Source organism: Bufo gargarizans, chromosome 1, assembly GCF_014858855.1.
Source record: "Bufo gargarizans isolate SCDJY-AF-19 chromosome 1, ASM1485885v1, whole genome shotgun sequence".
NCBI lineage: Eukaryota > Metazoa > Chordata > Amphibia > Anura > Bufonidae > Bufo > Bufo gargarizans.
In genome coordinates, this window is record NC_058080.1 from 365,022,753 (window position 1) to 365,094,841 (window position 72,089).

A 72,089-nucleotide genomic window follows, 5' to 3' on the forward strand; every position below is an offset into this window, starting at 1 on the left:
GATCTGTTCCAGAGAACACGAAGAAGTCTCTATCTTCATCTGTTCTCAAATTGCACCGCCATTCCATTTAGGGGTGGGGTTCTCGCCTTCCCCCATAGACACGGTTACGGCCCATTCACCTCGTTCAGCCGGCCTCAACTGCATCGGGGTCGCTTTCCTCACTTCCTCCGGAGTCACATAGAGGTTAGCCAGCAGCCTTCCTGGGGCTAGGTCTACACTCTGATCCTGAGTGTTCACACATCGGAGGGGTACTCTCCCATTGCGGACTACTGCCAAGGAACGGGCTACTAGCGGATCAACACTTCTTCCGGCTGTCGGCAGTGGTTCTATCAACACAGCTATGCCCTCTAGTTTCCTACAGGTGCCTACAGGCATGGACACTATCATCTCCCGTCTGGGTGGCAACGTAACTTTTGTATGCAGAGGGACTGAAATTCGAGCAAGAGGACACTGTGCATCTGAACTTTTCTGTAAGCCACATGTTCGGACCAGCCGCTGGAAGGCCGTTTGAGTAGGCCGATGGCTAGTGGTTTCTCTCCAATAACCGTGACCTTTCTTTTCAAAGAGAATCTGATCCAATTCTTTTAACACATTCATCCCCAAGATGACAGGGACCTTTACTTCATGTGACTCCTGTACTACCACAATGCCTTTCTTGCCTAGATCTTGGCCACATAATCTGACATTCATCCAGGCCACTCCCACCACCGGTACTGGTAACTGATTAGCTGCGACCACTCGTATGAATGTATGGGGATCATATTTCACATGTCGCTGAAAATACCGTTCGTAACAGTCTCTACTCAGGGTCGTTACTTGGGAACCCGTGTCAATCATCCCGGTAACCGGAATACCTTCCAATTCCATCTGTATGATGGGACTTGCAGCGATCAGATCCTCTTCAGGGCATGCTCCTCTCATAGTCTCCTTCTCAGTTTCCCCTACTGCCCGCCCTACTGCAGCAGAGGATTTCAGTTTAACGGCGGTCTCTCATAAGCTTGTCGCTGCTCTGGACATCTAGCAGCAATGTGGCCCACGCGTCCACACTTCCAGCAGCGTACTTCCCGTCGCTCTGGCCATCGGTTTGGGCCCCTTCGGTAAGCCCCATCGTTCTCTCCTGAGAGTTGTACTACATTATTGGGACCCCTTCGGTAGGTCCTATCCTCATCCCTCCAGTAGGGTTGTGGGTGATGCTGACCTTCTTGGTGTGAGCGGCCCACCCCTTCATCTCTAGTTTTCTGGAGGCCTGCAATTCTCATAGAATTCTCATTACAATTGGTTTGTAGGTGTTCCATTTGCTCTTGCAATTTCTGCATTACTGTAAGTATCTCTTTAACTGTCCCTTTTTCCACTGTTTCTGGGCCAGAGCTAGCCCCCTGCGACAATGTAACTCCAACTGCGGTCTGAGGCTTCTGAACCATACTATTGGCACGTGAGATGGCCTCCACCTGTACGTCATGAAATTTAGCATCAGTCTCCCGTCGTATAAAGTCCTGCATAGCAACAGTCAAACTGCCATCACGGATCCCCAGGACAAACTGGTCACGGAGTGTCCGATCAGGGTTACAGAAGGCTGGTGAGCCCCCTCTTTCCTTCCCTTGAATATCTCGGAGCAGTTCTTGTAGGGCATTTGCATACTGAGGGAGACTTTCATTCTCCTTTTGTACCCTCTGGAAGAACCGTGCCTGCAGGGACCCCAGCAATGCGGTTTCTCCATAAATAGTTTCTAGAATCTGGACAACTTGCTCAAATGTCTGTCTTTGTTCAAATGGCCGCAATATCACTGTAGTCTTAGCATCTCCTTGTAACGTCAATATGGCTAGCTCTACTAGTACTTCTGGTGCGGTCTGGTACATGCGCTGTACCATTCGTATCTGCTCTGCCTTCACACTCACAGACATATTATTGCCATCAAACTTTGCTAACTGACTCATTGTAGCCCCTGCTGGCATTCTTCCTCCAGCACCATCCCTCCTAACGGGTGCGTCGCCGTCCATTCTGGTAGGCGGATCCTGCCGACTACGCCAATTTGTGAACCGAGAGCAAGGCAGGTGGTTTGATTCCGCAACCAGAAAAGAGTGCGTACGCAGAAGTCAAGATTAAGAAAATTGCATTTACTATCAATTAATAAAAGCAGGTTAACAATAAAACAGTATGAACAATTCAAATCAAATACTACAACAATCTCCACCTTTGCTGTGTCCGTGTTCGCGGTGCGGACACTAAGGAATAGCAGTCCCAGGAACTATCCCTAACTGACCCTAACTTTCAAGCGGGTGCGCACCCCCCCTTATCCCAGTGGTCCAAGTGGACCTCTTACAGTTTGTGGAAGTGCACGGTGGGGCCCGATGTCGTCCTTTTCCTTTATAACCAGCGCAGGATCCGCAACAAAGAAGTCCTCCTCAGCAGGCCGGAAAACCAGATGGATATAATCCAGAATTTTACAGGGACTGTCCGGTACCTCGACAGCACTGTGAGTCTCTTTACTGTTTGGGGCAATCCACTCAGCCCAATGTCGGCTCCACAGGTTAGCTGCTGCACACAGTCCTTTTTGCTTGGCTTCACTAAATGCACGGTCTCTTTATACTCCGTCCGTCTCTAGACTGAAGTTCACACAGCTTGGCTGCACAGGAACGTCCTTTAGTATCTCCACACACGTCTTACACAGCACAGAACTTGCTTTCTATCTAGCCAAGATGGCAGCCGTTATAGTTCCAGTCTCTCTTCCTCATTCCTCCTGCTCACACTGAGGCAGGCTGACATCATAAGGGGCGTGTCACTTCAACACTTATGCTGTTTTAAAGAGCCACTATCACATTAATACACTTTCTCTATGGTAAACTTCAATGCAAATTGGTCCTATGCTGCCATCTACTGACCAAACGAATACTGCAGGCATTTACATTTATCTGTATTACTGGAGTAGCATTAAACATTAAATTTTAACACAGTTTACCAGGATAATGAAACTTAGAGACATTACATGACTGTTTCTTACACACACGCCGGCGGGATCTCGGCCAGTACACTGGATGACGTAAGAGGCTTACAGGGTGGGCCAAACAACAGGCTGGGAAGGCGTTATGTGCCAGGAGCTTTCATTATATTTTCCAGGATAATCCCTTTAACATTTACCACCCAGTCATAATCTACAGTGGGATGCGAAAGTTTGGGCAAACTTGTTAATCGTCATGATTTTCCTGTATAAATCGCTGGTTGTTACGATAAAAAATGTCAGTTAAATATATCATATAGGGGACACACACAGTGATATTTGAGAAGTGAAATGAAGTTTATTGGATTTACAGAAAGTGTGCTATAATTGTTTAAACAAAATTAGGCAGGTGCATAAATGCGGGCACTGTTGTCATTTTATTGATTCCAAAACCTTTAGATCTAATTATGGGAACTCAAATTGGCTTGGTAAGCTCAGTGACCCCTGACCTACATACACAGGTGAATCCAATTATGAGAAAGAGTATTTAAGGGGGTCAATTTTAAATTCCCCTCCTCTTTTAATTTTCTCTGAAGAGTAGCAACATGGGGGTCTCAAAACAACTCTCAAATGACCTGAAGACAAAGATTGTTCACCATCATGGCTTAGGGGAAGGATACAGAAAGCTGTCTCAGAGATTTCAGCTGTCTGCTTCCACAGTTAGGAACATATTGAGGAAATGGAAGACCACAGGCTCAGTTCAAGTTAAGGCTCGAAGTGGCAGACCAAGAAAAATCCCGGATAGACAGAAGCGATGAATGGTGAGAACAGTCAGAGTCAACCCACAGACCAGCACCAAAGACCTACAACATCATCTTGCTGCAGATGGAGTGACTGTGCATCGTTCAACCATTCGGCGCACTTTACACCTTACAAGGAGATGCTGTATGCGAGAGTGATGCAGAGGAAACCTTTTCTCAGCCGACAGCACAAAAAGTGCCGCTTGAGGTGGGCTAAAGAACATTTGGACAAGCCAGCTTCATTTTGGAATAAGGTGTTATTTGGCCATAACAAGGGGCGTTATGCATGGAGGAAAAGAACACAGCATTCCAAGAAAAACACCTGCTACCTACAGTAAAATATGGTGGTGGTTCCATCATGCTGTGGGGCTGTGTGGCCAGTGCAGGCACTGGGAATCTTGTCAAAGTTGAGGGACTCATGGATTCCACTCAGTATCAGAAGATTCTGGAGACCAATGTCCAGGAATCAGTGACAAAGCTGAAGCTGCGCCGGGGCTGGATCTTTCAACAAGACAACGACCCTAAACACTGTTCAAAATCCACTAAGGCATTTATGCAGAGGAACAAGTACAACGTTTTGAAATGGCCATCTCAGTCCCCCGACCTGAATATAATTGAAAATCTGTGGTGTGACTTAAAGAGAGCTGTCCATGCTCGGAAGCCATCAAACCTGAATGAACTAAAGATGTTTTGTAAAGAGGAATGGTCCAAAATACCTTCAACCAGAATCCAGACTCTCATTGGAACCTACAGGAAGAGTTTAGAGGCTGTAATTTCTGCAAAAGTAGGATCTACTCAATATTGATTTCATTTCTTTTTTGTGGTGCCCAAATTTATGCACCTGCCTAATTTTGTTTAAACAATTATAGCGCACTTTCTGTAAATCCAATAAACTTCATTTGACTTCTCAAATATCACTGTGTGTGTCTCCTATATGCTATATTTAACTGACATTTTTTATCGTAACAACCAACGATTTATACAGGAAAATCATGACGATTAACAAGGTTGCCCATACTTTCGCATAACACTGTATTTGGCATGAATATTAAGTGACACAATGGCCTCCAATTTCTACTGCATATGGATTTATTCAACTTAACAAAATTCAGGGCCCATTTGGAGCTAATCACTTGCCACTAGGGTCATTATTTGATTTACAAGTAACCTATAAAATATTAGTGATGTTGTGTCCTGCGTATCCCCAAAAATTAAAAAGGTCACTTGCAGATGTTCTTTATAGATAGAGGTTTCAGAATATTTTTGTCTGATGAGCCCAAGACACCAAGTCTGATACTAACTTTTAGGCTGCCTGTAAGGGGGTCAGACCTTACATAAGGATCTATTTGGCACATGAATGGTTTGCATGGCTCCCCACTTAAAGGGGTTCTACACCTTTTGATTTCTGATGATCTTTCCTTTGGATAGATCATCAGCATCTGATTGGCAAGGGGTCGTCATCAGCCACCCAACATCAGTAATCAAAAGGTGTAGAACCCCTTTAAGTATGGTCGAAGGAAACAGTCAGGCACAGTTGTAACATTAACCTCATGCAACAAGCTTGATGGTAACAGAGTTCTTATAAGAGGCAACTAGCTTAGTGGTTACTTTTGCTGATGACACAAAGATTTGTAACAGGGTTGATGTTCCTGGAGGGATACACCAAATAGAAAAGGATTTAGGAAAACTAGAGGAATGATCAAAAATTTGGCAACTACAATTTAATATTGAGAAGTGCAAGATAATGCACCTGGGACGTAAAAACCCAAGAGCAGAATATAAAATCGGTGATACAGTCCTAACCTCAGTATCTGAGGAAAGGGATTTAGGGGTCATTATTTCAGAAGACTTAAAGGTAGGCAGACCATGTCATAGAGCAGCAGGAAATGCTAGCAGAATGCTTGGGTGTATAGGGAGAGACATTACCAGTAGAAAGAGGGAGGTGCTCATGCCGCTCTACAGAACACTAGTGAGACCTCATTTGGAGTATTGTGCTCAGTACTGGAGACCATATCTCCAGAAGGATATTGATACTTTGGAGAGAGTTCAGAAAAGAGCTACTAAACTGGTACATGGATTGCAGGATAAAACTTACCAGGAAAGATTAAAGGACCTTAACAGGTATAGCTTGGAAGAAAGACGAGACAGAGGGGATATTATAGAAACTTTAAAATACATAATGGGAATCAACAAGGTAAAAGAGGAGAGAATATTTAAAAGAAGAAAAGCTGCTACAAGAGGACATAGTTTTAAATTAGAGGGGCAAAGGTTTAAAAGTAATATCAGGAAGTATTACTTTACTGAGAGAGTAGTGGATGCATGGAATAGCCTTCCTGCAGAAGTGGTAGCTGCAAATACAGTGAAGGAGTTTAAGCATGCATGGTATAGGCATAAGGCCATCCTTCATATAAGATAGGGCCAGGGGCTATCCATAGTATTCAGTATATTGGGCAGACTAGATGGGCCAAATGGTTCTTATCTGCCAACACATTCTATGTTTCTATGTTTCTATGTTACAGTCTCATGTGAGGAAATATGCTTATGGTTACAAGAGTTTTACCTGTGAAATGTACAGGTTTAATCAGTAGCAATAAGTTGGGCAAATACACATTGAAAAACTGTCTTTGTTAGGGCCCATTCAGACGGTCGTATAAACTGGTCCACACCCGTCCCACACACAATTTTGCAGAACAGGCGCGGACCCATTAATTTCGATGGGGCCGCAAAAGATTGGGAAAGATTGGGAAAGCACACTGTGTGCTGTCCACATCCGTGGTTCCGTTCCGCGGCTCAGTGGAAAGGATAGACTATGTCATAGGCATTTTCTATTATGGTTGAGGCAGCATGCACATGGATTTCTGCAAGCCTCATTCAGATGAATGGAACTGCTTTTCGCTGGATTTTTGGCCACAAAATTTGCCACGTGTGAAGGCACCCATAGCAATCATCATCAGCCATTTTATGGACAGGACCGCTGTGTGGACAGCAGAAAAGACTTGGACAACAAGGGAGAATACCTTATGAACATATTGATATAAACACATTTTTCTTTGTAAAAGGGTCAAGGTTGCATTCAACCATCTTATAAGCTGCTGTGCCTGCTACGGCTGTAGTTATACCTATACCTGTAATGAATGTGTATCAGACTATAGATACTTTTCATTACGATATCAAAAAGTCTTTTTTTATGATTACTGTAAAGATACATTATAAGTAATGTAAAGACTGTGATTCAATGCTATTCCATTACAAGACATGAAAAAGCTGCATTTCCAATTAATTTCAGACAAGAGAATAGATTTCTAATATCACCATGAATGCAAGTATGCTACTTGAGCTTGAACAGTCCTGAAATCAATGTGCAGATATTTGCACTAAAATGCAATAAAGAAGATTACAGAAGCATTTCTGGTGTTTGATTTACATGCCAGCACTCCCTTTACTAACCATTTTTAGGTCTCCCGGGGAAGCAGGTGCTCTCTGGGCTGTCTTCGTGTTTCTATCATGCTGCTGAACAGGTACCAAGCAACTCAAACAGTGCAGAACAAATACAGTTAGGAGGTGTAGCATAACACCTTCTATAAGGTTTTGTAAAGCTTGGTTTACATGTCCTTGACTTTTTTCCATTTCTTTGATGACCAGGATTGTGTAGTTTGCTGTTGTAGTTTAACCAATACAAACTATTATAGAGGCAGAGGTGGAGCCAGGTTTTCCTTCACTCAGGAGGGTACAGCCAGATTTGGTGGGTGACAGCTGGCTGAGAGGACAAATACACTGTTGTGCATTTAACCACAAACTGCGCAATTTTGGAAAAATTTTGAAATGTGTCCAGGCCTTCAAAAAAACGAAAACCAGCAAGAAGACTCTGCATGCCAAATCTGCAGATTAGCCAAATTGAGTGACCTACCTTGTGTAGATCTTGAACGCATCATTGGCACGTGGCAAAAATCTCTGTGCCAGCCTTGAATTTCTGCCATGGATCCTCTTGTAAAATACATGTTTGATTTTAAAGGGTTTTCTGTGACTTATATACTGATGACCTATCCTCTGAATAGGTCATCAGTATGTGATCAGTGGGGGTCCAAAACTAAGGAAGGTGCTTCAAATACCCAGGGACAACCAGCCATAGGCTTGGGAGGAATTTGTACATGTGAGCACTGACCCTTTAAGAGGCAGAAAGTCTCTGATCTGGAGACTGGGGTATTGCACTCATTACATAATTACACACATCTTTAAACTTTTTAGCATTGGAGCACTGCTTGTGTGCATCCATATTCTATCCATTTTTAATGTTCGTTTTGCATCCATTAAAAACTGATGATTTTCATTGGCTTTATTTAAACACCCAACCCCTACAGTGCCCTCAGTATATATATATATATATATATATATATGATCCCCCCTACTGCCCCTATTATCTATTATAATAGGCACTTGCGGGAACGCTCGCTCTGCAATAGAGGTACCAGGACCTGATGCTTCTAGCATGATGAGTTGACCTGCTCCTCTTGCGTTATGTGACCATTTGTCCTGACTAGGGTAATAACTTCGTAAATTAATTTCTACTGTAAAAAACCTTGGTACAAAAAAACGATTTCGGTACAAAGGTTTTTTACAGTAGAAATTCGCAAAGTAATAACTTCGGCTCAACGGAGCCAATACATTCTAATACTGTAGGGAGCGCTTTCTCCGTACAGTATTAAAACTATGTTTTATGCTAATTGACTTTGTCGATTCACTCATCCATAGTCATGACGCAGGAGACGGCTGTGGCGGCTTCAAACAGGAAGTTTACTTCTGGTGAGCCCAGTAGAGTAGCTGGGGCCGTGGAGTGAAGAAACAGGGAGCCAGCGCTGGGAAGCAGGTAAGTATGCTTCCATTCACAGGTCTGCTCAAGAGGGGGTCGGCCAACCCCCCCCCCCACCAAAGGTGCACAACCCGTTTAAGCTAGTTGCCTCTTCTGCGTTTTTGTAACCATCAGGCCTGATGCCTCCTTTAAGCTCTTTGCAACCATCAAGTTTCTCTTCTGAAGTGATCAGTAAAGCTGTTGCTCACATACTGTATGTCTCTGCCTGATTTATTCTGCAATTTTTGAGTTGGGAGCATATACACCAATCATGAAAGATCCTTTGGTGAGGCCTAGCCCTACACCTTACACCTTGGGTTAGCAACCTCCAGCACTCCAGCTGTTCTAAAAGTAGAGTTCCCAGCAAACTCCATTTACTTCTATGGGAGGTCTGAGAACAGCTAAGCTATCATGAATGCTGGGAGTTGAAGTTTCATAGCAGCTGGAGTGCTAGAGGTTGCTGATCCCTGCCTTGCACTATCTTGAACAAGGACCCCTTCACAGCATCTATATGGTTTAAACAGGGGTGTAGCTACCTGGAAGCAGGGGAAGTGGCTGCTACGGGTCCCAAACTCAGGAAGGGGTCCAGGAGGAGGACAAATGGATTTATTTTCAGGGCCCAGGGAGCAGCGATAATGGTGCTCCCAGTCCTAACACTGGTATTACCCACCACTCCCTGTTCTTCTTCTCCGGGATCTCCATCTCCTGGCAGCACACAGCTTCAGAACGGGACATAGTGTGCATAGGAACACACTATGATCTGACTGTGCTGCATGAAGAGCGGAAGCGACCATAGGAGGAGGGTTGAATTGTTGTTTTTTGGTTCGGTTTGAGGTGCATTATGGGGGAACCAAGAGGGGCCCCTTTAAAAAATGTGCTGTGGGGCCCAGTCAGCCTAGTTACCTCATTGGGTCTAATGCAGGGGTCTCAATCTTGGCCGGATATATGGGCTGCATACAGAAAATATTTCCAATTGACAAGCCGCATTCATATAAAATACAATACGAAAATATTAATAGAATATAGCACTACATACCTCTTACATGCAGTGATGTCTCCTCTGATGAAGACGTTCTCTTTCGTAAGCTTCTCCATTCAGAGTAGACCGCCTTAATGACTAGGATAACTGGCTGAACTGGATGGACATATGGCTTTTACAGCCTTATAAACTATGTTAATATGTTACTATGACTTCTTTAGGCTATGTCTAGTCTATGCAGAGTTTGACACAAAACATCTTAGGGTACTTTCACACTTGCGTTGTGAGGATCCGGCAGGCAGTTCCGTCTGACAAAAGCATTGAAATTACGCATCTGTCTCTCCGGTGTCATGCGCAGACCGGGAAACCGGATCTGGTTTTCGGGGACACTTGGTACCGGATCCAGCATTAATACATTTCAATGGAAATTAATGCCAGCAAGTGTTCTGGAATTTTGGCTGGAGAAAATACCGCAGCATGCTTCGGTATTTTCTCCGGCCAAATACCGTAAGAGGGAGTGAACTGAAGATATCCTGATGCATACTGAACGGAATGCATAGGATAAAACTGAAGCGTTTTTTTTCCGGTATTGAGCCCCGGTGACGGAACTCAATACCAGAAAAGAATAATGCTAGTGTGAAAGTACACTTAGATTCCTCACTTTTCAATCCTCCTCCTCCTCCTGGTGCCCCAACATTGTCATCCGGCTGCTTCCCCAGTACTGTGCCCATTGTGCTCCCTAATGCCCACATACATGAGAATGCAAAAATAATAGTGCCATACAGATAGTACCCCCTATAGTAAGAGTGCTCCCAGACTGCTCTCAATAGTAATAATGCTTCCTACAGTACCCCCAATAGTGATACTAGTCCCCAAGAGTGTCCCTATTAGTAGCAGCGCCCTCCATATTGTGCCGAATAATTCCCCCACAGTACCCCCAGTAGTAATAATGCTACCATAGAAGTAGAAATAAGACTCCCCACATAGTGCCCCCAGCAGTAACAAGGCTCCTCTATAAGACACCTTTTTACAGCCCTCAGTAGTAATAAGGCTGATCTATAAGGCACCCTATAGAGCCCACAGTAGTAATAAAAACCCCTATAGTGTCTCCAGTAGATATATTGCCCTTAAAGTTATAATACTCCCCTGCAGTTCTAAAGCCCTCCTGCAGTTATAACCCCCTATTTTATAATGCCCACTGTAAAGCCAACATGTACGATGCCACCCTGTAATGCCCAGTGTATTATAATGTCCCCTGTAGTGCTCTGGTCTGTATCAATGCCCCCTGTAGTGCCCCCTGTATTATAATTCCCTTTGTAGTACTCTGGCCTGTATTAATGTGCCCTGTAGGGCCCCCAGTATTATAATGACTCCTGTAGTTCTCCAGCCTGTATTTTTACTACTGTGAAGAGGGCACATATCTTGGCATTATTACTGTGAGGGGGCACATATCTGGGCATAACTACTGTGAGGGGGCATGTGTGAGCGTTACGTCTGTGAAGAGGGCACATATCTTGGCACTATTACTGTGAGGGGGCACATATCTGGGCATAACTACTGTGAGGGGGGCATGTGTGAGCATTACTGCTGTGAAGAGGGCACATATCTTGGCATTATTACTGTGAGGGGGCATGTGATGTATGAAGTGCAGTAGGTGATGATCACACACTGCACTACATACATTACACACATGTATACATCACATACTGCGCTGTCACCTTCTTCTGCAGGTCTACCTTGATGTCTGGTCTTTAGGCTTCAGTCAGATCCTCCACCGCCATGCTTGCACCGTGTGCCTGACACCACCAGGAGCTGGCCCCTCCTCCTTTCATCTCCCGCCGGCTTCTCCTACAGCAGGGCGCTCTATCACTCCAGTGCCCGCCCAATCTTACCAATCAGGGGCGTAGCTAGAAATGACTGGGCCCCATAGCAAAAAAAATTATGGTCCCCCCCTCCCGGATCTCCCACCCCCACATACCTATCGGACCTCCCACCCCTTCCAGAGCTCCCACCCCAACATCCCCACACCCCTCTCTAGATCCCCCTCAGTGTCATCCACAGATCCCCCCCTCAGTGTCATCCACAGATCCCCCCTCAGTGTCATCCACAGATTCCCCCCCCTCAGTGTCATCCACAGATATCCCCCCCTCAGTGTCATCCACAGATATCCCCCCCCCTCAGTGTCATCCACAGATATCCCCCTCAGTGTCGTCCACAGATATCCCCCTCAGTGTCATCCACAGATATCCCCCTCAGTGTGGTCCACAGATATCCCCCTCAGTGTGGTCCACAGATATCCCCCTCAGTGTGGTCCACAGATATCCCCCTCATTGTGGTCCACAGATATCCCCCTCAGTGTGGTCCACAGATATCCCCCTCAGTGTGGTCCACAGATATCCCCCTCAGTGTCGTCCACAGATATCCCCCTCAGTGTCGTCCACAGATATCCCCCTCAGTGTCGTCCACAGATATCCCCCCCCACCCAGAGCCGCTTCTCAGCTAATTTATTAACTGCATTTGCCTCTGTGAAATTGAAGAGAAGCGCCGTAATCTCGCACAGGCGCACTGGCAGAGGCCAAGAAGACGGTGCATAAGCACTTCGATGCCTCTACGCCCCCTGTGCCCACCTCACTTCGGTTTTTGGGGTGATAAATGGCTTAAATAACGCCGGCAAGAGGGCGGGCATAGAGTTAAGTCTGTCGTTCGGCCTGCCGTATAAAGCGCCAAACTTATGTAAAGGCCTCTGACAGCGCAGTGACTCAATATTTGGCATACAATAACTGAAATGGTAAACTGCACAACTGTATGACAGAAGTGAAGGCTACTATGTGCGTACAACATGGAGCACTGCTGGGAAGGGAGAAAATATATGACAGAAGTGAAGGCTACTATGTGTGTACAACATGGAGCACTGCTGGGAAGAGAGAAAATATATGACAGAAGTGAAGGCTACTATGTGTGTACAACATGGAGCACTGCTGTGAGAGAAAATATATGACAGAAGTGAAGGCTACTATGTGTGTACAACATGGAGCACTGCTGGGAAGAGAGAAAATATATGACAGAAGTGAAGGCTACTATGTGTGTACAACATGGAGCACTGCTGTGAGAGAAAATATATGACAGAAGTGAAGGCTACTATGTGTGTACAACATGGAGCACTGCTGGGAAGAGAGAAAATATATGACAGAAGTGAAGGCTACTATGTGTGTACATGGAGCACTGCTGTGAGAGAAAATATATGACAGAAGTGAAGGCTACTATGTGTGTACAACATGGAGCACTGCTGGGAAGGGAGAAAATATACCAAAATATGGAACGCTTCACGAATTTGCGTGTCATCCTTGCGCAGGGGCCATGCTAATCTTCTCTGTATCGTTCCAATTTTAGTATATGTGCTGCCGAAGCGAGCACAAACCTGGAGGTGGCGCTGTACCTATATATAGTCCCTCACAGTGTATAATTTTATATTAGGGCGAGTCAAAACTTTTTGTCCCTCCCTTTTACATTTTGGGTGCGCTCCCACAAAGTATACCAGGATGACTGTCTGTAGTTAAACGCCTCGTCTATCTTTACCACGAGTGTAACGAACCGCTTCGTCCCACAATGCGTGGCGGCTAACTCTATATATTAGCATAGCACCGCCCACTATCCCATACTGCTTAGCACATTCACTTTCACGGTCACCGTGCAATGGCTGAGTCCACAGGAAGCGGAAGAGAGACCGGAAGTTGGCGCTAATCAGAGACTGTGCGACCCTGTAAGCTCCAAGGGGTCCCCCCCAGTACAAACATAGGGGCAGCAACGGGGACCCCTCCCCGAACAAGACACAGGTAGGCGCGGGGATGCGCGGCCACCGGCCTGGTACAAAGACAGAGGCCGGCAGGGGCTAATGTGCTGTGAGCGCTGCACTGCGCATGACATGTAACCTAAGCACAATATAGGCTTACCTGTGTCCAGTACCTGCAATGTGTGTCCTTCTGCTGAAATGTGTGTTTTCTCTTCATCTTCTAAGGAGCCTTCAAGATGTCTGAGAATCAAGGGAATATTCCTGTTAATAACACCAATGGAAACCGGGTTCGGACCCCTAATCTTAACCAGAACCCCCTGATCAATGTGCGGGATCGCCTCTTCCACGCGCTCTTCTTTAAGATGGCAGTCACCTATGCCCGTCTCTTCCCACCCTCGTTCCGCAGAATTTTTGAGTTCTTTGTCCTTCTTAAGGTATGTATACTATGGCTGCTTGATGACGGTTGTGATATCCGAATGTTTTTGGACGTTTTCTGAAATCTACGTAAATGGCGAGATGTGATCAGTAGTGGACCTCATTGCTGGTCCTCTGGGAACCTGCAGCTGCGTGTACCTATAGCGTCCTTGTGCCACGTGTTGTCTGTACGGTGCTGTACGCAAGCATTGCTGTGGTCGATGTAAAGTCCTCGGCATTCGCCATGGGTGTCCCCAGGATCTGCTGTGCAGGCTGCATATGAAATGCGCAGGTGATGTCAGCTCTTCATTTCCATTGGTAAAAGCACTCGGGCGGTTTTCCATTCTTGCTTTACTGTTTTTTTTTTTTTTTTTTTACTCCCTGCTATAAATTTTTTATGTGTCCGTTCTCATAGCCATGTACGGGCCTTTTTTTTTCCTGACAAATTGTCCGTCCTAATGGCACCCATTTATATGGCAAACAATGTAACGGGAAGCTGGAAAAAAATCCAAATGGAGTGGAATTGGGAAAAAATATATAATTCCATTGCAGTTTTATAGGTTTGGATTTACAGCGTTCCCTATGTGGCAAAACCGACTTGTTCTCTTCATTCTCCGGGTCAGTACGATTATGGCAATACCACATTTATATTTATTTATTTATATATATATATATATATATATATATATATATATATATATATATATATATATTTATTAATTTTATTTTATTTTTTTTATACATTTTTATTTTATCAACTTTTCATTGCCACGTCCTGACCCCCATAACCTTATTATATTTATGTCCACAGAACTGTGTGTGGCAGGGCAGTCTGTTCTTATACCTTTTGGGGTGTGTATGACTTCTTGATAAGGCTACTTTCACACTAGCGTTTTTCTTGAATCCGGCAGGATTACCCAAGATGGATCCGTCATGAACTCCATTGAAAGTCAATGGGGGTTGGATCCATTTTCTATTGTGGCAGAGAATCCCAGGACAGAAAGCAAACCGCATCCTGCTGCGGTTTGCTCTCCGATATGAGAACGGAATGCATTTTGGAGCATACCGTTCTGTTCAGTTATGTTTTGTCCCCAATGACAATGAATGGGTACAAATCGGAAGAGTTTTTTTTTTTTTTATATGCTATTGAGACCCTATGACGGATCTCAATACCAGAAAATATTAACGCTAGTGTGAAAGTAGCCTAATTATGTTACCATGATACCGTGGTAACATAATAGCCATTTTTTCCTCCCTTTATAAACTGTTAACCGGCCACTTACCTTAGATTTTTATTTTATCCTGTTATGGTGTTCACCGTACCAGAAAAATGTGTTTATATATTAATAGTAAGGTGTTTTGGGACATGCAATTCCCTTTTTTTTTTATATTATGCTGAAAGGGGGATATATATATATATATATATATATATATATATATATATATATATATATATATATATTTAAACTTTTTTTTTTTTTTTTTTTTTTTTTTAATTCCCCTATGTGCTATGACTAAAAGACGCCGCCTATCCACAGGATGGGGGATAACTGTCTGCTCCTCTGTCCTAATGGAGCTGTAGGTGGACATGTGTCCTGTCACTCCATGGACTGCCAGAAATAGCAGAGTCCTCTCCAGCAGTCACACAGAAAATGAATGGAGTGGCAGCACACCTGCATGACCTGCCGATCCATCGTGGCTAAAGGATGGGACCCCTGTTTTCAGGCCTGACAGCTGGGACCCCCTCTGATCATTTAGGTGTCCCCTATCCTGTGGACAGGGGATGAGGTTTAATCATGATAACCCCTTTAAGGTATGGAATAATATAAATCAACTTTATTGGCTGAAACCAGAAGACCCCTGCCTTCTTTGGAGCTATTGGGGCACATGGATGTCATAAACAATGGTCCACTAACCAGTGCCCCCTTATTAGTGGAAAGATCCTAGACAAGATGTCCTCCAAGACACCAGATCCCCCTCTGTTCCTAGTGCAGACAATGGGAGTAGTGTCTGCTTCCTCGGACACTGGAGAGGAGCTCCATGGAGATCTGCATGCGTCACCTGCCAGTTGTTGCCTGCATTGCTAAGTAATCGCTGAATCCATCTTCATTAGGGAGACGCAAGGATTCCCCGGTGGATGATTACTGGGTGAAATTCTGGCTTTCGCTGTAGTATCTCTTTATGGTATCCCGGACAACCCCTTCACTGTGCAGTTGGATTAGGATCTACCCTTTAAATCTTTGATGTTTATTCTGCTGCTGTTATTGAGTAAAGTTTTATTTCTTACCTTGCTCAATATTTTCATGAATATATTGCTAAATGTGCGATGTTTAAAGTTTATCAGATAAACACATTTATGTGTAAGGATATGTCTACACATATATTCAGTGCTGACAGGTTTGCAGCTCGGACTATTAGTCAGTAGTGTAGTGGTCATCTGCTTGAATGCACTCTTAAAGGGTCCACCAGCACCACCAGAAATCGTGCCACTACCTATAGACAGGCAGGAAATATCCATGCCGTAACTCTTTTCCCATTGACATGCATTAATGCCGGATCTGGCCCTGAGTGTTCGGGCAAAACTGATCCTGCATTGCGGTTTGCGCATGCTCAGACCGAAAAAAATAAATTCCTGATCCGTTTTTCCGGATGACACCAGAGAGACGGATTCGGCATTTCAGTGCATTTGTCATACATACGGATCCTGATCCGTCTGACAAATGCCATCAGTTTGCGTCCGTATTGCCAGCACGATATTCAAATTTTTCCAGTTTCTCCTGTAAATCCCATTGAACACTTGTGGAGAAATCTTATAAGTTGCTGTTGTGAGAAGGCACCCCTCAAACATGAGACCTGGAGCAGTTTGTATAAGAGTGGTCCAAAATTCCAGTTGAGAGGTGTAAGAAGCTTTGTTGGTTATAGGAAGCAAATGGTTTCAGTTATTTCTTCCAAAGGGTGTGCAAGCAAATATTACGTTGAGGATGCAAGTAAATTTTTCTGGCTCATTTTTGGAATTTTGCATGAAATATTATTTTAATTTTTCTTCTTTTTTTTGTGTTCCAATACACATAGGAAATAGACGCATGTATAACAAAACAAGTGCAATTGCAATAATTATCTGGGAGAAATACTTCATTTTCTGGAGAAATTTCTGTGGTGCCAACACTTTCGGCCATGACACTATAATAATAAAATGACATGGAGAAATATAAAAGTAATCCTAAAAAGGAGGATAAATAATTAATTATTCATGCCAATAGAACTGATAGCACCCAGTTTTATAATGGTGTGATGATTTAACCCAGGTATGCCGAACCTGACACTCACTCTTCAGCTGTTGCAAAACTACAACTCCCAGCATGCCCGGACAGCCTACAGCTATTAGGGCATGATGGGAGTTGAGCATCCCTGATCTAAGCCATTAATTTGTGCAAAGATACGCTGTAAAGCAGCTAACTTCACAGCAGATAAATCTGATTTAGGCCTCGTTCACATTTCCTTTTGTGGATCTGACAGGCTTCACTGCTGGATCCCCACAGGGGGGTTGATCTTCTCTATATAGAACATATTACACATACACCACGGAATCAGAACGGCAAGTAATAGATTCTCTCGCCACCCTTCACATTACCTAGCCTCGATATCTTACAAAAAGAACAGTGCGCACATCTATGGTTATCTTTTGGGGCTGAATTATGTAACAAATTTGGACGATCCTGCTAAAAGCTAGTCCTCGCTAGGTTCCTACTTCTCCTTAATATGATCTGTGGCTGAACTGTCTTTTCTTTTACCCTAAGTTCACACCTGAGCGTTTTACAGCGCGTTCAAACGCGCTGTAAAACGCTCAACACATGAAAACCAATGCTTCACTATGGGAATGGTTCTCACCTGGGCGTTTTACAGCGCGTACGATCGCGCTGTAAAACGCCCGACGCATAATCAAGTACTTGAGCTTCTTTGGGGCGTTTTGATGCGCGTTTGTGGCCATAGGACACTGCAGTCAATGACTTAGAGCTATATCTGTCTCTAATTCTTCTCTATAGAATTCCTGGTTAGATTAATTATGGGACAAAAACAAAGGGAGAATTGACCTGCTTCTTTCGATTACCTGTCTCTCCTGTTCAGCCGCTCTAGAAAACGCCCTATTAATCAGGGATTCATCATGACCTCTTTTGCATCAACAATCTATTAATTCTACACAAACATAAGAACTGACTGTATGGTATAGCATATTTACATTGGGATGGGGGGGGGGGGGATGAAAACTCTCACTATGCAGTAATGCATTAGCTAAAGGTTTTCTGTAGCCTCTGGTCATAGCCACATCTGGACCCCACTTCTATATGGACATCCAAAAAATCCATGTTCGTTTCATCATAATTGGCTGTAAACTGCACGTTCAGATGATTATCACTCATGTATTCTACAAAATCCTTAAACTGAACTACTGATCCCGAGCAACAGCAGATCATCTGGATCTTCCGCAATGTTTCATAAACCGAATGTAAGGATTAAAGGGTTGTCCAAGATGGGAGGGAATAGGAGCCACCGCACAATGGTCCACTGTGACAAATGACGGATTGTGGGGTTCACAGGGTCCACCATGATCCTGAGAACAAAGGTGTCCCGAGACTCCACTCTAAACAGTGGTTTTGTGTATTGGTCCACCCCACTTAAAGGGGGTTTCCAGTATTTTAATATTGCTGACCTATCCTCAGGATAGGTCAGTAGTATCAGATCGGCGGTTGTCCGACACCTGTCACCCCCGCCAATCAGCTTGTTAAATAGAAGGCGCGCGCCGAGCCAGTGTAGCCTTCCCTTCATTGTTTACCTGCTCGCCGTTGACATTGCAGCGGTGTCACTGTATGCGCCTTCTCTTCAACCAGCTGATTGGCGGGGGTCTGACAACTGGCACCCCGACTAATCAGATATTAACACCCTAGCTTGAGGATAGGTCAGCGATATTAAAATCCCAGAACACGTCTAAGGGGTTCTCGCAGCCTTTTAGGAGATGAGTGCTATGGAATTACACAGCTCTATCCATTGTATAGTGAACTGCAGCCCATCTCTAACTGAATAAATGGGAGCAGTGGTGCAGTTACCAACTTCGACTGCCATGTAATGGACGGAATTGTGTAGGGGCTCATGCACACAACTGTATGGCCATGGTGCTTGTATTGCGGACCACAAACGGCGGGTCCACAATACACGGGCACCGCGATCTGCAAGAGACGACTGAGGATAGGACCATCTATCTTTTGCAGAATGGGGGCACTATGAAGCGCTTCAGTGGGATTTCTGATCTGTTCCTTCTCACTGCAGAAAATGCAGACATGTCCTTTCTTTTGATGTATTTTACGGATCGCGGGCCCATTCAAGTTGGTGGGTCCGCATTCACACCCGGAGTGCTCACGGCTTTGTGGGCACGAGCCCTAATTCTGCTGCTGGAACTACCGTCCAACAGCTGATCAGTGAGGGATCGGGGTGTCAAAACCTGTCAATCCTGAGGATGGGCCATCGGTATTAAAATTCTGGAACGGCTCTTTAACACATTTGTCATAGCTGCAGCTTGTAGGAGGGTCAGTTCTATCTGTGGCCCTTGACCCTATTTTTTTGGATGGCGCAGCAATGGGACAGGCATATTGGCTCAATTTGCAGCTTGACTTTACTCCTGCACGAGGCACAGTGCTTAGTGATTACAGACAGATACAAAGCTTTATGGTCACAGATGTTGTTATACGCTTGGCAGTTACCATAGGCAAGAGAACAATCTCTGTGGGGAAACGGCTTAGGACCCTCACTGAGGCCAGCATCGTATCGTTTCTGACCCGCTGATTTCAGCTACCCGTCACTTCTGGACTGGCATTCAGTACTTTTAGAGTTCTGACATGCCGAACCACAACATCTACAATCTCCGCAAATGTGATAAGACTATCTGCTCCCACCTCCAGACTATAACTGTCAGGAACAAACAATCCTCTCTACTGATGATCTGTCTGCGCTAGGGGTGCACCGAAATTCCGGCGGCCGAAAATGGGCCTAATCCATTTCGGCCGATATTGGTACATATCGGCAGAAAATATGGTTGGTTATATACAGGGCTTTTTTTCTGGCGGAACGCACCGGAACGGCGTTCCGCCACCTTTTGACATCGCAGCCTGCCATGCTCCAGCATCGCAGGCTGCGATGTATCAGCGGGGAGGGACTGGGAGGAGGAGCTGGGGGCCGGTGCGTTCACTGTGCTCTGGCCCCCAGCTCCAGTAGTTATAAAATGTGTACAATTAATAAGGATTCTATTTATGAGGCCCCCTCTGCAGTAGAACATTCAATATAGCCACATCCTACTCGCAGGGCTGTTATCTTAATGCTGGCCGGCCGGGCAGAGGAGCGGCAGCGTCACGACTGACGTCATGTGCCCGGCCTACTTTCTGAATGAAGGAGGCGGCGCAGGCATGTGACGTCAGTCGTGACGCTGCCGCTCGTCTGCCCGGCCGGCCAGCATTAAGATAACAGCCCTGTGAGTAGGATGTGGCTATATTGAATGTTCTACTGCAGAGGGGGCCTCATGAATAGAATCCTTATTAATTGTACACATTTTATAACTAGTCTGTACTGGAGCGGCAATGGGGGGAGGGGGGGGGGGTCTGTGGATGGCACTGTTATGGGGGGGGGGTCTGTGGATGGCACTGTTATGGGGGGGGGGTCTGTGGATGGCACTGTTATGGGGGGGGGGGGGTCTGTGGATGGCACTGTTATGGGGTGGGTGGGGGGGTCTGTGGATGGCACTGTTATAAATATCATTAAAAAAAAAAGTATTTTTAAAAGTATTTGGGCAAAAAGGCAGTTTCGGTTTTCGGTCAAGGGCATCCTGAAGTTTCGGTTTCGGACCAGAATTTTCATTTCGGTGCACCCCTAGTCTGCGCTGTCCGGAGCCTGTGTATGTGTGTTCCCTAACGTCACCACTGCTTCCAACACCCCCTAACAACCTGGATGGTGGGCAGCTCATCAAAATGAGTTCAATACAGCGCCCCCTCTCAGTCTGTCAACTGGACAAAATGTCTGAGTGCATAATGGAGGCATGTGTAGCAGTCGGTGATCTCTGAGCAAGAGGTACACCACCCAAAAGTAACCTCTGAGACTACCTTCACACGACAGTGAAAAACTGTGGTAGTCTATGGGGTTATTAACACAACTTACATATTTTTTTATTTTATTTTTTTATGGCAAGTGAATAACTGACCTAAAAACAGAACACTTTCTATTCTGTATGTTTTCATGGACCGACAGCAATTAAGAGACTGTTTAATGTCCCTTTTTCACAAAGGCATCAGTGAAAAAGTCAGTTAAAAACGGACTGTTTTTCCCTTTTTAAGGCATCTTGCTCACGACCGTGCCTTTTTTTTATTTTTTTGTGGTTCACTGATACCGGCAGTGTGCATCCTGAATTTTTCCTTCCACTGGTCCTGCCCTATGTTACAAATGAACGGGCAGGCATAGGACATGTTGTTGTGTGTTTGTTTGTGTGCAGGACTGCAGAACGGACATGCGTTGTGCTCAGAGGTCGCACTACATTTTTTCCAGAAGAGTAAAAATACTCCTCTGACCATTTTTGAGGAGTATTTTTAGCCGAGGGGGAGTACGAAAATTGTAGTTATTCATATATACAATACATAGGCGTATATAACATTAAGATGTTGTTATTCATGCAGGGAAACCATTACCAGTCTTCTCTATAATGTCTTCCATGCAGAATTAGCAAATTTTGACCATTTAAAATTTCTCCCTACTGAATCCTTAACTTTCTTTAAGCACCAAATCTGTCACGTAAGGATCGGAGCAGTAGACTGTGCAAAACTCAATGCAATAAGAATTGAACAGGGACGTCTGGTGGTTGTGGCAGGGAGCACTGGTGGCAGGGAGCAGTGGTGGTCTGGTGGCACTGGGTGGGGTCTGGGACTAATGTACAGGAGGCAGTTATAGGACAGTCTAAGGGTACTTTCACACTTGCGGCAGGACGGATCCGACAGGCTGCAAGTGTGAAAGTAGCCTTATACACAATATATCGGACTGTTGCACAGTATAATGTACCCTATAGTCTTTTCTGTGATCTCTGGAAAGTGTGCTCTATATGGGAAAATAGACCTCTGGTCCAGAGAACTTACATAGAGAAACTAATAGCCAAGAGGCTAAAGAAAACTCTGCTTCTGACCCTTCTGTTAAATCATAGCTTTCATTTGATTGCGCTGATACCTAAACACCAAAAGGAAAAAAATAATTTAAAAAAACCTGTTGTTTCTCTAGATGGACTTTTTTTTGATAGTATGGTTAATAGTCTCAAGGGTCTATAAAAGCAGGTACCGTACTTCTATAAACCTTTTGAGACTCTATTAACACTGTTATCAGCATAAGGTCATCTAGAGAAACAGCAGGTTTCCTTTTTGGTGTTTGCTCTGATACCTAATCAAATGAAAGTTCTGATTTAACATAAGAAGCAGGGTTTTGGCTATTGGTTTTCCATTAATAAACCTGCGCATGGAGCTCCCAGCAGCAGATAGAAGCCTGCAGGCACTGCTGGCGTGACATCACCTGGGCACAAGCCTGACACTTCTCATTGTCTTTGCTCTGCAGAGGCTCCATTCCCGCCATGCTTTCAGCAGCCGGCAATGGCGTGGAATGGCTGCTGCTGTGTGTTCAGCGTGCGGGAGAAGGGGGGTGTGAGAAGATCAGCCAATGGCACAGCAGCCTGTTGATACTGACAAATCAGCAGCCTCCTCTAATAACAAAGCTCTGTACTGTGAGGAGCTTTGTGATTGGATGGCTGTGCTGCATGTGCCGTTCACAACGCTTAGTGCGCTCATGAATGGCAGTGAAATCATTGTGCGCATTCATACGCATTAGACGTTTTTTAGAGTAAAACTGCCTGTACAGGCGTCTGACATCTTCTTCACATCTTTTGAAGCCCAATTGAAATAAATTCGGACCAAACATACGGCTGTGCGCACGAGGCCTAATAAACTTTTTTCCACTATCGTATGAATGTAGCCTTATGTCCTCTTATAGCAGGACCCAGTGTCTAGTCGGACCACACCTGTAGTCCTTTACATATCTGCCTGAGACACTGAATCAATACCACATTTCTATCTGGGTGCGTTATGTTCATGTTGAGTCAGCAATATACGATTGAACTCCAGATTACACTTTGAGTGAAAGATAACGGAGAGAAACATAATCAGTAGAGTCTAGACCTACGAAGGACAAATTCATGTTGTGTCAAAAAGCAATACATATCTAAAAGACGACAAAGCAAAAAAAAACAGGGTGGGGAAGGAATCAACATCTTAGGCCTAGTTCACACAACTAGAAGTGGGTCAAAAACACGGAACATGAGCTGATCTTTCCCTTATTCCTTATGTCTGTGGAGGCTCCAATCCTGGTTTTTGTTCACAATAACCGATGGAAATAACTGACCAAATAACTGAAGTGTGAACTAGGGTCAAGATATGCAGACGGTTCTTCAAGATACCCTGTGGTACAGTCACAGCTTTGCTTCCATTTGCAGTGGATTTGTGTAGGAAGTGCTTCACTCTTTTCCTTGCATAAGGAGGGCTCTATCCAGTCCATTCTGAAGACAAAAGGTAGTTTCTCTAAAATAAGACCTAATCCAACAGAAGAAGAGATCCAGGTACAGGGCTCCAGATGGCGACCAAAATGGTCACCAATGCGACTTAGAATTGCAAAAAGAATTGTAGTCTTGTCACCATTTGCGCCTAGACCCTCCGCTGCTCTGCCTCTTTCACATAGGAGTTAAAGGGGTTCTGCACTTTCAATTAACTGATGATCTATCCTCTGGATAGATCATCAGCTTCTGATCGGCGGGGGTCCGACACCCGGGACCCCCGCCGATCAGCTGTTTGAGAAGGCAGCGGTGCTCCAGCAGCGCCGCGACCTTCTCACTGTTTACCGCCGGGCCTCCCGCCCACTGACGTCACGACTTGTATCAACTAGAGTGGGCGCGGCTAAGCTCTGTTCACTTGAATGGAGCTTAGCCGCGCCCACTCTAGTTGATACAAGTCGTGACGTCAGTGGGCGGGAGGCCCGGCGGTAAACAGTGAGAAGGCCGCGGCGCTGCTGGAGCACCGCTGCCTTCTCAAACAGCTGATCGGCGGGGGTCCCGGGTGTCGGACCCCCGCCGATCAGAAGCTGATTATCTATCCAGAGGATAGATCATCGGTTAATTGAAAGTGCAGAACCCCTTTAAACTGACATGGCACGCACTGCTGTCAGCGGGTGCCATGTTCTCTTCAGCAGCATAGGGGAGAAGAAGGCAGTCCCAACCCCCTGTACAGCCGCTGCCACCATTGGACTGATGGAGGGGAGTGGCTGTCACCACAAACGCAGGTTACGGGTGCCGGCATTATCCCATACCCAGCCTCTGACTGCGCACTGCGATCCGCTGCTATTTACCAGTCAGGTGCGGCACCTGAGGGGTTAAGTGCGGCGCATCGCAGCGCGCAGTCATAGAGGCAGAGTATGGGATATGGCCGCCACCAGCAGCCTGCGTTTTTATTCAGCAATCCAAGGAATAGCTGGCACCTGGACCCAAGGCGCACCCGCACGGGGAGGACACGAGACCACAACATTAGTGAAAGAAAGCCCAGCGGGTGCTTGTAAGCGAACTTCAAGGTTTTATTATTTCATATTATATCCAATAAATACATGGATGCCTAAATACAAGCCTGGGGCTCCGATCGGTTACCATGGCAGCCAGGACGCCACTGAAGCCCTGGCTGCCATAGTCAGCCCCCTACTGCTGTGTGCACTATGCACAGGGCAGCAGGGAGAGTGTGAAGTCCTATTCACCCTGATAGCGATCTATCAGGGTGAATAGGACAAGGGATGAATAAATCCCAGGTTCGGGGCGATTTAAACTAAGGGGGGAAATAGTTATAATTTTTTTTAATTTATTTTTTTAAAACAAGCACCAAAATAAAGTTTAAATCGCCCCATTTCCCAATTTTCCATATAAAATATAAATAAATATTACATATCGCCACACCCAAAAGTGAGAACTATTAAAATATTTAAAAATATCTCCTATGCGGTGAACGCCGTAACAGAAAGGAAAAAAAAAAAACGTGCAATTTGTCACCTTGTCCCAACAAAGAATAGGATCGGACTGTTCTATTATGGTCCAGACGTTCCATAAAATATGGAATGCACGCAGCTTTTTTGGTGTTTGATTTTTTTTCATGTGGTATTGAATATCGCAATACTTTTTTTTTTTTAGGAGTAGGTGGGAGAGAGGGAGTTTGTATGAGTGTACAGGACCATAAGCGGTGACAGAGGCCAGCATGAGGAGAGTGACATTTTGGGAAACATCTCAAAGGCTTGTTCAACTAGCTCCAGCCTTATATCCCTTTTGAAAGAAATAAAAAAAGTAGGATCAATTTTGCATCATCTTGTTAAATGTGCAGTTACCAGGAACCCCTGTAGCTAGCTCTAACCCTGGGTTCAGACCTGAGCGTTCCGAAAGGAGCGCTCTGTATGCACGATTGTACCGGCGTTTACGATTGCGCATACAGAGAAAGGCGAACACACATTGTCGCGCGTTCCCGAATATCTATGTACGGGAACGCGTGACAAAACGCCCCAAAAAAGCTCAAGAACTTGTTTGAGCGTCGGGCGTTTTACAGCGCGATTGTACACGCTGTAAAACGCCCAGGTGAGAACGATTCCCATAGGGAAGCATTTGTTTCTCCTTGTTGAGCGTTTTACAGCGCGTAGGAACGCGCTGTAAAACGCTCAGGTGTGAACTTGGGGTAAAGCTGCAATGCAATGATAAAGCACGATGGCTCAGTGGTTAGCACTGGTGACTTGCAGTGCTATGGTCGTGGGTTTAAATCTGACCAAGGACAACATCTGCATGGAGTTTGTATGTTCTCCCCGTGTTTGCGTGGGCTTCCTCCGGGTATTCCGGTTTCCTCCCACACTCCAAAGACAGACTGATAGGGACCTTACATTGTAAGCCCCATTGGGTACAGTGTGACGCTAATGTCTGTAAAGCGCTGCGGAATAGGTCAGCGCTATGTAAGTGCATAAAATAAATAAATCTGCCCCTCTGGATTTAAAAATGGGAGAGTCTGAGATGGTGTGGGCAGCTACTGATATGGTTCTGGGCACAAACGGCAGTCTAAAAAGTGGCTGTCACAACCAGTGACAGTCCATGATGAAAACGTATCTACATTCATTATACTATACTAATATGTGTTCTTTTGTGTGCATGTCTTAAGGCGGTCATATACACAAGATTTGTTTGTGCAGGTCATGGACAGATCCAGCTTGTTTTGGTAGCATCAGGTATCCACATGACCAACACAGACATCAGATATCTACTTTTCCTTCCTGCTGCATACAGTTCTGGCTTTGGCCTAAAAACTGCATCAGAATGTGTTGGTATGTGAAACAAGGCTTAACCCCTCAACACAAAATCACATACATGTACGTCACGGGCATGCTTGGCGAGGGCTCACAGATTGTGCCCGCTTCATACATGGCAGGTGCCAGCTGTATACACAGACAACCGCTGGCAGTAATAAAGTGTGTCCTGGTCATCCATCCTATTATCGAAGCCCCCATGGCAAAATGGTCTCTGATTTCTATGACTGCCTCTGATCTTATGAGGGCTCTTGGGCCTGCCATAACAGACAGATTTATTATCTCAGACATTGGTAGCATATCACACCACCTTTAGGACTTCCAGAACAGGCTCCGGCTATTTTTGAAAATCCCGTAGAAAAGAATGGAGGTCGCACCATGCAATTGCAGCCACCATTCCATTCACCTCAATGGAGCAGTCAGTAGTAGCTGAACCAGAGCTTGCCTATTTTTTTGGAACTCCCATAGAACGGAATGGAGGGTGGCCAGGCTACTTTCACATTAGCGTTTTCAATAGCGGAAGAAAACGTTTCAGTTTTGTCTCCATTGTCAATGTGGACAGAACGGAATGAAAACGGAATGCATTAAAATTAATTCCGTTCCGTTTGTTTGCACTCCCATCGCGGATAGAATAATGCTGCAAGCAGCGTTTTTTCTGTCCGTGATGTGCGGAGCAAGACAGATCAGTCCTGGCACACATTGTACTGTATTTTTAGCCCTATAAGACGCAAAGTGAGGGGATAACGATAGTGCGCCTTATAGGGTGAATACAGGGGGAAGGAGAAAAAAAAATGGCAATCGGTTTGCATGTGGCCGGTACATTGCAGGCTGTACTGCATAAGGACAGCAGCCTGCGATGACCGGACATCTATCCTGGCGTGTACGGTACCTGCTGAGGAAGAGCCCGGCGCTTCTATGTGGTATGGATAAGGGGACAGCCTGGCCTGCAGAGCTCCTACCCATCTGCAGCATTGACTTCGGCCACACAGTAAAGGAGGAGTGAGGGAGGCCCTCTCTATGATGCAGTTGGCACTGTCCCACTGAAAACAACGGGCTCTGAAGCTCGCGCCACTGCCATCAATGAATGAGCCTATAATAGGAGGAGGAGGAGGGACTGTATTATGCATGCGGCTGTATTATTGTAACGGAAGCGTTTTTGCAGATCCATGATGGAAAATATAATAAATAAAAGAAAGTGATCAAAAAGTCATATGTTCCCCAGAATGGCGCCAATAAAAACTACAGTCCATCCTGCAAAAAATGAGCCCTCGCACAGCTGAATGCCTGACTAACAAGAGATACACATTAGTGGGCGGAATCGTGACGCGTACAGGGAGGTTTTAAAAGCCTGGTCCCGCCCCCCTCACAGTTCACTGCCCAAACCCCTGAAGATGCCAAGTGATATGTTACATTTTAGCCAGCCTGTGAGCGCTAGGAAGGCATTCACAATCCGTGGGTAGCGTACTGTGCCACAGTGTGCACCAAACAGAGCAGGGTAGATTCTGCGTGGAAACAGAGGAGTGAGCCAGGCAGCCTAACGTGAAGGTCTGTCCTCCAGTAGCCTCACAGCTATACTCATACTAGTACTAGCCATAGTGCAGACATGGCTGATGGTTTACGGTATGTCAGTTCTAGTTAGTAATTTTAATGATAAATAAATGCAAATTTTTAGATACCTTTAACACGTGTCAACCCAGAGACAATTACTGGTCCTAGTGACTAATTGTAAATAATTACTCGCACAGCTCTGTAGACACAAAAATAAAAGTTATGGGTGTCAAAACGTGGTAATGCACAGAAAAAAAACTAGTAAGTAGAAACTATAAACTTATTGTTATAACTGTACTGACCCATAGAATAAGGACAGTGGGGAGATTTGTCAAACTGTTTACCAAAAATGACATAATGGGGAGATTTATTAAACTGGTGTAAAGTAGAACTGGTCTAGTTGCCCGTAGCAACCAGATTCCTCCTTCCATTTTCCAAAGGAGCTTTCCAAAATGAAAGGTGGAATCTGATTGGTTGCTGTAGGCAACTAAGTCAGTTCTACTTTACACCAGTTTAATAAATCTCCCCATTATGTCATTTTTGGTAAACCGGGAATGCCGTAAAAACAAAACCACCTGGAAAGCCTTGGTGGAAATGCTTTTTCTTTTCCTAACTTCACCTCAATTTTTGTTGCCAGTGCAAGCTATGGTAAATCACATGGTGCCATTAGAGATACGTCCTGCCCTGCCAAAAATAAGCCTGCATATGGCTATGTGAATAGAACATGTAAAAGGTTATGGCTCTTGGAATGCAAAAAAGTATAGTTGAAAATTGTCACCACGCTAAAGGGGTTTTCCAGTTTGCATTGACAGCCTATAAAATAATCATTTATGAAGGCAGCTGTAATTTTGTAATGTATTTCTTGGTGGTAACATCTTATTTCCTGTGATGTCATGGCCATGTATAAGCAGCAAGAGGGGCAGTGATAGGGGAGTATCTATGTAACTAGCTGGTGGGAGGGGCTATAAACTAGCTGGTGGGAGGGGCTATAATCTAGCTGGGTGTGTCTTTGTAACTAGCTGGGTGGGAGGAGCTATAAACTAGCTGGTTGATAGGGGAGTGTCTATGTAACTAGCTGGGTGATAGGGGAGTGTATATGTAACTAGCTGGTGGGAGGGGCTATAATCTAGCTGGGTGTGTCTCTGTAGCTGGGTGAGAGGAGCTATAAACTAGCTGGGTGTTAGGGGCAGTGATAGGAGAGTGTCTATATGTAACTAGCTGGGTGGGAGGTGCTATAAACTAGCTGGGCGTTGTTAGGGGCAGTGATAGGGGAGTGTCTATATGTAACTAGTTGGGAGGTGCTATAAACTAGCTGGGCATTAGGGGCAGTGATAGGAGAGTGTCTATATGTAACTGGGTGGGAGGAGCTATAAACTAGCTGGGTGTTAGGGGCGGTGCTGGAGATGTGGCAGAGAAAGGAGAAGTGCATTATGGATTTGGTTGGATACAGCAACAGGACGTAATAAACAAGGGTGATTTATTATGTGCTGGAAATGGGTCAGGAGGGTCCAGAGTCCAGACTGAAAAAAATAATTGAGGAAGATGTACATGAGATAAGCAACTAAGTGAGCTCCCTGCACACGGGTGTGGGCTGTCTTGCAGAAATCCTGCCGAATTTCTGTGTGTTTCTGCACTAAAAACTGCATGTGTGTTTTTGTTTCTTGGTGCAGATTTGATGCAATTTTGCTGCAGATCTGATCCTTGCATTTAAAACTGCCCAACCAATTGACATGCTGTGGATTTCAATTTCCACATGGACCGAAAAAGCAAAGGGTACGTGAGACTTGTCTAATCTCATACACTTTGCTGGTACTGTGGTATGCTGCATTTATTACATGCGAATACGTGCAGAAAAACTGCGCGCAATCCTCACCACATGCAGGTAGCGTTCCGGTGGCTGCTGTAGTGAACCTTTTCTGATGACACTGTATAGCAATATGCTCCTCTCCGCCTGCTGTATAATACGCTGCATGTTCAGGTTCTTCTAGGCAGAGACATCCAGTATTATCTGTAACCTATTTACATGACCCCTGTGAAGTGGGCTTAGTAGGGAAAAGGTTGGGCTGTCGTATCGGGTAATATTTGTGTGTACCCACATGCAGTGCTTCTTGAAATGCTACTTTTTTACCCATTTATTTTCCTCTTCTCGTTTAGGCTCTTTTGGTGCTATTTATTCTTGCATACATCCACATTGCATTTTCCCGTTCTCCTATCAACTGCTTGGAGCATGTCCGTGATAAATGGCCCAGAGATGGCATCTTGCGGGTGGAGATCCAGCTGAACTCAAGCCGAGCTCCTATCTTTCTGCAGTTCTATGACAGCGACACTTTTCCTGGACTAGTGAAAGAACCCCTGGGGGAGGAAGATGGAGAAGATGAGGAGGAGGAGATGAGTGTGGATATGTACCACAATAGCTCCATCAAGGTATTAAATTGCAAACCTTTTTCGTATATACAGTAGATGGCGAACAATTTCTTCAGCAGGCAAAATGCCTTTACACTTGGCAGTTTTTTTTTATTTTTGTCAAAAATTCTGTAGCTCATAATTTGTTCCTTTCATTTGAATGGGGATGTTTTAGCGGGAAACACACGGATTTCTGCAAGCCACATTCCGATAACTAGAACTCACTTTCTGAAATCATATCTGCCGCGTGTGAAGGCACCCTGTGTGGGTATGTTCACCTGGCGGGTTTTGACACTGTCAAAATCCGCCACATACACAGTGGTACAAACCACCGCGTTTGTTCGCTTTGGATGTTGCGGATCCACTCGTGGTGTATCTCCACTGAATGGAGCTAAACCATGAGTGGACACCAGCCGCATACCACGCAGCAGTGTCGACTTTGAATCGCCAGTGTGAACCTCTGAAAACAGTGAAAGGTAGGCACTATGCAGTCGTAACAGGAATTCTGACACTGGTGATTCATGTAATCGCTTGGAAACTATAGCTGTGCATGCACAATTACTAGCGCTAGTGTGGATGTGATTGGCAGCTGTACTTGCGTAGTAACAGCCAGGATTGGCAAACACTTTGACTGTTTTAACCCTTTAAAGAAGGCAATTTTGTTCTGCTATGCTAGTCAACCATGATGATGCAATTCGGACAACTATTGGCCTAATTGAGCATATAACCTATGGTTCGTCAGTAAAAGTCCCTTAATGTGAATTAAAAAAAATACAAAAATGAAAATTATTTAAAAAAAATTGTTCGAGTGTTTTGTGGCAGATTCTATAAAAAATATTGGACAAAAAAGTTGTGCGTGCAGGACTATTTTGTCCAGTAAAAGGAAAGACTGCCTAAGGGCTCGTTCACATGAACGTTTTTGCGTTCCATATACGGAATCATTCATTTCAATGGTTCCGCAAAACTGAATGTACTCCGTATGCAATCAGTTTCCGTATTTTCGTTTTTCTGTTCCGTTGAAAGATAGAACATGTCCTATTATTGCCCGCAAATCACGTTCCGTGGCTCTATTCAAGTCAATGGGTCTGCAAAAAATAAAATAAAATACGGAACACGTACATTCCGTACTCCGCACGTCTTCTGTATCCGATCCGTTTTTGCAGAGCCATCTATTCCAAAACAGAATGGAAAAACTGAACGGAACCTAAAATACCCCAAAAAAATAAAAAATGATCCGGAAAAAACGGCCCGCAAAACACTGAAAAAGACATACGGTCATGTGAACGAGCCCTAATGGAAATCTGACAGATACCATTATAGGCAATGGCGTCTGCTGTTGTTAAACGGGTTATCAAATAATTGATATTAAATAGTAATATCCTCAGAATAGGTCATCAATATCAGATCAGCGGGAGTCCGACAACCAGGACCCCTGCCGATCAGCTGCTCCGAGAGGCTGGCGCTCTGTGAGAAAGAAGCCTTTGGTATCACTGTACCCATAATGACCTTTACAGTACATTTGTGCCATATGTAAAAGCTGAAAATCATGCCTAAAAAATTTACTACTTGCCCACAAAAAGCTCTGAAGCATTAAAGCAGTCCTCTGGTTCAAGAAAGAAAATTCACATTCAGCTGCAGATCCTCCTATTCCTCTTCCCAAGGTAATGTGAACTTGTTTCCTTGAATTAGAGGGATGCTTTAGAAGTAAAAGACAAAAGCAAAATACTCAGGGTCCTTTTGATCTCCTCACAGGACTGAAACTGGCTGCATACCCTTACAGCCAGCTCTACAGTTTTGTGAGGACCTGATGGGTTAATTGCGGCGGATCACGGCACGCTAAAATAGAGGCCAGGTATGGGATATGGCCGGCACATGCAGGCTATGTTTCTATTCAGGCATATTAACTATATTCATTGGTGGCGCAGTTGCCACAGTCCCTCCCCTCCTCCTCCTACTCTGTTCTCATTGGTGGCGCAGTGGCCACAGTCCCTCCCCTCCTCCTACTCTGTACTCATTGGTGGCGCAGTTGCCACAGTCCCTCCTTCTCCTACTCTGTTCTCATTGGTGGTCAGCGGCAGCCGCACACAGTGGGGAGGGAGGGACTCCCCCCTTCTCCACTGTGCTGACTCAGGAGAACATGGTGCGTGCAGAGAGCATGCCATGTCCTACTGCGATTTGGCGATATAAACTAAATCGCTATCGTTGGCCAAATTTATATAGTTTATATCGCATATCGTCTAGATCGCCCACCCTTAGTGTCCACAGAGGTCCTGTCCATAAGATGGCCACTGATTTGAGGGTCATGTGACCAGTGAAGTGCCTCCTACATGCAGTTACTATTAAAGACCCTATGGGCCCGGGAAGGAAAAATTAGACATTATTAGGTTCAATAGCCAAAGGCTAGGTTATTCCCGTTTATGGTCTTTATTTAAAACACAACTTTTATTACCTATATTAAAAGTGTAACAAGTAACTCTAAAGAAAAGACACTTTAAAAATAAAACCTGGCCAGTTACTGTGGCAGGGAATGCTTTGTTAGTCCCAGTAGTGGCGAAACATGACGGGGGAGCTGCGTGTTAGATTTGAATTTAATCTGGCTTAATACTGGTGCATGTAATAGTGGTGTGCACTGCAGGCACATGCACAAGGCAGGACAAGCAATGACAATATAATTATCCAGCTCAGTGGTGATAGGGCAAGTCAGGTACAGGCTATTATAGGCATTTGGGAATAACAGACTACCTGGGAAGGATAGTGTAGATCCTCTGGGCTGCCGCGGTGCTGGATGTATTTATACCACTTCAGCATCAGACAATCTGCATACTGACCTTGTGGCAAAACTAATCGCAATCATACGGGGATAACTGACTGCCATTTTATGGTAACCAAGAGGATATGCTAACAATCTCCATACTAGCTATACAATGACTCAGAACTAACAATAATTACAGATTGATAGAAGCATTCCCTGCCCCAGTAACTGGCCAGGTTTTATTTTTAAAGAGTCTTTTCTTTGGAGTTAAATAAACGTTATGTTTTAAATAAAGACCCTAAATGGGAATAACTTAGCCTTTGGCTAATGAGCCTAATAATCCTACATGCAGTGCGTCCTCCATTCTAAGACACTACACCTGCAGTAAACGTCCAACAACGAAGCCTCAGTGGCAGGTGCAGTGTAGTTGAATGGAGGAGACATCACATGGAGGCGATTTATCTGGTCACATGGCCCTCCATCAGCGGCCATCTTATGGACAGGACCTCTGTAGGGACAGCACAAAATACTTTGTAAACAAGGGGACATACCTTATAAAATACAGAAAATGGTGCAGAATTTCAGCAAAGGCTATAATAGTCAGTGCCATATACTCATCACAAACACATTGGTCCCGTGAAGGGATGAGTGAACTTCTGTTTTCAAGTTCGGCGTACAAGGTTCGGGTTATTTAAGAATTCAGTTATGGATTCCACTTCCACGGAGCGTAACTTATGTCTGTGGTAGCGGAATCTATAACGGAATTCTTAGATAACCCGAACCTTGTACGCCGAACTTGAAAACAGAAGTTCACTCACCCTAGTCCCATGTAGCTAGAAAATGGCCAATCCATTTAAGATCAACATTTGCTTGGTTCTTAGGGGGGTTAAAAGCAGTGTCCTTACATGTACTTCCTATCCCATTCACCCCTTTTACAGGCGGGAACTGGTCAGTTGTGAGAGAATCTGGACACTGAAATACTCAATAGTGTCGCTGTATAATGGTTTCTCTTCCCTTGTAGTTCGAGCTGGACATTGAGCCCAAGGTGTTTTTGAAGCCATCACTAGAGAGGGTGACGCAGGCCTCAGATAATCAGAGTCAGGGGCTGTCTTTCAGCGATGCTGCTAGTAAAGGTGAGTGATGGCCTGCTAGAATACAAAGTAGTTCTTAATGATTACTTCAGGTGTATAAGAAAAATTTAAAGGGGTTTTTTTTTTATTTTTTTTTACTTTGATGGCCTATCCTTAAAGGGGTTCTGCAATTTGTTTTAACTGATGATCTATCCAGAGGATAGATCATCAGTTTAAACAGAACCCCTTTAAGACAGGCCTTCAGTATTAGTTTGGTCCAGGCCTGACTTATACCATCACAGATTGTTTGTTTGAAGATGTGTCGATATGACTTATGAAATGCTTTTTTGAAAGATCAGTGACACTTTAAACCCTCAGTGCGACTTTCCTCTAGTTGTGACATTTGGGTTTTCTCATGGGTGGTTTTCAGCTGTTCTAGTTGCTCATAATCTGATGCCATGTGACAAATCTTAGGGAAAGGACAGCTGCAATTTTAAGGGAAGGTCGTTTGATTTCACAGTGACAGTCTGGCCTCCGACCACCATTGCTTTCCGAGTGAAGGTGCTCGTTAGAGTACATTACATTCATTGGTACTGATCAGAGAATTGTAAGGCCCCATTCACACAGTATTTTGCTGGTGGAGACTGGTGCGGATTCTGTGGCAGTCACTGGCAGCTGTGCCGGGCGCCGACTGGAAACCACAGTGAGTGCCATTTGTTGTGTTGCTCCATTCAGGTGGAAAGGGTTTCTGCTGTGTTTTAGGTGGAAGATTTTGCCTTCACCATGTTAAGCAGTGTGCCTTTTGGTTTGGATGATCAAATATCCATTAGCAAAAGTATGATAACTACCAAAATGGCTTCATCGCTTCTTGAAATCAGCTATGCCGTTTTTACTGGATTTCCCCTTTTAAAGGGGTTTTCAGAGATTTTTATACTGATGACTTATCTTCTGGACAGGTCATTAGTATCTGATCGGTGGGGGTCTAGCACTTGGGACCCCCACCGATCAGCTGTTTTGAGAAGGGACCTGTGCTCCTGTGAGTGCCATGGCCTCCATTCTCACCGAGCACAGCGCCATATAGCGCGTGTGCTTGGTATTGCGCTCAGCCCCATTCGCTTCAATGGCGCTGAGCTGCGCCTAGTCTGTGACCAATAAACGCGTAGTCACTGGCCTAGGAAAAGCTGGGAAAAGGCAGCGACTCTACATGCATTCTCAAACAGCTGATTGATTGGCGGGGTTCTGGGTGTTGGACCCCCATCGTTCAGATACTAGTCATCAGTATAAAAATCTCGGAAAACCCCTTTAATGCAGGCCTGCTGGCCATACCCATTAGATAACTTGTCAGTCAGACACTCGTTTTCCATTAGCTATCTCTGTCTACTGCCCCATACACTTGCATATGTTCTGAATAGAGGAAAAAGGCTGCTGGCAGGCTTATGGTGGCAGCTGGTCTCCCAGAGAACAAAAGGGTCATGTAGTTGAAATCCAATAGTTCCAATACCCACTATGTCTTGTGAGGGGATAGTCGGGAGGCCCCCCATATAGCCAGCTAAAGGCTGGTTTCACATTTTTATTTATTAATTAATCTTTATTTTTTTGCAAAATTGCACATATTGGTCAATAGTAAGTTTATGAAATGCACTATAAACGGGGGGAGGTTTATCAAAACTGGTGTAAAGTAGAACCGACTTAGTTTCCCCTAGCAACCAGATTCCACTTTATTTCAAGGAGCTGTAAGAAATGAAAGGTGGAATCTGATTGGTTGCTATGAGCAACTAAGCCAGTTTTCCTTGTGTGTGTGTTTTTTTTTTCCGTAGTTTTATTTTTTATTTTATTTTGTCGTAAATGTGTAACCAAAAATGCTGCCACAAAAATTTAGTTTTACAAGCCCAAGACTATTAACGGATTCTGGGCAGAAGAAGCCATTAATATTGGTCAGTGTGGGTCTGACTCCCAGCAAACCCCGGTGACCAGCTCTTTGATATGTACCTATGATATATCAGAAGTCTTTTTGAAAACTCTGACCTTTTTTTAAAATGCTTAGGCCTTAACTTTTTGTGATGTTTATTTTTTTTTTCTCTCCAGTGTGGCCACAAGAAGAGTACATAGTCGAATATTCACTTGAATATGGATTTCTCAGGCTATCTCAGAGCACACGGCAGAGACTCAACATACCTGTGATGGTGGTGACACTTGGTAAGTGATTATGCTGTACTGGACAGCGTGAAAGGGTATTCACAGCTAAGACCTTTATGGCATAGCCAAATTCTGCCTCACCGGGTGTTAAGAGGAGATCTGTGTGGAGAAAGGGGAGTGCAGACATGGGTAGCACCGCACAGAGGAGGTGATGCCCAACCGACAAGACACCTCAAGGTGTCGAGAGATTCACCTTTTTAGAGATGGGTGTGGAACCTGCAGCTATCGTATGGAGTATTCTGCGTATATGCTAATATGCTACATATGCCTAAGATGTGAATGCCCCTTTAAGGCAGTCTTATATATATTCACCAGCAGCAGAATTTGCATAATTAGCGTCTACCGATGCGGCAGGTTGTTCCTTTTGGGAACAGCCTGATATCGATCACTGCCGGAATGCCTTCCAGCCCCAGTAACCATAATGGGGTCCGGTGGTGATCCAGCAAATATGCCGAGAAACAGCTGGACAAATACTGCTGCACGCTGTGGTTTTTGTCTGGCCGATTTCTGGCATTCTATGCCTTCTGAAAGGCTGTGCCAGCGGTGTGAAACAGGCCTTAGGCTTCAATTTCATTTTGGTAGACATTAGTACCCTAGCATTTGCTCAGGTATGTCTTTTTGAAAGCTGGTTCCTAGATCTACCTTGCATTGCATTTTATTGACCATAACTCCATCAGAATTTAAAAAAAATTATATAAATTTATACATACTTACCACAATTTACATAGACATTAAAAACAGTTAGTGACCCTGGGTAAAATTAGTTACCATGAAAATAAGTATTTGATGCTAGATCCTAATAGTTGAGTAAATACATTATTAATGAACTGCTTCTATTATCTCCCATAGGGCGCATTCATACATCCGCTCCGTTTTTTGCGTTCCGCAAAACGCGGATACCTGCTTTGTGTGCGCTGCAATTTGCGAAACAGAACGGACGGCCCATTATAGAAATGTCCATTTTTGTCCGGACAAGAATAGGACCTGCTCTATATTTTTTTGCAGGACGGCGGAATGGAACAACAGATTCACGCGGTGTGCTGTTCGCATCTTTTGCGACCCCGTTTGAAATAAATGGGTCCTCGTCTGTTCCGCAGTTTTGCAGACTTATTCATACGGTCATCTGAATGAGCCCCAAGACCACCTTCTGCTTTTTGATGGTGGGCAGTACACGCTACATCATAGTCATAAGAGCAGAATTATTACGTGGAAAATAGAAGTAGTTACTAAAACTGACCTGTCAGGAGAGGGGACAGGTCCTAATTAAGAATGAGCATTAACTGTTTCTGACTAGGAGGTTTAAAGGAATTCCCGATCCCTGCTTTTATTCCCTTGATCTTCATGGTGACCGCAGCATGATCAGAGAGGACTCCCCTGTACAGTTGGGTCTCCGGATTTCCTGGTCAATGTCATGGCTCGTAAAATGTAGACGAAAATGGGGAAAAAAAACCTTTAGGTATATTAAGCCATTATTTGGTTGTATCTGCATTTTTTTTCTCCCCAAAAATGTACCTGGTCATACAGCAAGCTGGAGGAAAATCTGTTTGAGGGCTATAATGCCATCCAGCTTTCCCAGAAGCAGATGGCACTAAAATAGTTTTATATATTATAATTTTTTTTTTTACTATTAGATTAAAAGAATGGACTTGCTCTTTAGAGTTAAGACATGGAACATCTATGGTGTTTTATAGGTCTGCTGTGTGCATAGGTCATTGTGGAGGGAGGGGAAGTAGATAAGCTGAGACCTATTTTGAATGGCGTGATCCTTTATCTATAGATTGGTGTTACTTTCCATTATTATACTGCTTGTGATAACACTGAGATAAGGCACTGCTGAAAGTGATCTTGACAGGTCAGGATATGTCTGTCTATTATTATTATTAGGCTTAGGCTTCGTTCACATCACCGTTCAGCCTTTCCGTGAGCAGGAGAACGGAAAGGACGGATTTGGCACATAACTGAGCCAAACGGAACCTAAGGACCCCATAGACTATAATGGGGTCCGTGAGGTTTCCGCTCATAGGAAGATTTTTGAAGTGAAGACAAAAGTCCTGCATGCACTACTTATGTCTCTGCTCCAAAAAGGAGAACAGAAAGGCCTAACAGTGATGTGAACGAAGCCTTAGCAGCCAGTGCAAAATATCAGGATTAAAAAAAAATATATAATATAGATGGTAAAATGATTTTTTTTTTTTTTTTTTTGAAAATGATGTTTAGCATAACATTTTTATTTCAACAATAGGTAATTTTCTGGTGACACATCCCCTTTGACTAATAGTCTCTCTCCAATTCTGTCTCAGACCCAACCCGTGACTTGTGCTTTGGAGACAGATTTAGTCGTTTTCTACTGGATGAATTTCTGGGATATGATGATATTCTCATGTCAAGTGTCAAGGCTCTGGCAGAAAACGAGGAGAACAAAGGTCTGTAAGGAAGTCGGCATGGGACAGTTTTACCGGCTCACACTTAAGTCCTTCGCAAAGTTTAACTTATTTTCTTTGTGCCTTGTTTTTAGGGTTCCTAAGAAATGTTGTTTCGGGGGAGCATTATAGATTTGTCAGTATGTGGATGGCTCGCACCTCATACCTCGCTGCCTTTGTGATCATGGTTATTTTCGTGAGTTTATACTTTTTTTATATGCATTTTATATTTTTGTCTATAGACTAACATTTGTTTCCTGACTACAGTAGTATTTTCAATGCAATTTTTATTTTCAATTTCTGTCTTAGGCCTTGTTCAAACGTCAGTGAGTTTGATCAGTGAGTGAGCCAAAACCAGGTGCGGATCAAAAACACAGAAGAGCAGCAAATCTTTCCGTTATACCTTTTCTGTGTGTATACTCCACTCCTGGTTTTGATCGAAATCACTGAAGTGTGAACTAAGCCTTAGGCCTCATGCACACGACTGTTCCGTGGTTCTGCAAAAAACTGAAGCTTTCTGCGTGCCTTCCGCAATTTGCAGAACGGAATGGGTGGCCAATTGTAGAAATGCCTATTCTTGTCCACAAAACGGACAAGAATGGGACATGTTATATTTTTTTTTTTTGTGGGGCCTCGGAATGGCGCAACGGATGCGGACAGCACACGGAGTGCTGTCCGCACCTTCCTTTCGGCCCTATTGAAGTGAATGGGTCCACACCCGAACGGCCGTGTGCATGAGGCCTTAGTCTGCAACAACCAAAAAATGTCTTCTCTTGGATGTATGTGTTTTTAAATGAGATCCTCATTGTTCTGTTAAGCAAAACAGGTATTCACTCCACTCTAGAGGGTTTTCCATGGTGTTCAATAATAGGACATGTAAAAAACGTATAATGTTTTAACTTTATAATGAGCAAGTGCCGTTTATATACAGTGTGTGGTGCAGGCCTTTAGTCCAGAATGCCGTATTAAAGCTCCTTCTCCTGCACTCTAGTAGGAGCAGGTAAACGCAGAATTGGTTTATTACCGCTTGTGCCTTTCCTCTAGGATAGTGCTCAATTAGCGCTCTGCAAGGATTACAGGAAATTACTATGCTGCCGCCTCTATTGGACCCAGTAATCACTTGATCGCTAAGCCCCCTTTTACAGGGGCGAGAATTCTGCACTGAATCTGGACTCTCTTCAATGGGGCTGTGCACATGAGCGGTGATTTACACGCATCACTTGTGCTTTGCATGAAAATTGCAGCAAGCTCTATATTATGCCTTTTTCACGCAATGCAGGCCCCATAGAAGTGAATGGGGCTGTGTGAAAATCGCAAGCATCCGCATGGTTGCTAGGAGACTATCGGGATGTGGACCCGATCTTTATCATTTTCCCTTATAAGATGGTTATAAGGGAAAATAATAGCATTCTTAATACAGAATGCTTAGTAAAATAATTGAGGGGTTAAAAAATAAAAAAATGATTAATAAACTCACCTTAATCCACTTGAACGCTCAGCCTAGCATGTCTTCTTTCTTCTTTGATGAAAAGGACCTGTGGTGACTTTACTGTGCTCATCACATGGTCCATCACCATGGGGGTGGACCATGTGATGAGCGCAGTGACGTCATCAAAGGTCCTTTAGCCAGTTTCTGAAGAAAGTAGAAAGGAGATCCGCTACGCAATCAAGTGGATGGGGTGAGTTAAATTTATTTTTAACCCCTCAATGGACAATTTACTAAGTGATTCTGAATGCCATTTTTCCTTTATAACCATGTTCTAAGATAAAATAATAAAATCTACACAACACCGATCCAAACGTTCAGGTCTGGGTACCAAACATGCCGACTTTTCTCACGCGCGTGCAAAACGCATTAAAACGCTTTGCACTTGCACTGAAAAATAGCGCATTTTCCCGCAACGCACCTGCATCTTGTCCGGCCCTCACACATGACACCCGTGTGAAAGAGGCCTAAGTGTCTCGGGTAGAGCAGATCTGCAGGGTCTGAGCAGACCTAGAATAGCTCTGCTTGTGTACACTGCCCCCAGGAGGCTGTTTTCCCCTGTAACTACTGCTCCATTTATTATTTTCTGGCAGGGAGGGGGGGATAGGGAAAAAAGAAATTCTATATTTTTTTTTTTTTTTGTTCACAGAATGGTTTAACCCCCTTCAGGACCCTGCAATTTTCACCTTAAAGACCAGGCCATTTTTAGGAAATCTGCTGTTCACTTTATGTGGTGATAACTTAAACATTTTTACTTATCCAGGCCATTCTGAGATTGTTTTCTTGTCACACTTTTTGGGACGTAAGAAGGCTTAGAAGTTTAGATGCAAATCTTAAAATTTTTTAAGAACTTTTCTAACCTTTTGTGTGTCCCACGAGAATTAAAGGGAAATGGGAATGCAATTTTAAAATTTCCCATTTTTTTTTTTTTTAGCAGATTTTTAATTTTAATCAATTTTTTTAGGCAACACATCAAACAAAACTCAATCTATTACCCTGAAGTTCAGTTTACAGAAACACCCCATGTGTGCTCAAAAACTGATGTATGGGCGGACAGCAGGCTTCAGAGTGGAAGGAGCACCATATGGCTTTAGGAGAGCGGATTTAGCTTGAATGGTAATTGGAAGCTATGTTGCATATGAAGACACCCTGAGGTGGCCCTTCAGTGGAAACCCCCAAAAAGTAGCCCCATTTTGGAAACTACACCCCTCAAAGAATCTTTCAAGGTGTGTAGTGAGCACTTTGACCTCAAAGGTGTTTTCTTGAATTAGAAAACACTTGACCGTAAAAATGAAAAAGAAATTTTTTTTTCCCACAAAGTTGCTTTACACCTACATTTTTCACTTTCCCAAAGGGTAACAGGACAAAATGCACCCCAAATTTTGTTGCACGATTTTGTTTTTCGTGTGGCACTCTAGGACTTCAGAAGTTGATCTGAAAGATCCCCCCCCCCCTCCCATGTGCCTGTTGTAGTCCAGGATAAAAACTGGTTTTGGGGTAGTGGTTGTGGTACCTCGTACAGGAGCAGGGGAGCTCGTGTTAGTGTGAATGGTGGTCAGTACAAGGACGTCCCTCTTGTCCTTGTACAAGTATGTTCTTATGGAGGAGAGCCCTACTTTCACCCATTCTCAGTGGTTGCCCTACCAGGATCTAGGGAGGCATTTCTGATTTCTGCGCACTGTGCCACAAGCCACAGTTCCTCTGGCAGTAGGGACCTGAATAGGGGTATGCTGGTATAATAGTTATCCACATAGAGGTGGTAACCCTTATCCAGCAGTGGGTGCAGTAAGTCCCCCTCGATCTTCCCACTAAATCCTAGGATGAGGGGGGCGGGGGGGGGGCGGGCATTCTGGTGGTTTTATCTGGCAATCTTTCCCTTTGTAAAAGCGGAACTTGTGGGTGTACTCAGAGCTACTCTCACAAAGTTTGTATATCTTTTATGCCATACCTTCCCCGTTTGCTAGGCAGATACTATATAGCAAAGAAAGCGAGGGTGGTGCGCTGACCTGAAGCCAATAGAAGGAGGCACTGACAACGCCGGGAACCTGGACGCGAAGGTACGTATCCAAATTGAAAAGAGAGTCCAGCTTCCAAATAGAGTGGTAACTTTAATAATTCAGTGCAGTAAAAACCAAAGACAATCCATTCTATGCGTTTCGGATCCTATAATATTGATCCTTAATCATGACAAAAGAGGGATTGTGTGAACCGGGACTAAATAGTGGCCAGCTGAAACCAAACGGGTGGCCAAAATTAGTCATAGCCACACCTCCGTACAAAGTGATTGACTGAAATACATCAAGACAAAAATAGCTATATAAAATGGCATATAACAATAAAATACAGAAAGCTGAAAAAGATCAATAGTGCAATATCAAATCGTGTTTGCAATTTAGACCATTCGGAATGCAGGAGCCTATTTGAAAAATCCAGTAAGATTCCCTGTTCAGTAGTTTCTTGCTATGGTCACCTCCTCTGACTGGTGGGTTAACTCTTTCCATTTCTGGTCAGAACATGTGGAATGTCAGAAATGTCTGCAGATTCTAGTTTTTAAACAGTTGGAAGTGCAGCCAATATATTGGAAGCGACACAAGGTGTAAGTCAGCGGTATTTTTTTCTAGCCAGCTGTAATTGCTAAAATATTTCCTACCCGAGAAACTGTTGGCAACAGCATCCAACTCCACACGATGTGCCTGGTCCGCAGAACAATTTCGTATGGTGCAAATAAATTCACCCTTGGGGATGTTATTAACAACATGTGGTGGATGGTGTTCCCTGCCGTTTCCTTACAGTAAGTATGGGTGATCACTATTATTCTCTATATTGCCAGTTAGAAGAAGATCTAAAAATGGGATGATGGAAGCATCATGATGTAAAGTGGATTTCAAACCACATGTATTATCATTGAGGAAGTCTCCAAGGAGAGGCACGCAGCCCATGTATGTTGGCCAAGGAAGGGGAGAGATTTTCGCTCCCATGGAAACTCCTGTCAGCTGAAGAAAGAAACGGTGATCAAACATGAAAAAGTTGTATTGTAGCAAAAGCATAACCACTTAACAAATGAAATCCTGAAAGGCAAGAAAATAATCAGCATAAATTAGGAGAAACCTTTGCAATGAAACAATGGCTAACTCGTGAGGGATGACGGTGTACAGCGAGGTGACATCAGCTGTAATCCAGATATAATTTGATTTCCAAGTAAAATCATGGAAGGCTTGGAGAACTGCCCTCGTATCCTGTAGGCCACCTGGGATGCACTGGACCAGCGGCTGTAAAATACTGTCCACCCAAGCTGGACATTTCTGAAAATGAGCCGATGCCTGATAATATCAGGCGCATCGGTGGAGGAAAACCTCTCTTGTGAATTTTTGGGAGAGAATGGAATATAGGGATAACGGGATGAGGAACAAAAATAAAGTCAATCTGCCTCTGATCCATAAAACCCTGTTGAAAACCCACAGATAATATATATGAGAGTTCCTGCTGATAGAGGGGTGTGGGATCGTGGGCAAGCTCCCTATATGTATTGGCATTCTCCTGCATTGCCAGATTTTGTGATTTATAAATGAGCTTGTCCAGGATCACCCCTTATCAACCCGCTTGATGGTTCCCTACGCTAGGCGCTCATAAGTTAAATTCTTGGGGGACCTGTTCACACCTGAAGACCTGAACAGAGGCCTCCAAAGCAAATAAATCTCGCTCGATTAATTCCTGAAACCTATCCAATGCAGTTGTACATGATTGGACAGGATAGAAAATATGGTTATAAGTAACAAAATTATGTGCAAAATCATGAAAAGAAGTGCATTCATGATGGGGTCGCGATTGCTGTATAAAATAAATATTAGCAAGTTCCTGGAAAAAAAAATTGGTTAAAAGTTTGGAAGGTGAAGACACACTCGGTACAGGGGATGTAGAGCTGGATGCCGTAACATCCTCAGATGAAATAAAGTCTGCAAAATGCTTTTTAATGGTGAGGTTACGTGCAAATTAGTTGACATCCAAGATAGTTTGATAAACATCGAAGTGGCAAGTAGGAGACAAGTTAAGTTCTCTGTTCAGAACATCAAGCTGAGGTTGTGAAAGAATCTTTGCTGATAAGTTCACCACCTGCTCCTGCATCCCCAATGGTCTAAATTGCAAACGCTATTTGATATTGCACTATTGATCTTTTTCTTTTTCTGTATTTTATTGTTATATGCCATTTTATATAGCCATTTTTATTTGTCTTGATGTATTTCAGTCAATCACTTTGTACGGAGGTGTGGCTATGACTAATTTTGGCCACCTGTTTGATTTCAGCTGGCCACTATTTAGTCCCGGTTCACACAATCTCTCTTGTCATGATTACGGATTAATATTATAGGATCTGAAACACGTAGACATGGATTGTCTTTGGTTTTTACTGCACTGAATTATTAAAGTTGCCACGCTATTTGGAAGCTGGACCCTTTCTTTTCATGCTAGGCAGATACTGGCGGAATCTAATCCTCCTATTGAAAAGTAATATGGACTCATCTACACTGAAATTTTTTATCAGGGTTGTACACCTCAGTAAACTTGGTGTTAAAGTGGTCAATGATAGTCCTAACCTGAACAGATTGTCAAATGTTGGGTCATTTTGGGGTGGGCACTGTGCATTGTCTTGTAGTGTAGGAATTTCCGAATTCACTCAAATTGTTTCCAGGTCATGGTCTTATTGTAAAATGGAGTCTGATAGAAAGTGTCCAAACTCCAATATTGTCTATTGTTTGGCTTCTTTACTACGCCCATATGCAGCACGAGTCCCCAGAACTTCATCATCTCTGCTGCACTTACTGGGGTCCAATCTAGAGTATACTGATGTAGGGTTCTGATCAATTAATTGTTGGGTGTATAAATTGGTTTAGGCCACCATTAAATTTACAAAATATTCAGAGAAGATGATTTGAAAAAATCAAATTCACTGAAGCCCGCACTATCTGTATTCCGGAGCTGCCCTCAAAACCCGGAATTTGGGGCTGATAATCGTCAGGGGGTGGGGTCCATATGCGGTCACTCTGGGGGGGCTACCTCCGCTGCTACCCTGGGGCGCCTTTCTAGAGGGTCCCTCATCAGCAGATGACGACGACAGCATTTTTATTTTTATTGGGGTGTGAACTGTGTAAACCTTTATTTAGTGTGAGGGGTGTGTATGTTGTGTTTTCACACGTGAAGGGGCTTGTAATAAATTTGAAATTAAATTTAGGAGTAAAAAAGGAGAAGAAAAATTTGTCTTTTCTGCGCGAAAAATAAATTAGCAGTGTAAACTGAGCAGACATGATCAGTAATGGACACTACTGATCGGTGCTCAGTGGTTGCAAAATTCTAAACTGACACTAACTGAAATTTATATATACAGGGACAGAGGGTGGTTTAGGGATCTGGAACAGCTGCAAATGGAAAAAAATATAAAAATAATCAGTGCAGCAATTCCAGATGTTTCTTCTTCTTTCAGCAGGAAAAGTTTAAATTGCAGTGGTGGTGTACCACAAGTCCCAGCAAGCCAACAAACAGCACAGAAAAGTACAGAACTCTCTGCATGCAGTTACCAGCTAGAATGGCTGCCTGCAGACAGGTTCAGCCCTCTCCTGTGCAGCTATAGCGCTACCATTGGCTGGAGCGTTGTTCCAGCCAATCGCAGTGTTGGCAGGAGGAGACAGGTGCTGATCGGTTCAGGTTCCGCACCTGCCAGATAGCTAATTCATATAAGATGGTGGCTGTCCATGTAATACAAGGGGGACTTGAATCCTGCAGTTCAGTCGATACACCCCTCAAGCAGTGAAACCTTACCCACCCATGCTCCATAGGGAGTAAGTACTGGGTTGTCTCCATGAAACGAGTGGGTGTAACATTGATCCTTAAAGGGGTTTACCGAGATGTTCATACTGATGTGATGACCTATCCTCAGGATAGGTCATAAGAATCTGATCGGTAGGGGTCCGACACCTGGGACCCTTACTATTCAGCTGTTTGAGAAGGCAGCAGCGCTCCTATGAGCGTTCCCTAGGCCATGTGACGTCACATTTTATTGTGCACGTGGTCTAGGGACAGCTCAGTCTTATTGAAGTAAATGGGGCTGAGCTGCGGTACCAAGTACAGCCACTATACAATGTACGGCGCTGTGCTTGGTGAGCAGGGAGAAGGCTGCAGTGCTCACAGGAGTGCCACTGCCTTCTCAGACAGCTGATTGTAGGGGGTCCTGGGTGTCAGACCTCCACCAATCGGGTATCCAGAGGATAGGTCATCAGTATCCAAATCTCAGAAAACCCCTTTAAATAAATGAAGTAGTAATTCAGAGTATTATGTGATTTTTGTATCAAGTTCAGAAGCCATTCAGTGGGACAAATGTAATAATTTGGGTCATCTGAATGGTGGGAAACCCTGACGGCACTGTAAATCTGGTATTAGCTGGGACTGTAAGTGTGTGTTTTTGTACTTTATGCATACACTTGATTTCCTCTTTCAGTCGTTAACCCTGTTTTGCCTCCTATAGACTCTCTCGGTGTCCATGCTCCTGAGGTATTCTCACCATCAGATCTTTGTTTTCATTGGTAAGTGGCCATGCATTGGAAAGTAAATGGTTTCTTTCGTTGGCCCTTCTTTCATGGGTTTTTTACCTCTCCTTTATAGTGGATTTGCTGCAGATGTTGGAGATGAATATGAGTATTGCTTTTCCTGCTGCCCCGCTGCTCACTGTGATCCTGGCACTTGTAGGTAGGTTAGCTGCGCAATAGCCAACAGGCTTGTTTTGCAGTCTTGCCTGCATTGCTTTAGTTTCTCTGTCTTCACAGGAATGGAAGCCATTATGTCAGAGTTTTTCAATGATACGACTACTGCCTTCTACATCATCCTCATAGTTTGGCTTGCTGATCAGTATGATGCCATCTGCTGCCACACAAACACCAGCAAGAGACACTGGCTAAGGTGAGCTGCAGGGTCTCTACATTTTGGGACCTCTTTGTATTAGTGTTTGTTTTGTCATTTAAAATGCTTTTCTGTTTTTACATTTATTTTGTGTTGTAAGGCTAAGCGCACATCCACGGCGGTGGTTCCGGTAGGAGCCTTCATTGCAGATTCCCCAAAAAAATAAAGGGTGAAATACATCTGCATGTGGCGATATTTTGTCGGTATTTCCACGGGAACAGACAGATCCCATTATAGTGACTGGGGTCCTACAGGCGCTAGCGGGATCTGACAATTCCAGTCCTAAGTGCAAGTGTGCAGCTAGCACAAGCGCCTTTCAGCCTGCAGTTGTATGGGACCCCTTATTGTGCAGCTTCAAGACCTCCTGGTTCATGTAAGCTTATTACAGAATATATCTATTCAGCGTTTATTTAGAGGGGTATTCCCATATTGGACATTGGGAGCATATCACTAGGCTATGCCCCCAATGTCTGATGGGTGCAGCTCCCAGAGGTGAGATGGAGCCTGCAAAGCGCACTGTGCATGTGTGGCCATCCTCCATTTATTTTTTGTGGTACTGCCGAAAAATATCTGAGTGGAGCGCTCGGCTATTTCTTGTTTTTTTTATTTGGTATAAGTCGGACATATATCAAAACGGGCGCTTCACACGAAAGTCTTGATCCCCTCCGCACTGGAGTGACATGCCCCTAATTTATTAAGAGGACTGTTAAATAAGGCTGTTGGCCCAGAATGTAAGCTGGTGTATCTTTGAGCTATTATTTACCAGATTCTGGCTTAATAGCGCTGTACTCTAGCTTTGGAACCCCCACAGAGTGACCCTATCGCTAAGACCCCCATTGGTCAGACAGTTATCCCCTATTCTATGGGCAGGAATACCCCTTTAGATTATAGCAAGTCTGCTGGGCTACAACCATGACCCTCCTGCTGAGCCCTATTCATACCACTCCCATTTTTGAGTGTGGCGTAAAACCCCCAATTTGCAAATGGCAGTCATACAAACGTGGGACTTTTTGGTTCCACTTTCCTAGTGCACAGGGTTTGACAAATGCTCCTCAGGGTCCCTTGTTCTGTGTTTGTTTTTTAGTTTTTTTTTGTTGTTTTTTTACATGTATTTTGATAATGCAGAAAAACTGGTATTTGCTATTGCGGCGTTATGTGTAGTCAGTGAAAGTCCAACGTGATTCATTGTAATTTCATCGCATGGCCCTTTTTCCTTACAGATTCTTCTACCTTTATCACTTTGCATTCTATGCCTATCACTACCGCTTCAATGGTCAGTACAGCAGCCTGGCTCTGGTAACATCCTGGCTCTTCATCCAGGTAATGGCTTTCCTTACACTATAGCTATTCATACATTTCATTCATGTGATGTCATAGAAATGAAACGTTTGTATTGGTGAGACTGTACATTTACGTTGAATGCTCTGCACGAAAACCTACGTCTGCATTGCCATAAGATTTGACAGTTAGAAGCAATGACATGATGTCATTTTGGTCTGTCGGGATCCATCTTATGTTGGATCAGGCACAACATTCTGTTCTTTCATAACCTCATAGCACAGGTTATGTTTTCATGCTTAGCTTATCTTGCATTTAAACAGCTCCTTTTGAGTACACCTACATGACAAGGTCCTACATTTTCTTGTCTGGGGCTTCTGCATTGCCCTGCCATGTACATTGTATGTGTGCATGTTAAGAACCACTTGAAAGTGACGCTGTCGACATGCTGTGCTTCCCGGTTAACCCAAATCGCACCCAAAAAATATTGTGCATTTAATTGATATGAGTGGTCTAGTTAGCCCACTGTATTGGAGGGGAGCACTGTGTGTATATATACAGATGCATGGTGGGATTTTTTGAATGTTGCAGTATTTCATGGACTTTATTGTGGGGAGTATCCATGTAATTCTTCAGCAGTAATGTGTACTCAGGAGACTACCCTACAACTGATTGCCAGGGTTTACGCTGGGTTCACACCTGAGCGTTCTGAAAGGAGCGCTCTGTATGCGCGATTGTACCGGCGGTTGCAATCGCGCATGCAGAGACAAGCGAACGCCCATGTACGGGAACGTGCGACAAGACGCCCCAAAGAAGCTCATGTACTTCTTGGGGTGTCGGGCGTTTTACAGCGGTATCGTACGCGCTGTAAAACGCCCAGGTGAGAACCATTCCCATAGGGAATCATTGGTTTCTCCTTGTTGAGCGTTTTACAGCGCGTAGGAACGCGCTGTAAAACGCTCAGGTGTGAACCCAGCCTTAGAGAAACCGGACCTGCAGCTTTATTTTCTAAAAGGGATTTTTCTTGTTGAGGTAAACCTTCTCATATTAGAAGTAGGTTGAGAAGGTTGTAAGCCTCTATAGATACCTGTGTTGTGGGCAAAGTTGTAAAGGCACATACAATACAGCCATTTTAAAATGCCACCTCCCATGTTATAGTTATTGTGTGGAGTCTACAGTTGGTCGCACTTTGTCACATGTGGTAATATAAATTTCAGACACTTTGCTAAAATGTGTTCGCTATTATGAATGTGCCTGATTGATGCTGAGCTTTCTGTTCCCACAGCACTCTATGATCTATTTTTTCCATCACTATGAACTTCCCGCCATACTTCAGCAGATCCGCATCCAGGAAATGCTCCTTCAAAATCAGCAGGCTGGTCAGAATCAAACCAGCCTTCAGGACAACCTGAACAACAACACTACATCTGAGCCATCCATTGTAACGCCTCCCCCTGCCCCCAGTTTTACTCTCCAGCCTCCGGCCTCTAGTTTAGTTGCTGCAGGTGTTGTGTCAACTGATACTCCTTCAAGTGGCGGTGTGGCTACAGCACAACCCGTAGAAGATGTTATAGAGCTTCTGTCTGAGGAGCCGATTCAGGATACGGCTAGGAGCCAACCTCTTGAAGCTGGTACTACAGAAGTGACGCAGACTGGTGACCCGCCTCCTATTCTGCCAACTGCTACACCTGATAACATTCCCAAAAAACTGACTGAACCCCAAGTGCAAGTAGCCACAGACTGTAATCCAGTAAGATTTTCAGTTACCAGCACTGATCGAGAGCAGAACAATCTGTCATCCTCTATGTCGTCAGGGCTGCTCTCAGAAGCTAGTGCGCCACAGCCGAGTGCAGAGGCTGAGCAGGGGTCTGAATTGTGAGCGGAATCTCGGATTCACACCGACTGCCCTTAGCGCGCTGTGTACAGGAGAAATGCATTTCTCCTAAGGAGGAGCTGTCTGGACCATTTATCTCTTTGCAACTGGAGTGACTGGTCTGCAGCGCACAAAACCAGATTCTAAAAAAATTGCGCAATGCGTGAGATGCGTTCACGCACAAGGACTGACTGCAATCGCTTTTCTTTCATTATTCAATAAAATGCGGCTTAACGGCCTAGGAAAACGTAACGTAAATGGGTAACGGGGCTGCCGGTCTCTGACACACACAGTTTGTGGGCATATATGTTGTGTTCACGATTTGTATGCACTGACATGCACGCTGGTGTCTCCACGGGTCGATGCAACGTGGTTCCTGTTGAGTTTTAACAGCCATATTTCAGATTGATAGGTTTCCAGAGGCTTTATTACAGAGGCCCTAGGGGCAATATAGCGTTTCATAATTTCACTCCACAACCACTGGACCAAGGATGAGTGAACTTATGATTTCTTTAAAAAAAAAAATGTCCACAGATATTTTCTCTCTACTTTTTTGTTCTACTTTCACCCTGTGTGACCAGTGCTTACTTTATTCTGAAAGCTATGGAATGTAAGTGCATAAGCTGGGACAGAGGTGTTTGTGGAGGTGCCCTGGTTGTGGCAGAAGGATAACATGTGTGCCTTTCCACCTATGACTGAAGAAAGAAGCTGCTCACGAATGTGTAAAACCTGTTTTGCTATTACATTGCACTTTTTTGTAAGTAGAAGTATGAAGGCTATATACAGATAAAGATGACGTACATATATATGTGTGTTTTATGTTTGCATATGCACTTACATATATAGGACAGAAATAAGTGGCCAACAAGATGTATTCCCGAAGCTGCACTCGTGAATAAAATTGGATCAGCACTTCCGTCATGGAGTCTGGTCTGAAATGTAATGATTGTTCCTCAAAAAACACCAAGTGCTGTTCAACATAATTACTTTATATATCCTTAGAATTATCTGATGCTGAACGTTAAATTTCCTAGATAGATTTAAAAGATAGCTTGCTGGTTGCCTGTTAATGGTTACACTGTATGCAGGAAGCTCACATGCTCCCTCTAGTGGTAGCTGCTGGCAGCCATCATTTTATCCTTTTTAAATATATATCTTCATAAGCTCTGTTATCAGGCTACATTAAGAAATAAGCAACAGAAGTTTGAACCTCTTAAAGGATATGGTGTTAAAAAGTCGACATTCCCTTTAAAGCCATTTGTAAATTATACCTTTTTTTTGTCCTATATCAATGTGTTTCTTTAAAAAGGATTTAACACCATTTTATATTTGTATGGCTTCAGTTTTGTAGTTTTCTTTTTTTGTTTGCACCTTCTGTTTGTTTTTTTTTTTTTTTTTTTTTTTTTGCTTTAACTTGTCTGGCAATATTCTTGTTATTTTTACAGGACGAGTGTCAGCTGAAATTATATCCTTATACAGTCCAGGTGGATGGACACAGTCTGCAGTCTACCACTTAAAGTGCCAATATATATATTTTTTTAACACATTTTTTATAAAAATATAAAATGGTGATTTCCTTTTTAAAGGAAGATTACTGTTGGAATACAAGCTTCAGAATTTTAACTAATTTGCCTTATTATGCATCTTTAGTGTTTCTCCCGTTCCAATTAAAGGATAAATAACGTTTCAGAAAACTTCTGATATTTCATAGAGACACTAGTAATTTTGATCAGGTGGGAGTCTGAGCCCTGAGACCCCCACTGACCACTAGAAGCCGGGTAGACAAACACTCGCATATTGTGCACACTCTTATTGCCGCAGGAGAGCAAGTGAGACACACTCAATAGAAAGTCTGTGGGCCCATTTCTATTCTGTTTCCTAATTCTAGCGAACAGTGGGGGTCTTAGAACTCAGACCCCCACCAATCAAAACCTTTTAGCATGTGCCTGTCAAAAGTTTTCTAAAAGCTCAGGACTCGGGCTAATTGATTTAACATTACTGAATTCTTTATTCTTCTGTATGTTATATCCAGGCTTTGTCGCATGTCCATGATTTGTGATCTATGGAGGCTTCATTTCTATACAACAATGGCACCAGCACTTACCATTGCTTTGTGTTGTAGCAGAGTCTCCAGTATATAGCAATACATTGAAGTTTTAGTCAAATAAAGTCCTGCCCCATTTTACCTTTTTACGGGTAGTCCAAAGGCATCCGAGAAGCCACTTCTTTGGAACATGACTGGTATATGGTAGAAAGCAGCCTTTCAAATGTGTCAGTCCCTGAGAAGTATATGAAGGGTATTTTCTCTGGTAGGAGAATTGTTTAATGGCTCTACACTAAAATGACATTGATATACGTAATACAGCGTTCCAGATTCCTTCTCCCTTAGAAACGTGCCGATGAGTATTTGCCAGGAAGTCTATTTAAGCTCTTAGAATTTTGCATTGCTGCCTGTTCGAATTATTATTATGCAAAAGTGGCTTCCGGACGAATCTAGCTTCTCGGGGTTGAGTTTTGGCCACCATCATGATACAACATGTCAGCACTACATGTGCATGTACATTTAACAAAGTTTTCCCTGCAGTGATTGTGGCGGCATTTGATTTGAAGTGGACATATCTGTTTGGCAAAATAATTTATTCCCCATTCAATAACCTTGAACTCTACATTCCATTCATCCGGTGTTGCTACTAGATGTTTATAAAAAAAGGTCCAGATCGGTATTACCATTTGGGGGTGTGTCCCTGTGCAGTCTACAGTCCACGTGCAGCACTGATTGGACAGTGTTGCCTTGTGCAGGGACACACCTCAAACTGGTAAGACCCATCTGGACCTTTATTAATAAACCGAGTAGCAATTACACGGGCTATGCATGAAGCTATTAAAACAGGCCTGTCAGGAGTGGTGACAGGTCCTCTTTAACAAGGAAAACCACCATAATACACTACACATGCAGCATTGTTCACTTTATAGACAAAATGCAGCATGCTTTGAAATAACCTAAATATCCTAGTTTTAAAAGCAGTTCTTAAGTCAGGGAGCGAAATCTTTCATCTTCGCAGAGCATCACACGAAAACCTCTTCCCCAACAACCCCTTTGTGAATTGCGACTAACACTACTTTGTATTCCAACAATAGTTTTCCTGAAACATGAAAGCCAACTTTCGGCGTTGACTTTGGTATGAGTTATTAATAAATGGTGTAACTAGAGCCGCATTGCTTACTACCCATGCTAAGACCCATTTGGAAGGGTCTAATAGAAGCCTGCAGAATGGCCTCTCAGAGGCATCTTGGATCGATACCCCATGCATATGCAGCAACCGACCCTATGCATAGCTTAGAGAGAGCTTAATATTTCTAGTGATGAGAAATGGAATAATTATTGGGGTGTGACTGTTCTGTGACCCCATCATCCCATGTTCTATTTAATTGTACCTCAGAAAATTCATAAAAATTGATAAATTGTGTTTGTATATATGTTAATAAATATTCTATCTTAAGCACACAGTGATCATGTGTATAAGGAAAGTCCTGTTTAATGTACTATATCCTTTATGGGAACAGTGAGTTGTGTGACCACTAGTTGGCAATGTCAAGTAATGATTATGCGTTTTCCCTAGCTACAAGACAAGTGGAAATTAATAATTTCAGAGATTTGTCCCGTAACACAGTGCACAATGTACACTCACCTAAAGAATTATTAGGAACACCTGTTTTATTTCTCATTAATGCGATTATCTAGTCAACCAATCACATGGCAGTTGCTTCAATGCATGTAGGGTTGTGGTCCTGGTCAAGACAATCTCCTGAACTCCAAACTGAATGTCAGAATGGGAAAGAAAGGTGATTTAAGCAATTTTGAGCGTGGCATGGTTGTTGGTGCCAGATGGGCCGGTCTGAGTATTTCACAATCTGCTCAGTTACTGGGATTTTCACGCACAACCATTTCTAGGGTTTACAAAGAATGGTGTGAAAAGGGAAAAACATCCAGTATGCGGCAGTCCTGTGGGTGAAAATGCCTTGTTGATGGTAGAGGTCAGAGGAGAATGGGCCGACTGATTCAAGCTGATAGAAGAGCAACGTTGACTGAAATAACCACTCGTTACAACCGAGGTATGCAGCAAAGCATTTCTGAAGCCACAACACGCACAACCTTGAGGCGGATGGGCTACAACAGCAGAAGACCCCACCGGGTACCACTCATCTCCACTACAAATAGGAAAAAGAGGCTACAATTTGCACGAGCTCACCAAAATTGGACTGTTGAAGACTGGAAAAATGTTGCCTGGTCTGATGAGTCTCGATTTCTGTTGAGACGTTCAAATGGTAGAGTCCGAATTTGGCGTAAACAGAATGAGAACATGTATCCATCATGCCTTGTTACCACTCTGCAGGCTGGTGGTGTAATGGTGTGGGGGATGTTTTCTGGGCACACTTTAGGCCCCTTAGTGCCAAATGGCCATCGTTTAAATGCCACAGGCTACCTGAGCATTGTTTCTGACCATGTCCATCCCTTCATGACCACCATGTACCCATCCTCTGATGGCTACTTCCAGCAGGATAATGCACCATGTCACAAAGCTCGAATCATTTCAAATTGGTTTCTTGAACATGACAATGAGTTCACTGTACTAAAATGGCCCCCACAGTCACCAGATCTCAACCCAATAGAGCATCTTTGGGATGTGGTGGAACGGGATCTTCGTGCCCTGGATGTGCATCCCTCAAATCTCCATCAACTGCAAGATGCTATCCTATCAATATGGGCCAACATTTCTAAAGAATGCTATCAGCATCTTGTTGAATCAATGCCACATAGAATTAAGGAAGTTCTGAAGGCAAAAGGGGGTCCAACAGCGTATTAGTATGGTGTTCCTAATAATTATTTAGGTGAGTGTATATACTACAGTTCCCCAGGTTTGGTGGTGAAAATTACATTTTTAGGCTACATGCACACGACCATATCCGTTTTGTGTGCATTCTGCATTTTTCCCATTAATTGAAAGGATTATTTTTGTCCACAGAACGAACCAGAATAGGAAATGTTCTGTAATTTGCGGAGCTAGACATCAGAACGTTTAGTGAATGGTTATTCATAAATTCTCTTTCTCGTAGGTGACAATTCTTTGGGGCGAATTAAGCCCTGCACAGTGAGAAAAAAGGCTTTTATGTGGGGTTACTTGTGACATTTTTACACCACTTGCTCCAGTGTTGGAACGTGGGTTTGGCTAGCTATGATAGAAAGATAAATCCAGATTTATCACTGCAATAAAAAATTGCAACAAACTCACTCCAGTAAGGGGGTGGCATAGAAAGAGTAGCATTTCTACATAAGTGTTAGGTTTAATCTATTCCTGACCGCCTTACGAATACATACTTTGGCAGTCGAGACTTTAAAGATGGCGCCCGCAGGTGTTTTAAACAGCGGGCACCCGGGGCTAATGTATGTGATCATCAATAATGTAGATCACACACATTTAATCCCTCAGATGTTGTGGTCTAAGGTGACCATGGCATCTGTGAGGATAAAAACCTGGAGCACGCGCTCCTGGCCATGCACTGGTTCCCCCCCCTAGCGCCGATGATGTGTGTGGCAGTCTCTGTACTCCTGAGTGATACGAGGCTGCCGCACATTAGTCACTATGGCGCCCCTTCAATGGGAACACAGTGTATTTCTCACAGACTAGAGTACTAATGCATTGGAGTCTGAGAGAAGAAATCTAATGATTGATTGTTCAAGTTCCCTAGGGAACTATTAAAATGTGTATATAAAAATTCTAAATCGTCCCCCTTTCCTCAAAATAAAAATACATAATTAAAAAAAACATCATGGACAAAGGTGTGTGCGTGCAAAACACCCGTACTTCAAACGGTGAAGCAGAAAAAAAAAAATGACCGCTACTGTTTTTTCGTTGCTTTGCATCCAATAACAAATTGACTAAAAAGTGATCAGTTTGTATTATTTTCTAAAAAAGAAAAACTAAACATATGTGGTATCATAACTAGGCTTGAGTGAATCAACCTTCAAATCATAGATCAAAAGTCGTTTTGTTCAAATACTTCAATGTTAATGCTGTTTCCTTACAGAATTAAAAGGTATTGGCTCCAAGGAGCCAAAGTTCGTTTTGCCCATAGTCGTGCAAGACTTTGGTGAATTCGTACTGTATTATCTGCATATTTCCATATTTAATGGGAACAGGACGGATCCGTTTTGCAGCCCATAGACTTCTATTATGACGGAATGAATAATGGAATGGGTTATGGTCCGTGGTAACGGAATCCATAATGCAATTCACCTTTTACCACCAAATGAAGTGTGAACAAATTTCATAAGCGGAAATTCGCTTGCTCTACTTGCTACCATAGTCCACTTTGGATTCCTGTTTTAAATTGATTTTAAATATGCCGATAGCAATGCAAAACGAATTCACCAAAGTCTTATGTGACTTCGGGCGAGACAGACTTTGACTTCATGGAGCCAACACTTTTTAATGCTGTACGGAAACGGCATTAAGGGGAGATCCAACCCCTTAAATGTTACCCCGTATGGCTGGGCCCCTTGCAGAGGTTATACTTTACCTGGCTCTCCGGCCACCACTGAGTCGCCCTGTTGCGTGGATGAAAACATCCGGCATCGGGGGAGACAGCCAATAGCAGGCCACAATGGAAACGAGACTCCCTAGCGTCACCTTCAATGCTAGGAAGGCATTGGCTGCCCCCCCCCCCTTTCCACACGCTGGATGTTTTCATCCACGCAGTGCGGGCGCCAAAAGCGGCGCGGATCCCGGAGAGCCAGGTAAGTATATCCTCTATCGGGGCCCTGCCGTATAGCGAGACATTTTAGGGGTTGGATAACCCCTTTAGCATTGAAGTAGTCGAATGATTTGCACAAGCCTAGTGGTAATCATACTGCTTCATAGAGTGAAAATAAACAGGTCAATTTTACCACAAAGGAAACGTAAAAACAAAACCCATAAAACTGTGGTTATATAGTAACATAGTACATAAGGCCAAAAAAAGACATTTGTCCATCCAGTTCGGCCTCTCATCCTCTTTCCCCGTGCCTTTTGTAACCCGTACCAAGAAGGGAGGAGGTGTATCAAGCAGCGCGGTTTTCCACTTTCTTGATTCTCATCCTCCAAGTTGATCCAGAGGAAGGCAAAAAAAAAAACTGAGAGGTAGAAGCCAATTTTCCCCATTTAGGGGAATAAAAAATTCCTTTCAGACTCCAATCAGGCATAGAAACATAGAATGTGTCGTCAGATAAGAACCATTTGGCCCATCTAGTCTGCCCAATATATCTGAATCCTATGAATAGTCCCTGGCCCTATCTTATATGAAGGATAGCCTTATGCCTATCCCATGCATGCTTAAACTCCTTCACTGTATTTGCCGCTACCACTTCTGCAGGAAGGCTATCCCATGCATCCACTACTCTCTCAGTAAAGTAATACTTCCTGATATTACTTTTAAACCTTTGCCCCTCTAATTTAAAACTGTGTCCTCTTGTGGTAGTTTTTCTTCTTTTAAATATTCTCTCCTCCTTTACCGAGTTGATTCCCTTTATGTATTTAAAAGTTTCTATCATATCCCCTCGGTCTCTTCTTTCTTCCAAGCTATACATATTAAGGTCTTTTAACCTTTCCTGGTAAGTTTTATCCTGCAATCCATGGACCAGTTTAGTAGCTCTTCTCTGAACTCTCTCTAGAGTATCTATATCCTTCTGGAGATATGGCCTCCAGTACTGCGCACAATACTCCAAGTGAGGTCTCACTAGTGTTCTGTACAGCGGCATAAGCACTTCACTCTTTCTACTGCTTATACCTCTCCCTATACATCCAAGCATTCTGCTGGCATTTCGTGCTGCTTTATTACATTGTCTGCCTACCTTTAAGTCTTCTGAAATAATTACTCCTAAATCCCTTTCCTCAGATACTGAGGTCAGGACTGTGTCAAATATTCTATATTCTGCCCTTGGGTTTTTACGCCCCAGGTGCAGAACAAAAGGAATCAGAATAACTCCCTGGATCAACGACCCCTCTCTAGTAGCTATAGCCTGTAATAATATTATGCTCCAGAAATACCGTATTTTTCGCCGTATAAGACGCACTTTTTCTTCCCCCAAAATGGGGGAGAAATGCCCCTGCGTCTTATACGGCGAATGCAGTCAGTTTTAAATCGCTGGCAGCGATGTAAAGAGAGCGAGGACTCGGGGAGGGACTGGGAGGAGGAGCTGGGGCCGGCAATAGCGGCGGGGCGGTGCAGTCACTGTACTAAAGGCCCGCCACTCCGGTATACTAATAAAATATGTCATATTCAATGAATGGTTATTAAATATGCCTCTTTATGCCTAATAGTACCTTAAATCCTTAGCGCTTCAGTAGTATGCAGGCTGGGCGGGCGGCAGCGTAACTCCCTGATGTCACGTGCCTGCGCCGCCTACTTTATGAATGAAGCAGGCGGCGCAGGCAAGTGACGTCAGTGAGTGACGCGCCGGCTGCCCGGCCTGCCGGCATTGTACTGAAGCGCTTCGGATTTAAGGTACTTTTAGGAATAAAGAGGCATATTTAATAACTATTAATTGAATAAGACATATTATATTAGTATACAGGAGCGGCGGGGGATCTGTGGATGGCACAGTTATGGGCTGGGAGGGTCTGTGGATGACACATGTATAACAGTGCCATCCACTGATCCCCCCCTGTAACAGTGCCAGCCACAGATCCCCCTGTAACAGTGAAAGCCACAGATCCCCCCCCATAACAGTGTCTGTCATCCACAGTTCCCCCCATAAGTGTCCGTCATCCACAGATCCCCCCATAACAGTGTCCGTCATCCACAGATCCCCCCATAACAGTGTCCGTCATCCACAGATCCCCCCCATAACAGTGTCCGTCATCCACAGATCCCCAGTAATAGTGCCATCCACAGACCACCTAGTTCCAAACCCACAGCACACCTTTTGGTTAAAAATATTTTTTTTCTTATTTTCCTCCCCAAAAACCTAGGTGCGTCTTATACGCCGGTGCGTCTTATACGGCGAAAAATACGGTACATCCAGGCCCCTCTTGAATTCCTTTATTGTACTCACCATCACCACCTCCTCAGGCAGAGAGTTCCATAGTCTCACTGCTCTTACCGTAAAGAATCCTCTTCTGTGTTTGCGTACAAATATTCTTTCCTCCAGACGCAGAGGATGTCCCCTCGTCACAGTCCTGGGGATAAACAGATGATGGGATAGATCTCTGTACTGACCCCTGATATATTTATACATATTAATTAGATCTCCCCTAATTTTGATCATCGTTCAGGGTACTGTAGCTGACCCATTCCAGTTATTACTTTTAGTTGCCCTCCTCTGAACCTTCTCCAGCTCTGCTATGTCTGCCTTGTTCACTGGAGCCCAGAACTGTACACAGTACTCCATGTGTGGTCTGACTAGTGATTTGTAAAGTGGTAGGACTATGTTCTCATCACGGGCATCTATGCCCCTTTTAATGCAACCCATTATCTTATTGGCCTTGACAGCAGCTGCCTGACACTATTTTTTGCAGCTTAGTTTGCTGTTTATTAAAATTCCTAGATCCTTTTCCATGTCAGTGTTACCGAGTGTTTTACCATTTAATATGTACGGATGACTTGCATTATTCCTTCTCATGTGCATAACTTTACATTTGTCAGTGTTAAACCTCATCTGGCACTTATCTGCCCAAGCCTCCAATCTATCCAGATGGCTCTGTAGTAGTATACTGTCCTCTTCAGTGTTACCTTACACAGTTCTGTGAAAATTTATATTTTACTATGCAAGCCTTCTACAAGATCATTAATAAATATATTGAAGAGAATAAGGCCCAATACTGACCCCTGAGGTACCCCACTAGTGACAGTGACCCAATCTGTGTGTACCGTTAATAACCACCCTCTGCTTTCTATCACTGAGCCAGTTACTTACCCACTTACAGATGTTTTCTCCCAGTCCGAGCATTCTCATTTTATATACTAACCTTTTATGTGGTACAGTGTCAAATGCTTTGGAGAAGTCCAGATATACGACAGCCATTGATTCGCCGCTGTCAAGTCTAGAACTTACCTCCTCATAGAAAGTGAATAAATTAGTGGTGGAATATTTTTTATTTTATTAAGTCCACCCCATTTGGATTTTTTTTTTCCCCACTTCACTTCCCACAGAAACATGCCCTCATCTGGCTATGTTAATGGAAAAGTTGTGGCTTTGGGAAAGCTGGCATTAAAAAAACGAAAATGAAAGAATGGAAAATCGCCATGTCATTAAGGGGAAAAAGATGCATCTTTTTAATAAACAACATGCAGAGCTTGATAGATTTGATGCAAAGTATGACAATGTGGAATCAAGCAAAGCTGACTTCAAATATTACCCACAAAACTAAAACCTGCAAAAAACTGTATGGACCTCAGAGGGTTTTCCAGGTATTAACAATTGATGATCAGCTTTTTTCAGGAGCTGCAGCATTGGAACTACAATGCTCCATATTTTATAGTTACTGGTTACTGCAGCACTGCCCCTGTTCACATGAGTGGGAGCAGCGCTAAAATAAATGGTAGAAGTGGTTGATTCACAAAATTATTACAAAGCTAATTTGCTAATGAAGCTAATTTGACTTTGCTAGTGCTTGAAGTGCTAAAATCTGAATAAAGTATTTGTCACAAACTGGTATTTTAACCACATTGATAATATAAGGTTTACCTCCCTCTTCATTACCAAGACTAGTGCAGTGTCGAACTTCAAAATCGTTAAAATAGCTAAAAATTTAAATATGAAAGTTTAAATCACCCCTTTCCATAGAATAATAAAAATAACCAAAAGTATAAACGTCATGGGTATTGCTGCAACCAAAAACGCTTGTACTTTTAAAATCTAAGAATATTTTTCAAATACAGCAAATGGTGTAACAGAAAAAAAGGTCAAAATGGCCAATTTGCCATTTTTCATTGCTTCTCTAATAAAATGTGATCAAAAAGTCACATACACTACAAAATGGTATCAATAAAAACTACAGATGGTTCCGCAAAAAAACTAGCCACGCACACAGCTCAGTAGATATAACTTTTTTTTTTTTTACAAGTTTAAGTATATTTTTACAGTATTTAGACTTAAAAACCTAATACATATGTGGTAATGCTGTAATTGTACTGACTAGGGATGAGCAAATTTCATATTTTCAAGTCCGTGTACTGATTCGTGTTGTGGTTATTACTGAATTGCGTTATGGATTCCGTTACCACGGACCATAACGCAATTCCATGAAGGAATGCATAACTGAATGCCTTTTAGAGGAATTCCGTTATTCATTCCGGCATAATAGAAGTCTATGGCCTGAATAATGGATCCGTCTGGTTTACGTTATGTAGGAGAGGACTCCAGCATAACGGAAACTGGATGGATCCGTTATGCAGGCCATAGACCTCTATTATGACAGAATGCCTCTAAAGGCATTCTGTTATGCATTCCGTCCTGGAATTGCGTTATGGTCCGTAGCAACGGAATCCATAACACGAGTACTGACCTACAGAATGAAGGACACAGGTGAGTTTTGCCACAAACAGAACGCTGTGGGAACAAAACCCATAAAGCAGTGGAAGTATTGAGTGTTTTATTTTATTTTTTTTTCCAATTCCACCCCATTTGGAATTTTTCTCCCCCCCTACGTCCCACTGTATTGTATTCCATATTAACCACTTCAGCCCCGCTAGCTGAAACCCCCTTCATGACCAGAGCACTTTTTACACTTCGGCACTACACTCCTTTCACCGTTTATCGCTCGGTCATGCAACTTACCACCCAAATGAATTTTACCTCCTTTTCTTCTCACTAATGGAGCTTTCATTTGGTGGTATTTTATTGCTGCTGACATTTTTACTTTTTTTGTTATTAATCAAAATGTAACGATTTTTTTGCAAAAAAATGAAATTTTTTACTTTCAGCTGTAAAATCTTGCAAAAAAAAACGACATCCATATATACATTTTTTGCCAAATTTATTGTTCTACATGTCTTTGATAAAAAAAAAATGTTTGGATAAAAGTTATAGCGTTTACACACTATGGTACAAAAATTTTTGAAACTGCTCTGACTTTCTGAGCACCTGTCATGATTCCTGAGGTTCTACAATGCCCAAACAGTAGAAAAACCCCACAAATGACCCCATTTCGGAAAGTAGACACCCTAAGGTATTTGCTGATGGGCATAGTGAGTTCATAGAACTTTTTATTTTTTGTCACAAGTTAGCGGAAAATGATGATTTTTTTTTTTCTCTTTTTTCCTTACAAAGTCTCATATTCCACTAACTTGCGACAAAAAATAAAAAATTCTAGGAACTCGCCATGCCCCTCACGGAATACCTTGGGGTGTCTTCTTTCCAAAATGGGGTCACTTGTGGGGTAGTTATACTGCCCTGGCAATTTAGGGGCCCAAATGTGTGAGAAGTACTTTGCAATCAAAATGTGTAAAAAAATGGCCTGCAAAATCCGAAAGGTGCACTTTGGAATATGTGCCCCTTTGCCCACCTTGGCAGCAAAAAAGTGTCACACATCTGGTATCGCCGTACTCAGGAGAAGTTGGGGAATGTGTTTTGGGGTGTCATTTTACATATACCCATGCTGGGTGAGAGAAATATCCTGGCAAAAGACAACTTTTCCAAATTTTTTATACAAAGTTGGCATTTGATCAAGATGTTTATCTCACCCAGCATGGGTATATGTAAAATGACACCCCAAAACACATTCCCCAACTTCTCCTGAGTACGGCGATACCAGATGTGTGACACTTTTTTGCAGCCTAGATGCGCAAAGGTGCCCAAATTCCTTTTAGGAGGGCATTTTTAGACATTTGGATCCCAGGCTTCTTCTCACGCTTTAGGGCCCCTACAAAGCCAGGGCAGTATAAATACCCCACATGTGACCCCACTTTGGAAAGAAGACACCCCAAGGTATCCAATGAGGGGCCTGGCAAGTTCGATCGTACGCGCTGTAAAACGCCCAAGTGTGAACCATTCCCATAGGGAATCATTGGTTTCTCCTTGTTGAGCGTTTTACAGCGCGTAGGAACGCGCTGTAAAACGCTCAGGTGTGAACCCAGCCTTAGAGCTCCGCAGTCAAGAACAGCTCAAAAAAATCCCAGGGCCGAACCGATCTGAGCTGTCTCAACCCGAACTCCAGACTGGGCAGTGAAAGGGGGAACTACAGGTGCGGCTGAAGTTGGGGACTGCCAATCAGGGTTTGCCAGCACCTCAGGGATTCTAGGGGCTCTACGGGCACGTCTTTGCGGTGGCTGCGACGGGGTCACTACTGCACGTGCCACCGTACCAGCTTCAACTGCCCTTCTGGTGCGCGCTAATTCACCAGGTTGTACGGCAGTGCTGGTACTAGGTCCAGGGAGGGCTGGGCTGCTGGTGTATGCCTCACCACGTAATCCGACAGCACCAGCCCCACTCTGCTGCTCTTGAAGCGGATCCTGCGCAACCTTTGGTCTAGCGACACGGGGCCGGGTATGCCTGGTGCTATCAGGGACCTCAGCCTCCTCGTCCGAACTTTGGGTCAGAGAGCCACTGCTTTCTACAGGTTCGTATTCTGACCCGCTGGATTCATCAGATGAGGGTTCCCATTCCTCATCCGACTGGGTCAGAAGCCTGTAGGCCTCTTCAGAAGAATACCCCCTGTTTGACATTTTGGGCAACTAAATTTAGGGGTATTCCCTGAGACTACCCAAGAAAAAAAAGCAAGCCTGTCTTACAAAGGGGAGGCTAGCGAAGTACCGGAGGCCGCTGCGGTTGATAAAAAATGTCAAAACTGATTTTTTTTTTTATCGCCGCAGTGCGTGTAAAGTGATTGTGCAGTGAACCAAAAAAAAATTTTTTTTTGTCACTGCGGTGGGGCGGGCGTGGGCGAACGCACGTGTGGGCGACAGATCAGGCCTGATCGGGCAAACACTGCGTTTTGGGTGGAGGGCGAACTAAAGTGACACTAGTACTATTATAGATCTGACCGTGATCAGTTTTGATCACTTCCAGATACTATAAAAGTACAAATGCTGATTAGCGATACGCTAATCAGCGAATAACGGACTGCGGTGCGGTGGGCTGGGCGCTAACTGATCGCTAACTACCTAACCAAGGGGCCTAAACTATACCTAAAACCTAACGGTCAATACCAGTGAAAAAAAAAAGTGACAGTTTACACTGATCACTTTTTTCCTTTCACTAGTGATTGACAAAGGGGTGATCAAAGGGTTAATTGGGGTTCAGGGGGGTGATCTGGGGCTAAAGTGTAGTGTTTGGTGTACTCACTGTGAAGCCTGCTCCTCTGCTGGATCCAACCGACGAAAAGAACCAGCAGAGGAGCAGGCAGCCATATAACAGATCATATTTACAAATATGATCTGATATATGGCTCTGTGATTTGGCTTTTTTGAAAATCATCAGCTTGCCAGCCGCGATCATTGGCTGGCAAGCTGATGCCCAAATGGTCCTCTTCGAAATGCCGGCGCGAACTGCGCATGCGCGGGCCGCATAGCGCGTCATCTCGCGAGATGACGCGTATATGCGTCGTTGTGCGCAGCGCTGCCGCCTCCGGACCGCACATCTGCATTAGGCGGTCCGGAGGCGGTTAAATAGTGGCGTTAGAAAGTACAACTTGTCCTGCAAAAAATAAGCCCCCATACAGCTATGTGAACGGAAAAATATAAAAACGTTTTGGCTCAAGGAAGATAGGGAAGAAAAATGAAAACGAAAAAACCTCCAGTATTCTAAGGGTTAAACAGACTTTTCTATTTCTACACCTCCTTTGCACCCAAGGGTCTTGGCGTCACAAAGCTCAGGGATAGAGATGAGCGAATCGAAGTTGACAAAGTGGAATTCGATTCGTCCCAAAGTCGAATTTCTTTGTGCTTTATGGTAACAAATCGCATTTTTTCTAAAATGGCTGCTGTCAGTAGGACCTGGCTTTGTTGCTGTGGTGCGGCATTGCCGCTGCTGCGTGAAACAGTAACCCAGTGGGACGTAAAAGGCATAAACTGTCCTTGTCGGTAACAGCTGCTCTGCATATCAATGGCGCACATTGATGCGCAGTGACTATTCCAGGGAGTGGTCCATGTGCGAATACAAATGCCAAGACGATTTGGTATATGTATATGCAGGCACACTGGAGAGAATGGATTTTAAAATTTTCAGGTTTGGTGAAGAAAATGTGGAACTTAAAGGCAACAAGACAACGTTCATCAATTTTGGTAAAGACAAGGTGGAACTGAAAGACAATTTTGTGAACCCTACCTGGTGGGGGCCTATTAAATCAGGCATATAATTCGCAAGTCTGTTCATCATCAGTTTGGTCAGTATTTTTAGATCTTGGTTGATCAACGAAATCGGTCTATATGAACTAGGCGAGGTTAAATCCTTGCCCTATTTGGGAATAAGTTTAATGTACGCCATGTTCCCGGAAGGTAATATGTCCCCGCCATTTAAACAGGAATTGAAGATGGCCACTAAGGTTGGGGTGATCTCCTTATGGAGAGCCTTAAAAAATTCTGCAGAGTAGCGATCTGGTCCTGGCGCCTTCCCCGTTTTGAGAGATTTGATGGTGAGTTGGACTTCCTCCTCCATAATCTGTTTATTGAGATGTGACAGCATTTCTTCCGTAAACCTCCGAAGAGTGACTTTGGAGAGAAGGTCCTCCGCTTTAGCAGAATCATACTGACCCTGCATATACAACTGAGCAAAAAATTTACCGAAACACTCTGTTATACTTTTAGGATCCGTGAGTTTTTCCCCCAAATCGTCTATAATACTTTTAAAGCCTGGGCCGGGGTCATGTGATTTCGTTAGGTTAGCTAGCATCTTTCACGCCTTGTTACCAAATTTAAATAGGTTCGGTGATTTGTAATCTAGGGACAATTTAGTTTTTTTCTCCAAATGGTGAGAGTAATTATGCTGCGCCGTTACCCACCGCACCTTATTGAGGTCTGTAGGGTTCGCTAGAAAGGATGTATAGGCGCTACGAACCTCCGCTGTAGCTTGTTGGAGCTGAAGTTGTGCCTTTTTTCTTTTTTGCCGTGGTGTAAGACATTATCTGACCTCTAATGACCGCTTTTGCTGTCTCTCATAATAGCGTGTGGTTGTCCCTATGATCCTTATTATCTAAAAACTCCCACCACCAGCCTTTCAATCTATCGATAAAGTCTTCGTAGGCGATAAAATAATTGGGGAGTTGCCATAAGTAGTCGGTACCCCTTGGGACACTTTCTGATAACATTAGGGACACCGGGGCATGGTCAGAAATCACCAAGTCCGAAATCTCTGTTGCCTGAACTCTTCTCATAAGTCGCGGTGAGACCAGAACGTAGTCTAATCTGGACCACGACTGATGAGCGTGCGAGAAATGAGTGAATTCTCTTTCGGTTAGATTAAAAAAATCTCCATGCATCTACCACACGCTGGCTCGTTTTTCTTTGGTGGCCTGCCTAGTCTTCCTCCATATCATGGACTTCATTAAAATCTCTGGCTTCCAGGATCTGGGACCTGCCCTCTTGTAAGATCGCCAACTCCAGGTCCTGAAACAAAGAGCCCTGCGACGAGTTAGGTCCATACACATTTAGTCTGTTTAACTGGCCCGCGTCAGTGTCCAGTTTTACTGTCAAGAGTCTCCCCTTCTCATCCCTAGCAGTAGACAGGACTTCACAACGTACCCTTTTGTGTATGAGTAAAAGCACTCCTGCTTTTCTACCATCCGAGGGAGAGCCCAAGACCCGCCCCACCAAGAGGCGCTTCATACGCCAGAAGTCCGCCTCCTCCAGGTGCGTTTCCTGCAGCATAGCTATGTCTGCATTCATTGTTTTAAGATGTTTAAGAATCATAAGCCTTTTCTGAGGGGACCGTAGTCCCTTTACGTTCCATGTGACTAACTGCATAACTTTAGGGGCATACAAATTGAACAACAGCTGCATCCTGGAGGAGGCCGGTCTCCCTCTAGCATACAGTATCCCAGCCCAGGGTTACATCCCAGTACCACGGCAAGGTTCCAAAATAACAATTCCCTCCCAAACCCACAAACATTAAGATGAACATAGTCCTTCGTCTCCTTGGATTGTGTCCACCAGCTTAAAGTCTGTCTGGACTTCTCTTTTTTCGCACTGAACTGGTCAGGAAAGCTGATATCTCCTAAACCAGAATCTACCATCATAGATCTCCCTCTGCACATGTTCCGTCCACCACAGATTAATTAGCATATTTTATCCCCTCCCCGCCCGACCACAAAAGCCAGCAACACAACATCAACGATCGGTGTTCTCGTTCCCTTCCCACCCTCCACCTCTGAATACAGCATTTCTCACCCCCCTCCTGAGGTTCTTGATTCCACAGACAAGTGGCAAAGAATCCCTGCAAAAGTAGTAACCAGCCGCCAGCAGAACAGAGTTCGAGGTAGAGGTATCACTCCCACTCTGGGCTTGTAGTAGACGGTCGGTCTCTCTGGTGAACGTGGAGAGCCCCCCACAGAGCTTGCGTGGGACCCCTCCCCCTGATGGCTCCCACGCGGAGAAGGGATGCCTCGGAGCGGCGTTCTACCGCCAGGACTTCCTGAGATATCTGCTTCATCTAACACTGCATGAGTGTCGCTGGGTGACAGGTAAGTATCCACTCTGCCGTCTCGTCTGAAGACAGCCGGATAGATGAGGGCAAACTTGATCTTCTCATGCACCAGCTGCGTGCAGATGCTGGAAAATGCTCTCCTCTTCTTGGCGACTTCTATGGAATAGTCCCCAAAAAGTAAGATTCTGTGACCTCTCACCTTAAGCGGTTGGTTAAGTCGCCGATACTTGAGCAGGAGGGATTCCTTGTCGGCGTATTTAAGGAATTTAACTATTGCCAGTCGAGGTCTCGACCTGGGGCCGTCTGTAGCAGTGTCTCTCACCGGGCCGATCCTGTGGGCCCTCTCTACCGTCACCGGGTCTTGGATCCCCAACGCTTGTGGCAACTCCACTGAACAGACATGTGCTAGCTGGTGCACCGGGATGCTTTTGGGGAGGCCAATGATCTGCAGATTGCTCCTGCGGGAGCGATTCTCCAAATTCTCCACCTTATCCCTCAGAGCCTGGTTAGAGCGCAGCACGTCTCTGACCTGTGTGTGGGCCTTTTCCAACTCATCTTAAATGACACCCACTCTTTGCTCCAACTCTTGTATGTGCGCTGAATTTTGGGCCACCTCATTCTGCAGCTGTTTCAAAGTATTGGCGATCGTTGCTTCTAATGTGGCTTTTATATCTGGAGCCAGTAGCTGTGGGACCGCAATGGCCATTTCTTTGCAGGGCATCTCCAAACCCTGAGATTGATGAGAAAAGTCTGGCCGGTGCCTCTGGGGTCATCCATATCTGGCGGGTGGGGGGGAGTGGGATGAGGAGTAGGTTGCTCTCCATCTTGCGTCGGCCATCTTGCCATTCTGTAGCACTGCAGTCTATCGTGGCTGGAGAGGAGATTCTGTGTGCGGGGAGCCGCTGCGCACAAGGTACTGCTCCATGAATCTCCCGGCAGCCCCAAGAGGTAAGATGTTTGTGTATTAGCACCCCGGGTCGCGGCAAATCCTCACTATATGTAGCCGGGTGGACGGAGCGCTGTCTCTGTGCCTCCCTACATGTGTGCGCCGGAACCTGAAGTAGCATGGGTTTTTAGGCTTTAAACCCTTTACTGCTGCTTGAAAGCAAAACTAAGATATTCTCCTTCCTAAAGTCCGGATTTTTGGACAAATAAGTTTCTGGCAATGTCTAAGTGTGTTATATTTCTTCCTCCTTGGAAGAAGGTTTCAGACATAGCATATATCCTGGTTAAGGTTGGAAAATGATGGAACCTTAGGAGAGAATCCAGGAAGGAATTTCATTAAAACTCTATTCGGCAGAAGAAAAAGCTTGCAAATCACCTATCATCTCAGCTGAGGTAAATGGCGAGCAGAAAAGTAAGTTTCATAGACAAGTACTTTAGGTGAACCTCATCCAAAGGTTCAAAGGGAATGTGTCACCAAAATTTGTATCTGCCAGTTAAAACTAGATAACAACACATTATTTTTTTCTGATTACAGATTTTTTTTTATTCTAATTTCTGAACATAATTATGTGGGCAGCCATCTTGCCTGAGTTGTTCTTAACAGCATTTAGAAAGTATTAAGAAAATTGCTTTATGGCAGACCCATGGGCCAAAGACACATTGGTCAGGAGGGACCTCATTGACTTTTATGGGAGGGTTTTCTACGCATGCTCTGTGACCTGTGCAGAGGTCATTGTACAAGGAAAGAATAGATAAGATTTGATAATCACCTATTGTGTATGGCGGATCTTGTCATATCTGTCATTCTAATCCTGCCTGTAATGATATCACCTCTGAGCAAAGATAAGCAGGTAACTGCAGTAAAGTGATCTGTATAGACCATGAATTAGATTTTATTAGTAGGCTTAGTGGTCAGTGCAGAAACTGCAGGATTTTATAGTTTTGTTGAAATATAAATATTGACATGGAAAGTTAAAAATAACATCATCAAAAATTCTTAAAAAATATGTTAAACATAAAAACATGATTTAAACAATAGGTCATTTTTGATGACACATTTCCTTAAAGGCCATAGATAAATCCCATTGGAGGATTGGCTTGAGGACTACAGGTCTCATCTGGCTGCCCCTCTGAGATACTTCTTTATAAGGGGATCATGAGAAAATTGTGTCAACAGGGTAGCTGATAGGGTTAATAACTGAACTTTTAGTGTAGCAACACGAAGGCCTTTGTCAATTCCATCTTGTAAAAATTTAAGGATCTTTGAGATTGGAGGATTAGGTAGTCTACGTCTTTCCCATCATACCAAGAGACAGAGATCTTCCTGATCCAGGCATAACTCTTTTTTTTGGTGTGGATAGAGACATGGTCTTCAAGATGGCAGATCTTGTTCAGATCTGTACAAACCTGTTCTCCTTGTGATATAAGATTCTGCAGTGGGGGTAGTCTAAAAAATTGCCCTTGGATCATCAAGGCTTGGTCTTGCCTGATTTTCATTAATACCCTTGTATCATGGAAACAGGGGGGAATACATAGACCAGAACCTCCACAGAATGGACAGAGCATCAACTGCCAAGGGATTGTCCTCCCAATACAAGGAGCAGAATTTCTCCACCTTGGCATTGAACCTTATAGCCATAAGATCTATCGCTGGAACTCCCCATCTCAGAGTGCTCTGATGGAAGATTTCTGGATTTAGAGACCACTTCCCCGGAATTGACAATCCGCTACAACATTGATATTACCTCGAATGTGTACAGCTGATAGATGGGTTAAAAGAAGAAGAGAAGAGGTAGCGATCGAGTGCTTTCCTGCTTGTTGATGTACAGGACTGAGGTCATGTCTGACCTGATCTTAACAGCCTTTCACCGAAGCTGGGGAGCAAAATGAAGAAGGGCTAACTGAATAGCTCTAAGCTCCCTCAGATTGGATGTAGCTTAAACCTCCAATATATTCCATGTGCCCTTCACAGGAATCCCATCTAGATGAGTTCCCCAGCCTAGTTGAGGCGCATTAGTGGTCAGTAAGGTCCACTGTGGCTGAATTCAAGATTTCCCATCTTCCAGTCGACACTGCCACCTGAATGAATGACAGCTTGTAAAGACAGGGAGCACTTCTCCAATTCCCTTTGGTTATGATTCAAATTGCAAAGAATCTCCTGTTGAAGAGGTTGAAGGTGCCAGAGAGCCCAGGTATTGCTTCTACTGTCATAGAAAAAAAAGGCCTAGTACCCTCATTAAGATCCTTATCAAGTCCTGTCGAGGACAGGAAAGCAACTTTACTGCTGACATCAACATCTTCCGCCTTGCAGGAGTTAGCGACAGCCTTGTGTGAATGGAGTCTATTATAAAGCCCAGATTTATTATCCCAATTTATTATCCAACCAAGACACTGGATGTCTGGGAGAGTAATATAGGAAGGGGAGAAGTTAGTTTGAATATTTTCTTAGTTCAATAAAATTCCTACCAGTACACAGGGGCAGAAATACCCCATTATTGTTCTGCTGGTAGGACGTAAGGGAAGCATACATTTCTGGGCAGGAAGGCGGGGGGTGGGGCTGGCATTTTTCTCTATAGGCTTTTCTTCAGAACATCAAATTTTGCTGGTACCAAATTGCACTAATTAGGCAAAATAACAATCAATAGAGAATGCCACCAAAACACACAAAAATGTTTTTTTTTAGTTTTTTTTTTTTTACATACACTCCTTCCTAATGCAGGCGTTTTTAGTTTTTCTTTTCTACTCCATGCCTTCCAGGAGCCATAACTTTTACAATGTTTTGCCCATATAGACATATAAGGCCTTGTATTTTTGAGGGACAAGTTTTACTTTTCTAATGGTGCGATTTGATATTGCATATGATGTTGTGAAAAGCTTGAAAAAAAATTCTAAATTTGGTGGAATTGAAACAAAATGCAATTCCGCCATTAGTTTAATGGGCTTTGTTTTTACAGCATTCACCACGGAGTACAAGTTACAATATTACATTTATTCTGAAGGTTGGTTTTTATAGTTTTTCTTATGTTTTTAATACTTTTTAAGAAATCAAAACATTTGGAAAAAAAAGAAAGAAAAACATTATTTATTTTTCGTCAATTTCTTCTGACATCCGTAACATTTAATGGGTAACTGTCATGTTTTCAACAACCTATGGCTCTCCAGCTGTTGCAAAACTGCAACTCCCAGCATGCCCACACTGTTTACAACTATCAGCCTACAGCAGGGCATGGTGTGAATTGTAGTTTTACAACAGCTGGAAAGCCGCAGGTTGACCATCCCTGACCTTTTCCTTCCCAGATGAGGGAATAGGAGACCCCCTCAGGCCTAATACCAGATAGTAGGGGAAGACAACAAACAAAG

At 43.8% G+C, this 72,089-nt stretch overlaps 1 protein-coding gene and 1 non-coding gene across 3 annotated transcripts; one reads left to right on the plus strand and one right to left on the minus strand.

Annotated features, from left to right (window-relative positions):
• Nucleotides 1-12,867: 12,867 nt before the first annotated feature.
• Nucleotides 12,868-12,974, minus strand: LOC122925247. The gene has a single exon (XR_006387565.1). It is a non-coding gene; the product is annotated as a U6 spliceosomal RNA (small nuclear RNA).
• A 261-nt stretch (nucleotides 12,975-13,235) lies between these two features.
• On the plus strand, nucleotides 13,236-53,681 carry TMEM259 (transmembrane protein 259). Of its 2 annotated transcripts, XM_044269526.1 has the most exons (12): nucleotides 13,236-13,393; nucleotides 13,576-13,784; nucleotides 29,902-30,171; nucleotides 33,924-34,035; nucleotides 36,058-36,168; nucleotides 38,469-38,591; nucleotides 38,684-38,784; nucleotides 46,589-46,646; nucleotides 46,726-46,809; nucleotides 46,887-47,019; nucleotides 48,240-48,339; nucleotides 49,583-53,681. In XM_044269526.1, exons 2-12 carry the CDS (start codon nucleotides 13,587-13,589, stop codon nucleotides 50,174-50,176), a joined length of 1,884 nt encoding a protein of 627 aa, XP_044125461.1. In that variant the 5' UTR covers nucleotides 13,236-13,393; nucleotides 13,576-13,586; the 3' UTR covers nucleotides 50,177-53,681. The 2 variants fall into 2 exon arrangements, with proteins under 2 accessions (XP_044125461.1, XP_044125470.1); XM_044269535.1 differs by lacking the exons at nucleotides 48,240-48,339; nucleotides 49,583-53,681 and having other exon boundaries at nucleotides 46,887-47,023.
• The last annotated feature ends 18,408 nt before the right edge of the window (nucleotides 53,682-72,089 follow it).

What these genes read in the sequence shown, in the direction of transcription:
- TMEM259 (XM_044269526.1), top strand. Translation starts at nt 13,587, where the DNA reads ATGTCTGAGAATCAAGGGAATATTCCTGTTAATAACACCAATGGAAAC. An exon ending in ACCACAATAGCTCCATCAAG is followed by an intron (nt 30,172 to 33,923) that starts GTATTAAATTGC and finishes CTTCCCTTGTAG; the next exon opens with TTCGAGCTGGACATTGAGCC. An exon ending in TGTGATGGTGGTGACACTTG is followed by an intron (nt 36,169 to 38,468) that starts GTAAGTGATTAT and finishes ATTCTGTCTCAG; the next exon opens with ACCCAACCCGTGACTTGTGC.